Genomic DNA, 72,089 nt, shown 5'->3' on the forward strand with positions numbered 1-72,089 from the left:
CCCTAACAGGGCATTGCTTCTTTGTAATGTTCAAAGCCATGCTCAATTTCAATAAATATGCCTATTAAAATTCTGATAACAGAAGTCATCTGAACACAGTGATAATGTTGGGCTTCACCGTGGTGAACTGGAATTTTTTCTCTTGAACACAGCTAGTTGATCCATAAATTGGCAGATGTGTGAATAGTGCGTGGCTGGTATAAGCTGCTCAAAGGATGGGGGAAGCTGGGCAAGGTGGCATTATTCCAACAGCTAATCCTATTGGACTATTGAAGCGTGAGAGGAAGCATTCAGAAACACCTATGATTACTCAGCACTTTCCTTGTTACCAATATCCTGAAGACTGCAATCCCAAATAGGAAATTTGAGGTCTCCCCTTCCACTTATGACCAGTTTAACGCAAATATACTTGAAATAAAAAGTAGACACAAAGCCCAAGCATAACCAAAAGCGGGCTTTTTTTCCTTCAGTGAATAATCTCTTAGTACAAAGTAAATGTCATACTTTTCACAATAGGTGATGCTTCTCTCTACATTGAATTGCTACTTGTGAAAATCCATTTCCCTTTTAACTAAAAGACTCCGAAACTCGGAGAAAATCAAAACACAAAGTATGGCATTTCTCATGAATCCCTCATGGTCTTTTTCAGCAAAGAACATCTTACAAAGTTTTGGTGCAGATGATGCATGTTAATGATTTAAATATAGGTCTCTGTGTTCTTCATTTTAAAGGATTCATATTTTTTGTATGCGGATAAATATGTGGCAAATACATCAAATATCTGGATAGCAAGCATTGCCCCTGTTTAGTGTGGGATGTTCCCAACTACTTATCAAGTAGATGCTAAGAGACATTTATGGATGTCTTCTGTTCCTACAGGTACACTTTCACAACAATACAAATGGGAAAAAACATATAAAGAGGAAAGCAATTCACTCTGTTGGTAAGAAGTTGCACATTATACCATACTAAAGGCACTTAAAATGCAAACGTGCACAATAAAGCTTGTTAAGTCATGCTAAGTGCCCTCTGAGTATCTTAAAGTTATGCCATTTCAGGAAAGAGTTAACTCTGGGCTGTGTTAGTGTAACTTCAGTCTGTCCCAGAGAGAAAACAAGTAATTTTCAGTCCTCCAGCATCCCAGGATACACTGCTCCCAGTGCCTTGAGCAGAGATAAGCCCAGGTGTTCTGGCACCTAGTCATGCCCCTACTCACCAGTCCTTTAGTAGCAAGTCAGAGCTGTGTAAGCAAGGAACACATTAACCCTTGTGCATGACTGCTCATAACACAAGTTCGAACTTTAATACCACGTAACAGTCCATAGATTTAGTATGGTCTAATTGAAAAAAGTATTAAGAATGAAGTTACACCTTACAATACTGCTTACGGATTTTTTTTTTTTTGTATTTTTTTTTGTATTTTTTTTTACTTTTCCCCCTAGATACTGGGCTACACTTGCAATGAACACCCCCTTCCTTTACCCAATTTTATTTGGAATTATAGTGTCCTAGTCATATCAGTTGTGGTAGCTTGGTGGTACTGTTGTTTAACAGTCAAAACCATTAAAAACAAGTTTACTTATACATTTCACTCTTTACATATACAAGTCCCCTTTTACATGCAAATAAATATTTCTGAAAATGCAAACAGTTTACAGGCACTAGGGCTGTGCGAAGCTTCGGTCCCTGATCTGATTTGGCAGGGATTCAGCCTGATTCGGTGGCCAAATCTCCAAAACTGAATCAAATCAGAGGACCCTTTAACCTCGGTGAATTGAATTGGAACCCTCGAATCAGAACATGCTTGTGATCGCTGCGATGCTGGGACGCATGGAATATCCCACACAGGGAGCTCCCCAGCGCGCTCGGCAGCAGCCCCAGAAGTGGACCAGAAGCACTTCTGGTCCACTGGGGAGTGTGCTGGGGGGCCTCCCCTGCATGCCCCTGGCTCAGTGACTGGTGCCTCCTGGGTCTGGGGGGGGGGGGGGGGGGGGGGGGGGGGCACCTGGGGTCCCCCTGCAGCTGATCGCCGAGCCAGGAAGGCATGGTGGGGGAGAAGGGGAGGTCCAGTGTACTCCCCAGCAGACTTGGAAGTACTTCTAGTTCACTTCCAGGTTCACCACTGAGTAAATGGAGGGTCCCCCCGCACTCCTGTGGGACCCTCAACGTGCCCCAGCATTGAAGCAATCACGAGCCGTGCCTGCTACCTCAAGGTACGTAGAAAAAACATTTAAAGCTGTGTCTGTGTTCGAATCATTGATTCTCCAAATCAGCATCGAACCTTCAGATTTGGATTAAGCTGAATCAAATCAGGGACAGTAATCTGAATCAACTAATCAAATCACTGTCCCCGATTCAAGCCGAATCCAAAATCAAGTAGGGCCCACTTTGCACACCCCTAACAGGCAACTAGAGAAGAGAAAAAAACATGCATCCTTTGATTTGAATAAGACTATCCTTCTCTAATGGTATTCTGCATCATGATCTTGCAATTCAGTTGGACTCGCATTTCAAAGGGCTGAATTCTTTCTGAAACGTGCTGATGTTCTGTGAATCATAGCACAAGCACCGATTGTTTCCCCTGGATTAATTCCATAGACAAAGCTCTCATGAAACACTAATAAAGGTTCTGTGTACTGAATGAGTACAGAACATGATGTTAAGGTATAAGAGGTCTGAGTTTCTGGCTGAAATAAAGAACTTTGCCCAAGAATTTAACATTGGAGCCATAAGGAAGGAGTGGCTTGAGAGACCAGAAGCTCTTTAATTCCTCTTCAGCTACACCTAAAAAAAAGAACAAGAAAATTAGAGGCGTGATTTGGGTGCAGATACAAGCTATTAAGTTACTCAGGCATGGACAGTGTTCAGGCATAAGAGTATCATGACGGTACTATAATTACAAATTAATAATAAGTAGTAGACTATCACTTAATGTTTTTCCCAACAGGCAAAAACATCTTCAGATTCAGGGTTATAAGCTTGCATGTCGTAAGTTTTAATAAATACATGTAGAGTTATTACCATCATCCTCATAAAACATGATTAACTACAAGAACCACAAGAGAGACTAAATTGCTTTTCATTAGGAAGTATGTTGGAATTTTAATATTTCTTTTCAAAATAATTTTATTACATTTTAAAAATGGTGCACATGAATATATTTTAATGCCAGTGAAAGGCTGAAAATCCAAACTGAAGTCTTATATGTACAATATTGATGCATTAGGGAAAGCAAAGCAATGCATTACGGAAAGCAGTGCAAGTTTTTCAAACAGAAGCCTAGCAATGCACCTCCGAGAGCACTTTCTGCTGGTTAACAAGAGAACTCCACGTGCATAGTCCATTTAATCTATACGGCCTCAACCAAGCTTATCAATAAGAGGGGCTAATTCTGCCACTGGAGGCAGGCAATAAGGTTCAAACATGTTCACAGTAAACTGGACTGAATCACCGAATTTGTTTCATAGGGGTCAAATGAAGAACCATCAGACGACCATCATTCATTGCCCTCCCAGAATGGACTATCAACTTCAAGCTTCAAAGTGTCTAGTTTTCAATTTCTAATTCCCAATCCCATGAGAAACTTAAAACACTTTCAAAAGCTAAGAACAACTGAACAAGTCTCATTTATACAGGCTGATGGTAATCCAAGAACAATAGCATAAACCAGAAAGAACTGAAAAGATGAATGATCCTTCAGGAAAATGCATCTTAACTACATACAAGAGCTTTAACATTTGCTTCATGTTTAATTTCTTATGGAGCTGATAGACTGACCTAGGGGTGTCTGACTGATAAAGAGCGCTCTCACCTGCAGTGCTGGCAGCGCATAGGTCCAATGTGAACTGAACAGCCCTCTGCCACCTCCTAGGATCAGTCTTCAGTCTTGCTGTTGTAAGTCACTAAAAAGAAGGGTGAAGAGGACAATTTCACATCTTGGCTCTGGATGGATGTTCTAGGATTTTTGGGACAGAACAAGAGCATCCCTATTGTGCTACTGAATGCAACAGATTTGACTTATTCTTGAATTGCAGTACTGTAGGCAAAGTGATACACTAGTTTTTAGGGGTATGTGAAGCAGGCCCTATTCGATTTGGATTCGGCCCGAATCAGGGACAGTGATTCAATTTGTTGATTCGGATCACTGTCCCCCATTCGATTCGGCCAAATCCAAATCTGAAGATTCGATGCCGATTTGGAGAATCAGTGATTCGGACATAGACACAGCTTTAAAATTTTTTCTACGTATCGTGAGTTACCAGCGTGGTTTGTGAATGCTGCGATGCTGGGGCACGTGGGAGTGTCCTGCAGAAGTGCAGGGGGCCCCTCCACATGCTTGGCAGCAAGCCTGGAAGTGGACCGCAAGTGCTTCTGGTCCACTTCCAGGTCTGCTGCCAAGCACGCTGGGAGCCACCTGCGCTTCTGTGGGACACTCCATGCACCCCAGCATCACAGTGTTCATAAGTTGCCTGCTACCTAGAGGCATGTAGAAAAAACATTTAAAGCTGTGTCTATGCCCGAATCAATTGGGGGGGGGGGGGGGGGGCTCCGATTCAATTCGGAGAGATTAAAAGGGTCCTCTGATTCAATTCGGATTTGGAGATTTGGCCACTGATTCAAGCTGAATCTCTGCCAAGTTGAATCAGGGACAGAAGCTTCGCACAGCCCTAATAGTTATCTGCAGCAGGATCAGAACTGATGGATATAATATATCTCAGTTCAATACTTCAATTAACACAGCTCGGTTCAATATCCTAATGTTTTAGTAAACATGGTAGTACCCATTACTAGTTTAAAGTCAAGTAAAAAAGCTACACGTCTTTGGAATAGGTGCCAATTCTTTCATTAGTATAAATAATGCTGGCAATAAATAAATAAATAAATAAAATAAATAAATAAATGCTCTCTTTGCCATATTTTAAACCAAGACCTCACAAACTAGACTCCCAGCACGTGCCATGCTTGTCCACATGCCTTCTAGAGACTTCATTTAAACACTTGTGAGTCTGTTTTCAAAGGTTATTGTCAAGGACTATCCATCTTAAAAGGAGCTACACATAGCTAAAATACTTTGTAAATATATGGGTAAAAGTTCTCCCTTCTCCACATTTCTCTGGCCTGTCCCTACCTCCATCTGCCCTCCCACACACCCCAAAGGCTCCAGAGTGCTTTTCCATCCTGCCAGGCTTCATATTTAAACATTGATCCCTCCTTTTCTATTTGATACCATTTGCTGCCTCTTATCTCCTGCTATATCTAAACATTGTTGAGTAAAACTTCTAATCAAGTGGAGACCAAAAGGTAAGAGCTGCATCTTGCTAACATCTTTGTTACAATTCGAAATCCATTCCTTTTCTTCTTTGGTAGGCACTCACTCCAACTCCCTGCTCCAGGCATGACAAATCCTCTATATTGCACTCCATTGCTATCTAACCTTCCTACTCCTTCTGACAGAGCAGAAGAAAACAAAACTTTGGAACCCACCATTTGCTTGCCTTAACCACACTGGTTGTTGTCGAGTCTTTGAGACCATTCCGGTATTGTGGAGAGGCCAGGCTTCGAAGTAGGGACTCTACATTGGGAGGATAAATTAGTTACTACTCAAAACTCCATCAAGAATCAGGTAACCATGCCCTCCAGAAAGACTTGCTTCCCATCAAGGCACTGAGTCAGCTCCTCTCTCTGTATATATGAGACATAAGAAAAGCGCACTGCACATGTCTTAATTTCTTATCGTCTTCTGGTATGTTTATATGATCTAGAATAATTAATTTTCACAATAACACATTAGGATTAGTTTGTTAAATAATACATCTTAATTGGTGCCCAAATCCCCTGGGGAGTTTCATCAGGAAATCATTTGGCCATGAAAAAGATTTGTTATTTGTCATTAGGTTTGTTCAGTTTCACTAATCACCATTGATTCTTCTAATAAGCCAGTGGCTCTCAACCTTTTCAAACTTGAGGGCAAACTCAGAAAATGTCAGCTTCTAGCTTTCATTCAATTTTTGACTGAAAGATAATAGAGCCGTTCTTTTGTTACCAAGAACTCAGAAGTACCACACTGTGGGCACCCTTGAGAGGATGTCAAGGCACCCCAGGATGTCACGGCACCCTGGGTTAGCATTGCTATAATAAGGCCATGTTAAGTTCTTCCCACCCATCCAAGTATCCTGGTTGTGGGGGGCTGGATGGAAACTGGAGAGAACTGAAGGGTTCTAAAGCAACTTCTTTTTATTTACCAAGGCGCCCTCGGGGGTTACAAGAAATAATGGCCACAAGCTAGCAGAGAGCAGATTTAGACTGGACATTAGGAAGAACTTCTTCACAGTTCGAGTGGCCAAGGTCTGGAATGGGCTCCCAAGGGAGGTGGTGGTCTCCCCTACCCTGGGGGTCTTCAAGAGGAGGCTAGATAGGCATCTAGCTGGGGTCATCTAGACCCAGCACTCTTTCCTGCCTATGAAGGGGGTCGGACTTGATCTGTTGAGGTCCCTTCCGACCCTAACATCTATAAAAGCACTCAGAGTCAGTATGTAAAATAAGCTGCTTCTTGCCAAAGAGATTGGCTCATAATATTGGTAGTGCTCCTGGTCAGCAGAACTCGAGGCCAGAATTAGGAAGCAGAGACAGATTGCATGCAGAAAAGTCAAAGAGCTACTGGTGCAGTCAGTACTTGAGTATTTATGGTAATTGATGACTGTATTTAAGAAATCATCATTGTGAGATACATTCACTCAGCATTATACAACAAACTTGGTTTATGCAGACTTCTACCTATAGTAGAGTTAATATCATACTTGCTCAAAGCAAGTTCCTGGCAAGCCAATAGGAAAATGGGAACATATTGGCACCCTCATCCTAATGCTCAACTTCACCTTTTCCTGTAATTCTCTGTTGCTTCTTCATTAGGCTTTTTAGTAAAATCACTATTGACTAGGTGTCAAGTTCCATCTTGGCAAGTTATTGACCGGTGAATGTTAAACTAATTGGATCAGTGAAACGTTTGTCTCTGGCTATTTATTTTCTGAGCTGTTTGATTTCTCTCTTGGTGACGTACAAAAAGTTTATCTGAAATACCAAGGTAAAAAATACGTTAGCTTACCTACAGAAGGTAAGAAAATAGAATTTACTACTGAAATAAATAGCTTGGCAAGCCCAACCTGAGTCCAGTAGCAAGTGCAAAGTAGTCACTAGAATTAAGCTTAAAGATATCCAAGGCTTCCAAAAGGAAATCAATCAATCAATAGGCTTAAAAAAACAAAACAAATAAGGAGCTATCAGTGATTTATTCAAGGTCACACAAAAAGTCTGTGCCAGAGCTGAAAGCATAAATAAGATACCCAGAGCCAGAAGCATACGTCTTACACAAGCCAGTCTTCCTTCGCCAAGGTTTGATCATGCCATCTGACCGGGTAGCCAGACCTTCCTGCCCAGCTGAACTCACTTGAGCTCTGTAGAAGATCACCAGGGTTCGCACCACAATTTACCTTGAAGGTTGGAGCTCTACTATCCCAGTGTTTTATAGTTCACTCCTTTTGTGGTTCTTTTTTGCCATTTTAGAAAGCAAAATTGGGGCGGGTGAAGACTCTTAACAGCAGCTCTAAACAAATTCCAGCATAACACTGAGCTAGATTTGTTTCCAGCAGAGCACCGGTTTTCAATGCCGTCTAGTGCTCCACACTTTGATGTAAATAGGCTGCTTTAAGAGTCAAGGAACTGCGTACAGCCAATTCACAACCAATTTGATGAGCTTACTACCCTCCCCACCCCCGGCTAAGGCTTAAGTTATGAAGGCCATTTTGGAACGTGGGAAAAAAGCTGAATGACAAACATTTTGACACCAAAGAAAAATAGATCCAGCAATGGAGCACAATTGACATAATTGCCAGATTTCTTATCACGAACCCCACATCTAAACACCCTGGCTTTGCTTTACCAAGGGGGAGCAGCCCAAAACTGAGCAGTAGGGCTGTGCGAAATGGCACCGTACTGTTTTGCCTTGAGTTTCGATGGTTCGACGAAATAGTTTCATTTTGAATTTCATTTAGAGTCAAAACAGCTGTTCTGTTCCATTGAAACAGAAAGGCTGTTTCGAGGTTCACTGGGGGCAGGGAGTCAGCCCGGCTAGGCTGCCTCCCGCCCCCAGCATGATGTAGCACAGGAGACAGGGAAGCAGCCCAGCTCCACTGACTTCCTATCCCCAGCCTATGGTCGAAACATTTCAAGCAGCCTCGTTTTATTTCAAGTCTATTTCAAGGGCCTTTGTTGTTTTGATTTTGCCATTTCGATCTCGGAATTGGTCAAAACAATGTTGAAATGAAACAGGCAGTGAAATTTCGCACAGCTGTATAGAACAGTGTTTGTACCGGACAAGGTAGATGCAACTACCTACTACATAAATGAAATGTTGATAGAGACCTTAAGTGAGAGTGTGGAGGACTCCAAACTATTGCACATATTGTGGAGAAACATCCTACTTATTTTAATACTTGCACTGAAGTCCTGCACCAGGCTACTGATGATGCCTTGCAAAGGATATCGTATCTAAAACTGTCACTCTAGCCTTATCCCTCAGTACTGTTGTCTACAGGTTGCTTATAGGATACTTATAGCTTGTTGTCATTCAGTTGCTGTATGCCATATGAATAAATAACTTTTGCGCTTTGAGGATACCAAGTGCTGTGCAAAACTTTGTTAATCTGCTCAACACCCCTGCGATTTAGGATTATCTTCAGAAAAGGTTAAATGGTTTCTAAGGTCACATAATAAGCGGATTAATGTGAAACCCAGGCGCCAGCCCATAGCGCAAGTTCAAAGTGCTGGTAAAGGCAAGAGAAGTGTGCACAGCTGAGCAAGAAAGGGAACTGGGCTAAGGTCTAAGTTAACCCTGTACCATCCTCAGTGACAGCCTCTAGGACCCATCTCTTTAGAGGAAGCCACCCCTCTGCTGAAGACGAGGCAATGCCACACCAGTTTGGAGCAGGGCTGAAACTAGAAGGGTGCTTCATGTGAGGTGGGAGAACATACCAGCTTCCTTCCCCCAGGGACTCCTGGAGCTGCCAGGGGCAGAGGGAAGACACAGCTCCTTCCCAGGGAATGATTTTGCTCCCCCCCCCCCCCCAACCATCTCAGCATAATAACAAACAGGTGAGGAATGGGGAGTGGCTGCAAGGTGTGCTCCAAGAGGCAGGATGGCACTGGCTGCAGGGTATAGGGAGTGGCTTTAATTCAGAATCACTTTGGACTAGGGGGATGATTGACTGAGCCCTCGAGGGCCTCAGGGAACAGGGCAGTGCATTAACTGGCAACAACTATGTCCTCTGTGCCCCAGGCTGGAGCAAAGCAACAGCACATGGGGAAGTGGCGCAAATCACCTTCATTTACCTCCGACAAGGGGCCAGGGGAGATGGGCTGCCAAAAGACATGGACACACAGCTGAGCCAGTTATGTCATTGAGTGCATGTTGCATCAGATCCAGGTTGGTTTTTGGTTTCTGTTGATCTACAAAACATGATTAAGAGAACAGGGGCACATCCCTGTGAGTGCACACGTTTGGTTTGTGGTGCTGAAAATCCATCTATGGTGCCACACACTGCACGCACCACATGTGTACGCATTTGCTGTGCTCCTAATTAGCAGTGCAGTAGGTTTGGGGGGGGGGGGGGGGGGGTTTGACAGATTACAGCATCAAAAAAGCCGTGCAAAGAAAAAAAATAAAAAAAATAAACAAACAAACAAATAAAAGCAGGGCAGCACACGTGAAACCAGAGCTTGACTGATCAGTCATGCTTCAGCTGCCAGCCAGGCTCCGCATGCCTGGGTTGCCACCACCGCAGCCCCAGACAGCCCACAGGCACCCAGGTAAGGGTGCTGGCCACAGCCTCTCCTACCCCACCTGGGGCAATTTGCCGTGTGCCAGAGTGCACATGCAGGGGCATGCCCAGAGCAACTGGCAGCGGCATAATTATGTGCCGCTGCTCTGTCCCTGGGGAAAATGCACATTCCACCTCGTGGGGATACACCATATGGAGGAAAAAGAATAAAACAGAAACCCAAAACTGAGACAAAACAGGCCAAGGTGGCAACCACAGTCCTACTTTCTCCTCTTAAACTAAGAGCAGACTAAGTCTGCAGCACTGCAACTCAATGAGCTGTTGGTAAAGTGTTCCAAGCTATTATTTCTAAACAGAATGCCCATTTACAGATGGACAGACAACAGCAGCACAGTTCAAAATCCATTTAATTACTACTTGGTTCATTAAACGCTCCCCCACCCACACACATTCATGCATTTAAAACACAAAACAAAAAAAACCCCAAACCCAATTGTTTCAGGTTCTTATTTCTAAAATGTCCAAGTTATAGCATGCTCTAGGTGAATGAGTTTCTTTAAGTGAAAACAACCAAAGTAGAAATTAAAAGAAAAGTTTTTTTTCCCCTAATGTTAAAATAAGCTATTTTGTTAAATTTTGGGAGTTTTATTCATTCCTATTTGTACACAGACAGGAATGAAAAACAGATTAAAATCAAGCAGGGAGACTTTTCCATTAGTACTTTTAAAAGTAACATCTGTGCAGTTTGATTAAGCAATTTAAATATTTATAAACGGCAACAGGGAAAGAAAAAAAAAAGCCACAAACCTCCCTTCCACCTCTCTCCCTCCCTTCTGCTGAAGTGGTGCAGTCTTTCCACAACAGCCACATGGAAATGCAGTTAGATGGACCTAAACTTCAATTCCCTTTTATCCACATGCCCCCTCCTTTGTGCCAGGTCAGTTTTGGCTTCCTTGATGGTGAAACCAAGAGAACGGACAGGTGTGATGCCATCAGGCTGGTTTGTGAAACAGGAAATGCAACTCATCAGCAAAACAGGACACGGACAAAAAGAAGTCAGTGTTATCAGCCCCATGTAGCGAAGCAAAACAAGCAAGCAACATTTTCCCATCCAGGCTTTCAGCCAAAGTAATGTTGGCCATTACAAAAAGCTAGTAGGCAGGTTTAGGTCTCAAAGAAACGTCTTCCCCCACTCTTTCTGTACAGGTTTGTTAAAAAGGTGATCCCTGAGGATTTATTTACAAACTGGGATCATGACTTTGTAATATATAAATGAGGCCTCAGAAGGACCATTTGTTAACCTTAATGGTAATAAGAACATGATCAGAAAGTAAGAGTGGACTCTGCTGGTTTGGCTAGAGCTCTTGGACTAGGTCTCAGCTCACATATTGTGACATTTCAAACTACTTCAAGGGCACCAGGCTTAAAGTTACCTCAAATGTTTATTCTATACTACAAAAGCTCAGAAAAATTCCCGTTACTGCACCACCTTTGAGCACCCCTTCCCACACAACTGTGAAACATGCACTGTCAAATTCAAAACTGCAAAGAACAGAAGTTAAAAAAGGAATATTATATGTAGATTTGGCACTAGCACTAAAAAAACCAAAACAAAACAAAAACCCAATGAAGAATGCTCCCTTTTCCCCACCTGTTGCAAAAAGCTTTGATAGTAGAATTTTTCCTTTTGTCAAAAATTTCTACTGGAAAGGATTTTGTTTTGCATAGAAGTACATTGTTTGAAAAACAAAACAAGACAAAAAACCCCAAACCCCCCAAACTTCTCAGTTTCTTAAAGACTTTTTTTGGCATTAACAAATCATGCCTAACAATTTTCATTTTGCCAAAAAACTGATTTTTTCATTACCAAAAATCTGACCAGCCCCCGTAAGAGGCCAAACAGGACCTCCATAGCTAACTCATTTAAGATCAGAGAGACTTCAAGGTTTGAATTTAAACACTGGCTTTCCCTGTGCTTCAGACAATTTACGTCTGCCATTCTTGTACAGGACACTTACCTGGTCTTATAAATTGCAGTGCTCAACATTAAATTAAAATCTATGCCAAAGGCTACTTAGAAAGTTGCACACTAATTTGATTATTTAATGTTCAGCTTGCTTATAAAACAGTGATAAGTATCACCACTCCTAAATTGGATGAGTACTTTTCTACTAAATTAGTAGTGTGTAGGTTGGTGTTTATTCACTCTTTCAAGAGACAGGGTCCACATACAGACATTAACCTTCATCATGCACTGATGCAGAGCTGGTATTGTTTTGGCTAGCACTAGTCTAATGATGGAGTTAAAAATTTGTCCAAGTTACAGTCTACAAAAGACTAATAGAAAAAAAGTGTAGTAACAATGAAGTAACTTTGAGATAGAGGATGCCTCTCCATTACCACCGAGATCCTATTGAATGAATTTATAATCAGTGATCAGCAGTTACAAAGAAGCCATGAGATCTAAAGCAAAAAACTGCTTAAGTAAAACCATCAAACAAGCAAGTCACAAGGGGGATACATGCCTGTAGATTATCAGTGAAAGTTTCCTCAGCCTTCACTTATCGGGAGAGTGCAGCAGCTATTGGCAAATGACCTGACATGGCTTATCTTAGCACCATGCATCTTTTTACTGCATAAAAGTTTGCTGAACTAAAATTTGAGTGGTTTAGTTTTCTATACCATACCACAGCAGTTTCCAGTAAAGAGTGATACTCTTTAGTCGTGTGTCCCCCCCAAAATCAATGTTCCTTCAAAATGGAATACTCTGACAGTCATCATTTTGTGCACAACGCAGCTTGGCTTCACAACCCTGTTGCAGACCAGGTCAAACACCAGTAGCAAAAGGACCAACCTTGGGTCAAAAAGAAAGCTTTGATTTCCTCAGCTCTTGCAGTTCTTACATCAGGCATCATATTTCTTTAAGACCAATGAGAGCTTGCTGCCATATTAAATCTGTTTCAAAAGGCACTGGTCACACATTAGTGAGACACTACAGTAAATGGACTCTCTAAGGACCAAATTAATTTAGTATACACCAGCTCTTTAATAAGTATTAAGAGGCTTAGAACATACAAGTATTGGTCAAGTTTCCCCTCTCATTTATGATCAGTTAGACATTATAAGCATGTTATAGACAGGTTGTACATGCTACAGATTATAAGAATCAAGTTATTACCATGGGGTCCCACAGGAGTGATCAACCGTCCATTTGCAGTTTCACAAAAATATCTTGCATCAAATGTGGCCCAAATAATGAGTGCTCTCTCCTTTACCGCTCATCAACTTTGAAGATGCAGGACCAGCAACTTTAGTTTCTTCTACAGCTCTGTAAGAACTTATTTAAAATAGACTCTGCCCCTTTTCCTACGAGCGCACTTTCCACTCAGCAATTTGTTGGGGTCCCCTTTTAAGCCATTGTTGTTGAGAATTTTTGTAATAAGACTCTCCCCCCCTCCCAAAAGGTGGCCAGATAAGCCTCATGTTCGTTATGCTTCTACTAACCAAAAGATTAGGTTGCTACCAAAGAGACACCAAACAGAATGCTTGGACCACAGGGTTTATATGGAGCACCAAAAATAGGCAAGTTCTATAGGCAAGTAATTTTGAAAGCTCAGGACACCACTGCTGGAATACATAACTGCTGCTTCACAGCACTGCAGACACAAACATTGCTGGCAGTTTGCTTTCCTCTATGCCTAACTGCAAGCAGTAAAAAGTATAGATCCCAGACAGATTTGTAGCACCTTTCACAATAGATGTTGATGTTAACTTTAGGCAAATCCTATTGGAATACTTTCTATACACCTAATAATCCTGCAGTATTTATCTAGAGATCTTCCTCCTGAAGTGTGTAGCTCCTGTGGCAGAAATAGTGACATATTCCTCTCCACTAAAACGTTGATATGTAGAGTAGTTCTAGGTTTAGGTTCAAGTCCAGGACACATAAGTATGTCTGACTACTTGAATAAGTCTTCCAGGAGGGAGCAGGAAATCTCTTGCTTCTAGGCGAGTATAAACTATACAGTTCTATAAAAGGACTTTGACTTGGTTATTGTACATGCTTATAGTACTATATAAACTTAGATTTTTAAACATTCACTCATGTTTATCATAGAGCAAGTCAAACACCACACATAATATGCAACTGTTTATTGAACTCCAAATTCCATGATATGCCACAGATTAAATAGTTAAAACCCATTCATGTAACACTACAGTGTTTGGAATACTCTGTCAGAACATCTCTTTAGACAAAAAATGAAGAGCCAAATTCACTTTCCCCAAATAATTTGAGGGGGCAGGGAGGGTAGGATGGAAAATCACTTCAGACTGACTACAGAAGAAACTATACATGACTGTGCTAACATACCTTGTATCTGTTGCAAGGTACGCTTCAAATGAAAAAGAGTTGTCCATTATAGTCCATATAATATACATTTCTTAGGAGGTGTAACAGGACAGATTACGTGGAGGAGTAGATGCTCCAATTAAAAAAAAAAACCCCCAAAACAAAAAACCCCCACAAAAACAAACAGGAAGCCCAGAAATGTAGGTTATCATTTTTTTTGTTTTTAAATTTGGGGTAGAAACTAAATATGAGCTGAACTGCAATTAGACAGCTACACTCCAATGGACTTCAACCCACATATGGCAAGGTTTACTATGAAAACCTTGACACTTCAAGATAAAAGTTAAGACAGGATAATTTGATTCTCTCAACTGTGATCTATTTGGGGTTTGAACAAAATCTTTGAAAAGTGAAAAATGAGCGAGTGCGTTAAGTGCACTTCTCAGCTTCTGGTATTTGACTTGCACCCATTTGCCTTAATGATTTATACAATTAAGGCAAAAGAGAAAAGAAAAATCCATGTTAGCAACAAATATACAGATGACACCATGAATTTTCAAGCTAAGCTACTGACAAATTCAATTATACATTCATCTTTATGTCTAGAGCATTCATACAAAACACAAGTTGGAGCCAAAAACAAAGTTAACTTTAGCTCGTGCAACTCAAGAAGTTCATTTGGAAGGAAGCTCAGGCATCTGATCGGATGACAAGGTTTCCCAACTTTGCAAGGTAGTCATCAGTCACAGCTCACCTCAGAAAAAGGTTCCGAGCTGGAACGTCAAGAAAGCACGTTGGTGCCATACCCCACAAGTCAGGATTGATAGTTCCAATTTACCCCGCTGTTATGCTGTTTCCACTGCCATCATCTACTGAGGAGGCCGTGCCAATGTACCATTTCTGGCTGCAATACAACAACTGGCATAACTGCTGCTTTCATTTGTTTTACCAGAGTGTATTTGGACACGGAAGCCTTCTACAGAGATAAATGTACATGGCATGAAACAGATTAACAGCAGGGCTTAACCTCAGCAGCCACTCTGAGTAATCTCTTGTCCGGAAGATTTTGTAATATTCATAGTAGTGAACACCTGCAAGAAACCAGAAAATTACTGCTTGGATTTAATCATCTTTTGTGCAATAATGCAAACTGCAATCGAATCCTCCCATAAGAATACATTAAGCTAGTCTCCCGATATCACTTAAAGAAACTGAGCTGCAGACTGCGCAAATTACCATTTACTGTAAATTTCTCACTTCAAGAATCAAAGAAACATCTGTACAATTTAGAGGGATGACATTGATTGACCTCAGAAGTCTTGTCTTGCAAGTAGGCAACTTCCCTCCCCATTCAGTGATAATGAATTCCTGCCTTGAAGTTCCAGTTTCCCCCTTACCTCTGCACATGTTGGATGTATACCAATCGTTTCATTAAGCAGTTCTTTTGTCAGACCACATTTTATTGCTGCAGCAAAGCCTTGAGTTATTTCACCAGCATTGGGGCCAAGAACATGAAATCCAATGACACGGTTCTTAAAGAAGGAGAAAGAATGCCACTTTCATTATATTTAGAGACAACTTCATTGGTTATTTCTTTCAAGCAACTAAGAGGAATAGAGCAAATTTACTGTACTTGAGTTTTAAGAAACAAATAAATTTAAGCAATTAAGTGGGTACTGCCTGCAGTGGACAAGGCAGAAGGTAGAAAGGAAACAAGCCAAAATCTTGGGTGTTTTACATTATTCAGTAGGGGATGTTTTCAAAAACAGAATACTTGTTTAAAATTTATCACAAAACTATCTGAAAACATAGAAGCAATTGTTGCCAGACATCTGCTAGCAGTAGTTTATGTGGGATACTAATGCCTGACAATACTAATGACTTGTATGTAAACATCCACCTATTCTGCATCCGTTCTAGCTTTTCTTGCCCGAAAAAGAATCTGAAGTTTACGTTAGGTCTCTCCCTCTACTAGGTGGTTTTTTTTTTTCTGTAGTTCCTTCAGTGAAGTTTCAACATTAAGTTTGAAATAGATGGTGTTGTGGACAGAGCAGATCAAGTTAAAAAAGTTCAGGAAGAGATTAATTTAAAGCTCACCTCCTCTCAGCCTGTCTAAAAAGACCATAGCATTTTTTTATGAACAATACTTGTCCTCATAAATGCCTTAATAAAGGCAATAAAGTTTTGGGGGTTTTGCATTGGATGCTATGAAGCAACTATTAAAAGTCACCTTTTCCATTACTGGAAAAAACTGAATTGCTAAGGGAAGCTATATGCCTTTATGAGCAGAAGAGATGTAAAAACATACATGTGGCTAAATACACAATGGCATATCATGCAAAACACAAGCAATACAAGGGACCAAAACATTTTTTTTTGTACTGTAAACATTGAAGAGCAAAGCTAACCCAACATTCACTTGACATACCAATTTACTTCCAAATAAGATCCCTCTAAGAAATATAAGAAGAGTCAACCGGTAAAGACTACCCACTTGTTCAATCTGCTCAAATACCCAAGTGTTAATTTGCTCCCCAGATCCACTAGTTAAAGTTTCTAATGTACTTGGAGACTGTACTAACTAAACAAGTGCGTAACTGGACACGACTAGAACCCCAACCTCAAGCAAGCCAACTGCGTCCTAACATTACAGACCAGAGGAGTGACCTAGAATTTTTATCCTGGGAATATTCTCATACTGCACACACCACAGGTTATCTCTACGTACATTTGCAAGTTTGTTGCATATAATCTTTGCATAACAAGTATTGTTGTCTCTGTTGGGTACTGTCCACTCAAGTGGCCAGAACAAAGTGTGATAAACCTAAGGGAACAAAGGAAAGCAGCGTTAGACATGCATGTTTCCTAATTAAGAATCTTCTCAGAAATCCAGGGATTTTTTTTTTTTAATTTATAATTACACGTTTAACCAAGCTTTTATACATTGGAGTAAATATGCACGTTAATTCATTAAAAACGCATTAGTTATTGTTTTCACCTCCTCCTTTCTTTCTAAATAAGCAGGGATACTAGCAATTAAAACACAGTTTTCACAGATTGAACTTGTCCATAACCAGCAGGCTTTTGTTTAAAGCACTGCTTTTAAAGTGGTTTGTTACACTGTCATAAAAAAACCCAAACAAACCATACAAATATGGCCTTTTTATTGAATATGCAGCAACCGTAGTGCAACTTCCTATGGTATTATAAAATGGTTGTTCATTACTCTTAGGTTAGTGCTGAAATCTGAAAAAAAATAAGTGAAGCAACATGTACACTTGAAGCAGGCAAGATATAAACAACAAAAAGGTACAGTCATGAGAATCTCCAAACATATGCTTAGCAAAGAACTTGCATACTACCGTATTTACTCAAAACCAAAATTAGGTTTTTTTTTCCCCTCATGTCTCAAGCTCCAGGCCAAGGCACAGAACACACGGCAGCTCTGACCCCCTTACACGGCCAGGCAGCAATCGTTGCAGTGCCAGTACCTCTGGCCCTGTGACTGGGCTGGAGCCCAAGCTGCCACCACAACTTCAAATGCTGCTAGCTCTGGCCCCTTCCTGGTCAAGCACCCTGTGGCTCCATGCCACTGGCTGGAGCGGGACTGGTACAACTGACCAAAAGGCACTAGTGAGGGGGGTAGGAGGGGAGTAGTACAGGTGACAAAGTGTGCATGTGTGGGAGGATGCTGGTGCGAGGGGGCACAATTAGATTCTACACATGGAAAATTATAACAGTTTATCATTTTTCCTATGTACAGAATGTCATTACAAGGGGGTCGTCATGTTGGATTTGGGGAAATGGTAAATAACTTTGGAGCGCTGGTTGAAAAGCTGCTTGTGCCCTGTTCCATGGAAATTAGTGTTCACCCCGCCCCTTTCAATTTGTATAGCTGCAGAACTTCAGAAACTACATGCAAATTCATCTTATTCAAGGGCTCCTGGATTTTTTGGAAGACAACAACATGTTCTCAGTTACCTGTTTCAGTACTGCTGGCATAAAAATCACAAAAGTGTTCAAATAGGGACATGGTATAAACATCTGCAATATATTCAACTCCTTTGGCAGTCCACTTTATTTATAAGAATAAAGTTTAAACAACTTTGAAAACAAAGCCTCCAGATTCTCACCTCCAAGTTATGCTCTCCATATTCTTTAATTGCTTTCTCTTCTGGCAGTCCACAACAGCCATATTCCAAAGGAGTAAAAACTGTAGTTGGTACATTGACATAATCACACTGAAACGAAGAATGGAATTAGATGCATATGTCCAGCACTCAAGAGGAGCTAAGCTTTCCTTGTTTTAAAAAGGAAACACCTTGTATTATCAAATACTCTTTAGTTCCAGCACCCAATGGCATATTGTGACAATAGCTATGTAATGCTGGAACAAAAAGCAAGACTACCAGAGAATGTCTGCAGGTTGACTAGGTTTTGCCACTTCCCCCCAACCCAGTTTTTTGAGCGAAAGCTCATGTATTCTTAGAACATGATCTTACCTTTATAGAACTACCAGCATAAAGTCTGCGAGCTAGTAGTCTGCCTGCCTGAATGGCAACTGGGGTCAGTTCAAGTTTTCCATCCAAGATATCTCCAATAGCATAGACATAAGGCACATTGGTTTGTTCTTCATCACTTACTGGTATTTTTCCATTCCTTTTTAAGAACAGTACACATTTCAATAGTCAATGAGAAATCAAAAGGAGATTTTGCTGGTACATGTAAAGATCACAATAATTTTTAACTACTGCCCCATATAAAAATGTGGATGTATCATTTTACATTATAGCCTCAAGTCATAAGTTATCCATGCCCCCCTCAATTCCAAATCATCAGGACTTAGCCTGCAGAGAACAGGTCTGGCCCCATAAGTACACATCTGACAACTGTGAACATAGTGTGCTTAGACTCTGATCTTTTTATCCAATAGTGGCTTGATGGAATAAGACTATTGCCTGGAGGGGAAATGTACATTAAGTCCATTAATTTACAAAAAAATTAAGAGCTGTTAAGGCAAGCGGATGCTATTGCTTTGCTCACAATACTACCTGAAACAGGTAAAAAAAACCAAAACCAGACTGACTTTTCCACACTGAGTTCAAACAAGGCATGTGAATCTTACACTTGCAGATAACAAAAACTAGTATCACTACTCCAAGAGGGCTATCTTAGCTTAATGCATTTTCTTATTAAACACAGGACTCCTAGTGAGCAACTACTTTAAAAAAAAAAAAAAAAGGAACTGAATTAAGCTTTTAGGGTGCCTATACATGTACAGCAAGGCTGCTCCAATGCACACTGATTAATTGAGTCTGCTGGGGCATGGAAGTTACCGTGCATCAGAGCCAGCATCCCCACACTGAAAAATGGCAGCGGGGCACTTTAAAGCTCATTTGACAAACTTTAAAGAAAGTGCCCCTGCCACCATTTTTCAGTGCAGGGACGGTGATATGAGACATGCTAGGTGCTTTAATGGAGCTGCTGCAATTAAAGTGCCCCACCCCCACTCTTGGAGCACATGTATAAATGCCCTTAGTTCTTAAATAGTAGAACCAAGAAACCCCCCCCCCACAAATTTCTTTAAAACTTGGACAAAAATCACAGGAAGTGAGAAACCAACAGGTCTGCCCACACATCAGCTGCTACTGTAGTAACTGTTTCTGTGCATTCTTACTGCAGGGTCAATGAAAGCAAAACTGTGGTAAGCCCACTCCTCTGAGGGTATAACCACAATTACTTAGCTTTCACATGCCATGAGATAAGAGAGTGCACATAGGCAAGCAGCAGCCAAAAATTAAATGTCCCCTCCTATCCAGCTGTCATTGGTTTGTTTATATCCCAAAGCAGGGGGGTCAGACTCTTTTGGCCCTGCAGACTTAATCTAGGCCACAGGGCTTCCTGCAGGCTGGACAACCCATGAGCAGCCCTGGCACTGTTTTGGTGTAGCTCAGAACCTAAAAAGTTAATGCCACTGCTGCTCACTCCTTCCTTTTTCTTCTGCTACCAGGGGCAACTAAAACCCCCCAATTTTGGCAGCAGGTGACCCATCTTCACAGAGCAGATCTAGACCATATGCTGCGTGTTTGACACGCTGCCCTAAAAGAATATATTTGAGTTCATTTTTAACAGGAGAACATTAAAATATGCTCTCTCACATTTTCTTGGGACAAGTGTACAGACAATTGTTTAACTGCTCAGTGTACTGTTAATTTTTGAAGTCAACTCAGTATTTACTACCTAGAATTCATCCAAAAAAACAAAAACAAAAAAAACCCCAAAAACTGAAATGAAGAAGATGCCAGACAAGTGAAATACTCACTCTTCATTGATTCTGACCCCGATTTTATCCAAACCAATGTTTCTGGTGCATGCATCACGGCCAATTGCTATCAAAACCTACAACAAAGTTAGCTAAAATTACTGTAAATCACTGTTATGATTAGTGTGTTTCAAAACATCCAGTAAAAAGCAGAGAGAGAATAAATGAAGCCACTTTTTCCTTAAGCTCTTGGAAGGTAAAGAGGCCAGATGTAATCTCCATTTGTTCTGAAGAGGTAATAGGAAAAAACAACATGGAAGAAATGGCAACATGACCTTACATATGGCACAGGCTACAAGAGTAAACCCTACAGTACCCTGGTTAATGTGTTATGTTGGTAGGACACCTACAAGATAAACACCACAAATGGAAATTTTTCCTGGCATGTCAGGCTGATAACTCGGGCAAAATGACAGCACGTTAAGCTTTTCACTCTTCTGTGCTTCAACAAACAAACGAGCAAACTTTAATAAACATTAAGAGAACCAAACTGCTTTTTCCCTTCTATCATCATTACACTATATGAATGTTCTTACAGACAAGAACAGGGATAAGTATAAGGCTGCTTACAGTGTTATACTCTCCTTCAAAAATGTCTGATCCCTCAGTAGACCTTGCTACCACTTTCAGTCTTCCAGGCATGCCATCTTCCAGCCTTTCAATCTGTAAATAAATTCACAAGTTTAGCAAACTTATCTGGACTGGCATAACCTTACTACATTGTCTTACTCTCTCTACTGCAACCCACCAACTTGTACAGTTAGCAATTAAATACTTATAAATACTTAGTCATACAGAATGTTGCAGCTTATCTTCTACAAAGCTAAACTCTTTCCAGAAAACATCTTATCACAAGAAGCCTGCATGCTTTGTACTCTGCTTTTTAGGCTGACAATGAAACGAACAAACGTAAAACAAATGCACTTGCCTGAATAGGTACAAATCTCCTGATGAATTTCACACCATGGGTTTCCATATGAGCACCTATTCTTTCTGCCATTTCTTGATCAAAACCTCGAAGAAGGATGGAGCGCACCATAACCGACACATCCAAACCAATGCCAGCAAGAAACCCTGCACACTCCAGAGCCACATAGGACGCTCCCACAACAAGAGTTTTGCCAGGGCAGTAAGGCAGGGAAAAGAGATCATCACTAAACAGAAAAAATATGGCTGAACACACTGTAAGGTCGTTATACAATTCAATTTCACTTATTTTTTCTGGATGCACTTACAACAACAAAAGCCAATCTCTGTTAAAATCTCTTCATCTCACCTTGTAATACAGTATTCTTTATCTCCAGGAATACCCAAATATCGGGGCCTCTCCCCTGTGGCTAGGACAAATCTTTCTGCTGTATGATAGGTTTCTTGCCCTTTCCTATTTGTTGCCTGGGAAACAGAAAGAGAAAGATGTACTGCTAGATACCAGGAAGGTTATGACAAGAAAATTGTATCACCTGCCACCAGCTTCAATTCTTCAAGGAACCAATAATGTATTCGGCTTCAGAAGAGCCTTCTGAGAATTGGTAAACTATATTAGAACTATACAGTTCAGCAGTAATAAGATCTCTCAAGATCATCATCCATCAATACTCATCTCACTAGTTACAGTGAATAAGAAATCACATTTTAAATCTTGTTCAAATCAGCTAAACTGATCTTATCTTTTAATGTAAAACTTTAAAAACCTTGGATATTCTTACTTACAATGTAAGGTTACTTTGAAAACCCAGATTAGAGTTCAGTGGTAATAACAGTGCCAGAAAATAATTTTCCAAATAGCTCTGAGACTTGTGTGGCAGAAATCTAGAGAAAGGCTTTCAGACAGTGCATTATACCAGCTGGGAAGTATACCTGGTAAATTAATCTTCTCTGCAACTATTAGAGTTACAAAGAAATGGTTGGAGGAAGAGCCAGGCAATACATACTTCCTCTTCAGTATTACCCTTTGGGTTTCAGACAGTTAGGCTGGAATAACCAACACAATTTATACTAGAGCCAGGCAACTGTTCCTAGTTAGCTATGCACTAAATCAGTAGGGCTGTGCAAAGCTTCAGTCTCCGATTTGATCCGGCAGAGATTTGACCCGATTCGGTGGCTGAATCTCCAAATCAGAATTGGATCAGGAGACCCTTTAATCTTTCCAAATTGAAATCGGAGAGATTCGACCATAGACACAGCTTTAAATGTTTTTCTACATACCTCAAGGTAGCAGGCAGCTCGTGAAAGCTGTGATGCTGGGGCACATGGAACATCCTACAGGAACGTGGGGGGCTCCCCAATGCGCTCAGCAGCATACCTGGAATGAACCAGAAGCACTTCCAGTCCACTTCAAGGTCTGCCAGGGAGCATGCTGAGGGCCCCCCCCGCGTCTCCCTGGTTTGGTAACTGCCTCCTGGGTCGGGAGGGGGGGAGGGGGGGCACCTGGGCTCCCCCCCTCCCCCCCCCGGTAGCCAATTGCTGAGCCAGGGGAGCACAGGGGGTTCCCCTGCATGCTTGATGGCAGACCTGAAAGTGGACTGAAAGCGCTTCGTCAACTTCTGGGTCTGCTGTCAAGCATGTGGGGGGCCCCCTCCATGCTCCTGTGGGATGCTCCATTGGCCCCAACATCACAGCATTCATAGAGCTGCCCCTGGTACCTCAAGGTACGTAGGAAAAACATTTAAAGCCGTGTCTGTGGCTAAGTCAATGCTGATTTGGAGAATCAGCAAATCTTCAATTTGGCTGAATCCGAATCTGAATTGGGACAGTGATCCGAATCAACAAATCAAATACGGCCTGTTTCGTACACCCCTACTAATCAGGCTTTAAATCACTTCCAAAGTCTGACATGGGTAAAAGGGGTGTGTGAAACAGGCCATATTTGATTGGGATTCGGCCTGAATCGGGGACAGCGATTCAATCTGTTGATTCGGACCACTGTCCCAATTCGATTCGGCCGAATCCGAATCTGAAGATTTGATGCCGATTCGGAGAATCAGCGACTTGGCCAGACACGGCTGTAAATGTCTTTTCTACATACCTTGAGGTACCAGACACAGCTCATGAATGCTGTGATGTTGGGGTGGATGGAGCATCCCATAGGAGTGTGGGGGTCCCCCCTGCGTGCTCAACAGCAAACCTGGAAGTGGACTGGAAGTGCTTCCGGTCCATTTCTGGGTCTCTCACCTAGTGTGCAGGGGGACCCCCCCTCCAATGCTCCCCTGGCTTGGCGATCGGCCGCAGGGCAGGGGGAACCCAGGTAACCCCCCAGACTCAGGAGGCACCAATCGCTGACCTGGGTGGAAGCAGGGGGGTTGGAAGGGCCCTCTGCGCTCTCCGGCAGACCCAGGAGTGGACCAGAAGCGTTTCTGGTCCGCTTCTGGGTCTGCTGTCAAGCACACTGGGGAGTCCCCTGTGCCCCAGCATCGCAACATTTACTGGCTGCCTGCTACCTAGAGGCACGTAGAAAAAAAAACAAAAACAAAAAAACATCTAAAGCTGTGCCTGTGGCCGAATTTCTCTGTATCGATTTGGAGATTCAATTCGGAGAGATTATAGGGTCCTCTGATTTGATTCAGATTTGACCACTGAATTGGGCAGAATCGAATCAGGGACCAAAGCTTTGCAGAGCCCTAATAACTAAGCCCTACTCCATTTTGATCCACTGTTGTCTGCACTGAACAGAAATGGTTAACTGTGTCCTTGAAGCTTGCAAAACTCCTTTAGAACCGATTCATGAAACTGGTATACTCCCTCACTTACGTAATTAAGTTGCAGGTGCCTGCGTAATTTCTGTCTAGCTGGTATCAACATACAGGCAGTAGGACAGTTTTAGGTAAACTCACGCCTATAACCAACAGATCATCCCTGTATTTTTGCTGCTTTCAATTAAGATTTTTTGTTCATACGTTAATATTCACACTGGGCTGAAGTCTTTTCTATACTACTTTTCAACAAAATAGCTTCAGAAAAATAAGATTTCCCATATACTAACAGATTAGAGAAGGCACAGTAAAGTAAGTTTTTCTCTCTCTCTCTCGCACACCAACACACACACACCATATACCTTTACTTTATGTGGTTCAATAAATTCTGCGTACGCGTTGAGGTATGTGACAGTTTTCTCTCTTAAAGACACCCTGTAGCCCCAGTTTAGAGAGCCTATATAGTTCTGAATTGCTTCTACCATGGTTTCCCAGTTGTGTTTAACTGAAACAGAAACAAGAAAACTTTATAGCTTAACAAAAACTAAAGCAGAAGGAGGTTGACTTCAGGGAAGTCGGTAAAATCTCATCATTTATCCTAAATAGTTGCTAAGCAGCCATAACTCAAGTTATGGAAACAGAGATTAAGCAATGCCTCATTACATCCAAGCTCCAACACAATAGTAAAATTTCATGTAACAAATTAGTTGTGTCCAGGGTACACAATATTAACATAGAAAAAGTATAAACAGCTTCCCCAATGTGTTACCATTTATAAAATGATCTGATTTTATATTCATGTTACTGGCTCACTTGTAAGCGAACCCACATGCTACTTCTTGCCTATGAAAACTACTGTGCTCCATCTTCAGTTAAAGCTTGTTTTAGGTTAGCAAAATGTTTTCCTAACAAATTTGTGGGGAAGGACAAGACCCTAAAAACCCTGTGGACAACTGCACTCCTCAAGTCAAGTCAATTCTACATTAAATAAAGGTACTGAACGTAGGGGCACCCAATAAAGATTTTTTTTGGCTGATACAGAGGGCCAATTATTAAACTAGCTATAAATTGGCCAATACCGATCCAATAGCCGATATGCAGCCCAGCAGTATGGAGAGCAGTGTCTGGTTGGTAAGTCTGTGGCGAGGCAGGGGCAGATCAAGGCATCTGTGGTGAGGGAGGGGTGGGGCACGGGACAGAGCTACGAGCAGCTTGTCTGGGAGATGTGGGGGGGTGGGGAGGCTGTGTGCACCCTGGGGAAAGCATGGGGGCCATGTGCCTCCCCTGGATTTGTGCATGGGGCAAAGACAGGCTGCCCACTGTGGGCTAGGGGGCTATGTCAGCCTCTTCCCAGCAGGATGGGCTAGGAGTGGTAATCACGGGGAATTTTGGGGTGGCCATAGCCCACCTTGTAGCCCCCCTCCCAACTCCTCCCACCTGCCCCGAGTGCAGCCCCCCATTGGGAAGAGGCTGGCACAGCCCCAGCCCTGAGCCTACAGCAGCAGTCCACCCTTGCCCTGCGCACAAATCTAGGGGGTGGGGAAGACATACCCCCCCCCCAACCCCATTTCTCCTCTGGGGTATATTCAACAGCAGGGTCTGCCTCCACATCACCACCCCTGCTGGACAAGCTGCCTGTGGCTCTGCCCTGTACCCTGCCCAGGCTGTGCAGCGCCTGCCCCTACCTCAACCCCACTCCCTCCTTCACTGTGTGGGCCTCGATCTGCACCTTCCACGCCCCTTCCCCCTCAGACTTACTGTCCAGACACTGCTCTCCAAGCTGCCATTCTTGGCTGTGTGCACGCTATAGCTGTACATGTACACAGTTTCCATCGGTGACATTACTGGCTACACCAGCAAGAAATGTCTATTGTCAATAAAGTCAATTTTCCTTTTGTTGGTGCCAATCTGATATAGATCGGTACACCTCTAACTGAATGCGTATATGTATGCGACCTAAAACAGAAGAGATCTGACCTGTATCCTTCCCCAAACGGTTTTGGTAGTATTACCAACCTTGCTCATCATACTGCCAGCCAAATTTACGTGAATCCTTAAGGGCCTGTCCCAAAAGCGCAGCTTGATGCATCAGTTTTTTAGGAATGCAGCCTACGTTGACACAAGTACCACCGAGTCCTGTAATGGAAAAAACACATTTGTATAGTACTAGCGTCAGCATTGATGTAATATTTGTACTGTTGCCTTTTTGTGTACTTGGTTTATTCAGCAGCATATCCATTACTACTAGCTTCTACATGCATGTAAAGTGGTGTCAAAGAAATTCCCATTTTACGATGCAGAGTAACTGAAAATTTTTACAAACACTTTAATTGCCCACTTACATTAAGTCCGTATTTTACTAATAGCTACATTAGTAAGAAAGTATAAGTTTATAAGACCAAATACACTTCTTATGAAATGTAACTGTGGATTGTTGTAGTTAGAATAGATTGAACACCTCAGAAATCAAGCAACCAGGGCCTGCAGATTAATTACATCCTGTCTGTTCCATGGAATTCAGAACACAGCTAAATACCAAAATGGAAACAAAGGCATGCATTCCCATTATGACACATAAGAAATTAACTTATGCTATCTTCAGAGGAAGATACTTTTCCAACTAGTGCTGGCTGTTGGTGGTCAAAAAAAGGGATGGCAGCATGTTTTGACCTATCCATTTGGCTGGACATAACCAGGACAAATTGGTTTTGTTATGGAAAGAATGGGTGTGCTGAAAACGTAGAAAAGACACTAATCTATATTATAAAGGCACCTATGATCAAGAAAAAAACACCAGTAAACAAAGCAGTATCAGGGGACAGATTTCTAGAGCCATGGAAGTGTCATCTGACATGCTGTTAACGCAAATGTAAAAGTACGATCTCTTTACATATGCAATTTTGAGTGTCGTGCAAGAGCTTGGCACTGTGCAAAGATGCTATTCATATGAGTGAAGCAGAGTCCAATACAGCATTTTCAACTAAGGAGCTTGAATTTGCTTTGTAAGTGTTCATGGAGTGAACTTTAAGCAAGTAAAGTCATTTAACTAACAATTTAAAACAAATATGAAACTCGAGAATAGTTGCTTAAAGTAAAAGATGACAACATTAGTGAAACTCCTGGATGAACAGATTCATCCAGAAGAGTAGGCAAGCCAGAATTTCTTCTACTGTTAATGTCATAGAACTGTTGGGATTATGTCCCAACACCTAACACACTACAGAAATACAAAGCCACAAGACTCAATACTAGCACCTAGATCCTTTCACATGCATTTTAATTCGAGGCAGATTATTTGAGCCTTACCCCAGGAGGTACCCGAAGGTGTTGGTACAACATAATCTAGCACCATGACTTTTTTTCCTAAGGTAGCAGCTTCCTGTAAAAAAAAAAACAAAACAAGAAGAAAATAAGTACAAACTACCAAGTTGTACTATTATGACAATGTTCCCCTTGTTTATTGAAGCATGTGCTTCTACAAAATTTGAGCAAATAAGTCGCACAATTTTTGATGCGCAAAAGTAGAGCTCCAACAGGAGAAGAGAATATCTCCATCCAGCCTAAGCAACAGTGCCTGGGCCAGCAGCCTCTCCTGGAAGATGTGAGTTAATCCAGGTATCTTACTTCCTGTTTGGGTGCTCCAATTACTAAACCAATCCACAGAAGGCAGGTACTACCATAACTGTATCCTCCTCATGGCCAGCTCCTCAAAAAAACAGAATAAATCCTGTTCATTTTTTGACAGGATATAGTTGTAGGCACCCAACTTCTGGGGAAGATTACAGGCTCTGAATCCCAAGTAGATAAAAACACCTCAGCTCTAGAGGAGGTGAGAGGGTTCAGATGTATTCCTCTGCTTAGCTTTCCTATTGGGGTGCTCTAGGGAGCTCCTTGTCCAGTACCTGGATCTTCTGGATTGCCACCTTCAGATTGACAAGCTCCCTTACGTATTCCGTAGGGAAGCAAGGCAATTAATATATGGGTCTGGATTCAATTTTGGGGGTAGGCACCCAAGTTTTTATTGGATTCAGGCCCAACTGACTGACTATATATATATATATATATATATATATATATATATATATATATATGCCTGACCAACATCTAGCTCATACCTTTGAACTATGATCATCTGATTAAGTGAATAATGCATGGCTACTGGACCACTGTTTAGTCACTGTTTACAAATGCTTAAATAAACTGAATGGGCAATTTAAAAAAAAAAAAGCAGTAAACTGGATGCATCTACACATACGCTTTACTGCGGAGTTGGCTAATTAGTTCTGCAGTAAAGCATCACAGTCTACATGTATGCCCATATTAGGGCTCAAGTAAATTAACTAACTAACTAACTAACTCCACCATAGGATAGTACTTTTCAGGACAAGTGCTATCCTACAGCACAGTAATTTACACTGCTGCAATGCACATCTAGGTGGTGATTGGGGCTGGCTGGGACACAAGGCTGCTACAGTGCAGGGGCTGCCTGCTGGCTAGTCCTGCACTGTAGCACCCTCATGCCCTAGCCAGCTCTTCTGCCACCACCTGGAGCCCAGGGTTGATCTGCCCTGGCTCAGACTGCTGCAATCCCATGTGCACATGTAAATGCTGTGCCAAGGAGCAGCTGACTCCAGTACAAACTGAACCAGTTTATTGCGTCCAATTAACTGCTCATGTAGAGGCACCCACTGTTAACATTAATGTAACTGATGCAGCTCTCAAGAGTTGCAGAACTTTTAATCTGGAGTGCCGGTCAGAGTGCAAACTTATGACATACCTTTGAACAAGCAAGTCCACCAGAGCCACCACCAATAACAATGAGATCATAATCATATGGCTTTACATCCGTTCCAGACCCGAGAAGCTTCTGCAGTGAGCCGTTCTGGTAAGCCTGCAACAGCCATATTAATTAATCAAAGAACTGTATGTACATAAGTGACAGAGCAACAATTTATGACCTTGAGCATACTCGGATATTTCCATTATTTTTGGATTAATAATTAAGAATCTGTTACCTAGCTAATATTTTTAAGCTTGAAAAACAAACAGAGCCATACTCATTTAATAGACAAGGTTCATAATTTCAGAAGAGATTCAATTACTTACTTATTTTCTGTTCTTAAAATAGTGTCATGTCACACAGCAAGAGATTCATACAAAAAGAAGGAAGAGAAAGGACCACTGATGTAAACAACCCCTTTATGATAGCCTAAATTATAAAAAAAGCTATAAAAGGAGCATTACGAAAGGCTGTAGAACAAGGGCTCTCAGCCTTTTTAGGCTCAAAGCACCACTCCATTACTTGTTCTTAATTTGGGTGTCATCATGAAATTCAGACAAGTAGCCTAACACACCAAACATCTGACCATTTCAGACTTTATTACCATCTGTGACAACTGGATGCAGAATAAAGAGGGCTGATACCACTTAAAAAGGAAGTATCCCTAGTCCTGAACCCAGGGGTAACATCCCAGAGGCATAGCCAGCTTATTTTTGTGCCTTGTTCAGGTGATGGGAAGGGGATTTTGCCGAGTGTAGGAGAACAGGGCTGGGGGCTGTATTCTTAACTATTACTATCACTATGCACTGTCCAAGTCTTACCTGCCACAGCACAGACTCATCCACGGGCTGTAGGCTCCCTGCCTCACTCTTACTCACCCTGTATCGCATTGAACCTCTCAGAGCTGTCACTGATCTGAATGTAGATCAGGGCTGCAAAAGCCTTAATTTGGCTTTGAAAGGGTTAACAAAGCAGCTGCACAGCAGAGGGGAGAAAGGAAGAGGCTGCTAGGGGAATCCTGCCTTGAAGCCAAGAGCTTCCCAGTGAGACAGTGCTGAGCACAGCCCCTTGCCATCACTTCAGTAGTCCCCTACTTTTCTTTTTTTTTTTTTTTTAAAAAAATCAATGCCTGGGGCTTGTACTAGGGTTGTCCACACCTCCTTATGCTGCTGTGGCATCCAGGCAGACCCCACTACCTTTTACAGTTCCCAACAAGCAACCACTGCTGTTGCCTTATTTGGTGCACGTTATCCTGAGTTGAGGGGGAGGGGAAGTGTGGGGTAGGGCACAGCAAAGCCATGGCCTTCTCTCCATACAAGGAAAAAAAAAAAATCCAGGCTGATACTAGTTAGGGGATGAACATTTAGTGCAGTGGTTTGCAACTACTGTCTTGCCAGACTGCACCAGCTATCCTGCCCAGCTGTTTCTAGGAGGGGCCTGAAAGAGACAGCAACACAAGGAGTTACTTCTGCCTGAGTTAGGCTTATCCAGACCCACCTCTGCAGGTGCCTCCTGGAAACAGGTGTTCAGGGCAGTGGCCCTCGCATTGTGGTACCCCTCAGAGGGTCTTGTGGCCCTAGTTAAGAACTAGGACTGTGCAAAGCTTCAGGTGGCGATTCAATTTGAAGGAGATTCAGCCCGATTTGGTAGCCGAATCCCCAAATCTGAATCAAATCAGGGAAACAAGTAAAAGGTCCGAGTTGATTCGAAGCTCTCCGAATTTTTGCCACCCATGCAGAATGGGGCAGTGGGGGGGGGGGGGAGCAAGCAGCAGCAGCCCCCCCCCCCCCCCCAAGTGCTGGGAGCTGGGGCAGCAGACGAATCTCTGAATCAGATTTGGCCGAATCGATTCGGAACAGTGATTCGAATCATTGAATCGAATCACTGTCCCCCAAATCCAAAGCGAACACTAGCTGCTTAGCACAGGCCTATTAAGAAGTTAAGGATGCTAAATACTAGATTACTGTATTCATCTTCCTTCATGAATTTATGGGAAAGATCAAGTATTCACTTGGGACTGGCATAAAAAGTGTGCTAAACTGAACTAATTCACCAAAGCATCATGCAAATAGTGGTTGCAAGAGAAATAAGCGACAAGACTGAATTAAAACAGAAGAACTGTGTAGGATGATTTTGTTTCAAAACTCAGAGTAGAAGTTACCTGAAGAGTTGCATCGCATCCACCTACATGTGTCCCGTTCACAAATACATTGGGCACAGTCCTTTGGTTAGTCATCTCCATTAACACTTGCTGAATACTGGGTCCATCATCTGAGGATAATACACAAAATATGTTCTAGAACAGTACTAAAAAGAGGGAGTCCTGCCTAAAATGCCTAAGAGAGAAAACTGATTTCTGAACAAGCTACAAAACAGTAGAGGCTTTCCGTGAAAATCCACACATTTGAGACAGGGCAAGTTTGTGGTCAGCATTTTCCAAAACATAAGTCTTCAAAGACTATACTACCCACAGATGCATACTTCAGATTTAAAAAAGGGATGAACTGGTGCTTCGCAAGCCTAAAAGCATTCAGTTTTCCGAGTGGATTTTAAGGTGCTCAGTTTAACCTATAAGCCATACATTATCTCAGAATCTGAGCATACTGCTGGGCTATGGCTGAAAATTGATCTAACCCATCTATTGTACATATGTCCAGGCCTGGGCATGCACAGAGTAGGGTAGGCTGACCTAGAAACAGTTTAGCCAAAGGATATGTTTAGAGAGGAAGACTTAAGGCATGCTACTTAGCTGACTTTACTGGATTTTTGAAGAACATAAATGTTATTTCAGGGGTTATTTTAGGAGGGTGCTCCAAAATTTTAAATTACTTATAACTGCCTCTGTCATTTTAACTATTACATCACTATGCACTGTCAAGATAAGCTAGAGAGAGCCAGGAAGGTACCCAACTATGGTCTAGCACAAGTGCAGGTAATACAAGGAGGACTGCTCATAACATTCAAGGAACAATTTTCCTAGGAGTTAGCCCTTGTCTACTGAGTGCCAATACTTACAAAACTGCAAATTAAATACACCTTTAATTGTCAAGACAGACTCAGAAAAACGTGATTCATGTACTACTATTCCCTTTGTCTAGCTCTGATCTGTTTATATGGACCACACCATTTATGAAGAAGATACTGAAGCGAGACCAGAAATTTCAGAATAAGTCAAGGAATTAGAGTGCACTCTTTCAGTCTGTTCAATACAGTAGTTTCAGAAGGTTTATAAAAGTAGCATAAAATTTTGCTCATTAAAATATAAACTAGAAAGTTTCTAAAAAAATTTGGGATGAATCAGCAACCTTTACAATTCATCAATTGTCAACCCTTACGATTTCAGTAAACCCTTACATGTTCCAAGTCTACTTCAGTTTTTAAGAACGTATTATAAGCACAGAAGTCCAGGCTTTTAACAAAAACAGCACTGGCCACAGAGCAATTACTGGAATTTAGTCTTCTTGCCAGTGACTCAGCAACTCTCCCTGAAGGTCACTTCCGTATCAAGTCAAACATTAACAATTCAGCTGGCAATACAAAACAGCAACTGTTAGGGGAAAGATACTACAGGGCTTTTCCTGGGAGAAAAAACTTCAAAGCAAGCAGTGGGTAATTTTTCATACCTCTGTCAGCCAAGCTTCTCTTTTCCATTTCACATGTCAGGGTTGCTGACTTAAAGGTGTGCCCCAGGCTATAGGGCTTTATATAATGAATTTTAATTATATAGAGACATCACTTACGACAGAATGTTGTAATATTCTCTGGTTCTCACAAAAAACAAGTTACAGAAACAATGACTAAAGCTGGATGAATATCACAGCCAGCTTCTCAATGCATCTACTGTACATTTACTTACCAATTACATCAAGTTCCAAGGCATAATACTCTAGTCCCATAGAACGGAAAAGTTCTTTCACCTGTAAAAGAAACAACAGTGGCATGTGCACTTGAGATCTGATTTTCTGGGCACAAGACTATATACACTATTTACAAAAGTTAAATATCTTGTATATAGATGTCATTTGGGCCCAAATTCTGCTGCTAGACATGCTTAAATGGGTAAATTCCTTTTAAAGAAATAATAATAATAATAAAATCACTGGACCAGGGTGAATAAAAAAAATCAATTTAAAAATTAAAAATTGTATTTTTTATTTAAATCAGATTTTTCAAATGTAATTGTATTTTTTTTGTTAAGATGCTTTAAAAAAAATAGTTTTAATATGTGTTAAAGCTCAAAGATATCATGGAATAGGGACTGTATCTTCTAATTCTATACCGAGACAATATATTCATGCAACCTTGTTAGAAGTTTTATAAATAGCTCACAGCAGGCCATGGACTATATTAGGAGACCCAATCTTATGCGGTTCCTAGAGGCTTCTCTATAGATTAGTAAAGATTAAAGAAAAGCAATCTACCCAATGGGACTCAGTGCTCAGTTGAGAAGATCCCATTAAGCTTCCCTGTGATGCTTAGTTTCAGCTCTCAAACTGGATTTGTCTCCAGAGATCACAGGCAGACAAGGTTTTTTGGGCAGATGTGATACCTTTTTATTAGGCCAAGTAAATAGTTGGAAAAATTGTTCTTTGCAAGCTTTTCGCCACAAACACCCTTCTTCAGGCATAGGGAGAGCTTGTCATCTCCAGAGATAACATCCTTGTATATGGGGACAAGAGATAAGAGGCCCAATTACTAGGGGTGTGTGAAACAGGCCCCATTTGATTTGGAGATGGCCCGTACCAGGAGCAGTGATTTGATTTGTTTATTCGGATCACTGTCCCCGATTCGGCAAATCCGAATCTGAAGATGCTGATTCAGAGAATGATTCAATGCTGATTCAGAGAGTCAGCGATTTGGACACAAACACAGCTTTAAAAGTTTTTTCTATATACTTTGAAGTAGTAGGCGCAGCTTGTGATCGCCGTAATGCTGGGGAGCATAGACCCCGCCCCCCTCCCGGGCTTGGCAGCGAACCTGGAAATGGACTGGAAGTTCTTCTAGGCCACTTCTGGGTCTGCTGCCAAGGGTGCTGGGGAGCTCCCCCATGCTCCCCTGCATCACAGCACTCATGAGCCCCAGCTCCCTAGAGGTATGTAGAAAAAACCCATTTAAAGCCGTGTTTATGTCCAAATCTTTCCGAATCAACTTGGAGGGTTCTGATTCGATTGGGAGAGATTAAAGGGTCCTCCGATTTGATTTGGATTCAGAGATCCGGTCATTGAATCAGGTCAAATCGAAATCAGGGACCAAAGTTTCGTACAGACTTACTGATTACCCACCCATTCACCCTATTGTCTCTGTCAGTTTGTGTACACACAGTTAAACCTTTAAATTTCTCTAAAAGTGCAAAGTTTCAAGAAATTTAATTAATAAAAGGATATCCAGCAGCAAGAATGCACAGAACAATGATTAAATCCAGACTTCCTGACCAGTGGTTTAAATCATAATTTAAACTGATTTTACGGTATTTAAATCAAATCCACCCCTGCACTGGACTCAATGAAAATACAAAATTTTCACTTCAAACAGGTTTCTAGAAGCAGTCTGTTATCCATTCTGTATGCCACTACAGTAATCAATCACACCTCCCATGCTGCTTCTGAAGAAGATGGATTAACTTGGTGTCTTTATAGAAGATTATCAGCAGCAGACTGCCTTTCTACCCCCTGCATATATCAAGAGCAACCAGAGTGGAACTTGAGATGAACTGCATTAGGGAGCCAACATACTGGGCGAGACTTCGGAAAGAGACAGACAGAAAGGAGGAAGAAGAAATAATCTGATTTTGTTAGGGAAGCTATTAAACAGCAAATGGAAAATTATCCCCGTCCTCCCCCAACTTTGTACGCCTAGGAAACAGGGCTGTGTGGAACAGCACCATTCCGTTTCGCCTCGAGTTTCGACGGAACAGTGTTTTGTATTGAATTTAATTTTGAGTTGAAACAGCCGTTCTGTTTCACTGGGGATGGGAAGGCAGCCCAGCTGGGCTGCTTCCCCCACCCCCCCCCACACACACACTAGATCGGTGCAATCTAGCATGGGGAACCAGGAAGCAGCCCAGCTGGGCTGCCTCACTGCCCCCTACCAGATCTTGCGCTGGGGATGGGAAGTCAGCTCAGCTGGACTGACTTCCCATTCCCAGTCTATGGTCAAAACGTTTAGACCAGCCTCGTTTTGTTTCGAGACTATTTCAACAGCCTGTTTCATTCCGATTTTGCTGTTTCAACCTCGAAATTAGTCAAAACAGTGTTGAAATTTCGCACACCCCTACTAGGAAATTACCTGATCCAAAGTTAACCCACCTACTGCACTGGCAACATCTTCAGCCCAAAACTACTCTAAGCTCACACCAAAGTTACTAGGAAGACATTGAATTTTAGCCATTTTTTAATAAATGAAATCTTTATAAATTTTACAAGGAGGAAGCAAGTTTTACTACCTGAAGCCTGAGACCCTGCTCCTGCCTTTGTTGGAGGTAATTTGCATTATCGCAGGGCCCAGAAATGCCTCACCACAAAAGAAATTCCTGCTCAGAAGAGCCTTTCATCTTTTTACTTTTCTGTGAAATATGCAACATCATAACCAGAAGGAAATACGACTGCATCCTGCTTACCACCAAACAACTGTGAGGTAAACTACTGTTTCCAACTTCTCTCTGAGCCTAATCTGCATATAATGAACTGCTCCAAACAGGAGCTTTTACCACACCTTTAACTCCTTTGAAATATGAACTTTCATAATCTTTTCTCCCATGCCTGAAGAAGGGTGCTTCGGCCCAAAAGCTTGCAAATAACAACACTCATTTGCCAAAGTCTAGTTGCTCCAATAAAAGATATCACCTCTACCACAAGTTCTGAACTATTTTAATAAAATGTTCAAGATGCTTTGATTAGCTGCACTTTACTGTAAACAGGATGAATAGTCACTGTATGACAAGTTTGCTGTTAGTGATGTTTGCATCAGGTTTTAAAAACTTGTTGTAACACAACGTATGCTTAGTGGTGGCAACTAGCTAAGAGCAACTTTAAAAAGTCCATTCATAAAGTTCATTGTAAAAAGGTAGCCAGCTGCTACCGCAGAACAGCCTGCAGTGTCACAGACTGAGCTTATTTGCTGGCAACAGATGGAATATTTTGTCTGCGCTTGTGGAAGACAGTAATTCTTCCTTCTACATCTGTTTCTAGTCCAAGCAAAGCAGTTATAGGTAGGGACCTACCAAATTCTTCCTTCCCCTCACCAAACAGTGAGGGGCTGGAGGACACGACTTATGGAGAAAAACTGAGGGAACTGGCCTTATTTAGCCTGGAGAAGATAAGACTGAGAGGGGACTTAATAGCAGCCTTCAACTCCCTGAAGCGGGGTTCGAAAGAAAATGGAGCTGGACTGTTCTCAGCAGTGGCAGATGACAGAACAAGGAGCAAAGGTCTCAAGTTGCAGCAAGGGAAGTTTAGGTTAGTTATCAGGAAGAACTTTCTCACTAGGAGGGTAGTAAAACACTGGAACAGGTTACCCAGAGAAGTGGTGGACTCTCCAACCTTGAAGGTTTTTAAGACCTGGCTAGACAAAGCCTTGGCTGGGATGATCTAGTTGGGGCTGGTCCTGTTTTGGGCAGGTGGTTGGACTAGATGTGACCTCCCAAGGTCCCTTCCAACCTTAACTTTCTATGAAATTCACAATTTCACAGATTCTGGGAAATCCAATGTTGCCTGCAAAATCTGCAGGGGAGACAGAACATGGAAGAGTGCTGTCTCCTCGGAGGGAGCCAGCAATCCTCAGTGCGCTGCAGCAGTCTGGCAGGGCTGGGAAGGGGAAAGGGGCAGCTACCAACTCCACAGCTTACAGGCAAGAAGACTGCTGTCCTTGCCCCTCCTCTCTGATCCACTGCAAGGGCTGCCTGGCAGGTGTCCTTGGTCCTCTCCACCAACTGGTGGCAAGGGGCAGGGCTGCATGACAGACCACTCTTGCAGCCAATCAGTAGTGAGGGGCATGGCCACTGGAGACCCTCAGTCAATTAGAGACATGAGAGGGGTGCACAGGGGCCCCTTGTCTAGGAGGCATTGGGGGGGGGGGTCACCATGTTCCACCTGTGAAATACCTGCCTAGGCCCAGGCCTGCACCCACGTTCTCCCTGTGAAATCAGGGTGCAGCCCCTGCAAATTAGGCATGTCCCTAGTTGTAGGTAAGGATCCAGATTTTAGTCATCTCCTCAAAATTATCTTCCCACAAGGAGTTAAATTTGAAAGCCAAAGACACTAGTAGCAGCCATGGGCTGTAGGAGTGCTGCTAGCAAGTTAAACGGCACACGGCCAACATTTCAGTGTCATCATCAGTGATACTGATTCCCCCCACCCCCCGATTTAAAAAAAAAAAAAAAATCCATATTCTCCGATTAAAAAACATGGAAGTTGCAGGGGTTTAAGTGAAATGCCACACTTCAAAGGAGAAAATCTGCATCTTCCTGCAACAAATGGAAAGCTTGGATCCCTGGTCATCTTTAGCTTCACAAAAGGCTACTATGCAGTCTGTAAATCCTTCTGTTAAAACAGCCCCCACCACAAAGTAACCAAGTGAGTCCCTGGAGTTACCAGTGGCCCATAACTACCTTTAGAAAATGCTCAGCAAGAGTTTAAAGTGTTATATAAAATTTTACATTTGCATATTAGACTGATATAATGCATTACTTCAAAAAGAAGTTAACTACACACATCAGACTGTTCAGATTTAGCATACATTCTGTTCTTTATCTTAAACTTTAACCTATCCACTAACATTTCTTCAAAGAAACTTGAAATTGTTACCACTATATTTTGTGGTTTAAGCTTGATTAAACAAATTGGTGAGTCAGGTAACCTAATGAAAAAGCAAAAAGGAAACAAAGGATAGAGATTCAGCAACATGAGCTGGAAGTGACTACTATAATCTCACTTCCATACATCTGTGGAAAACTAGTCCACTTGTAGCAGACAATGAGAGATTTTGAGTACAGAAAGACTGAGTCAGCCGACTGAGGATTACAGTCTATACATTTAGAAACAATGCAGGTGCTGTTATTGTGCTCAAGGAAATGAAGTATCTTGGCCTCATCCAGGAGTTTAGAATCTACCTTTTTAAAAAATAATCTCTACAACAAAATGTAAATCTTTACATTTTTAAGAGGTCAGCCGTAATGCCTGGGTGAAACTATTACTTGATAACTGTAGTTAAGATCATCATGGGGACCTAGAAAAAAAAGAAAACTTCCTAATGATACTTTACAAAAACTTCGTTCCTTTAATTTTATAATTGGAGAAATTATAGAGTTTACAGAGCTGGAACTGGTGTATTACTACTGTTTTGCTTTCGTTATCAGAAATTACCAGGCAAATCTTTGTAATATCACTACATCATGTTAGACAACTGATAACTATTGCAAATAAAAGGTTAAATATTTCAGTTAGCCAAGCTGATAATAGTTGGCTACTGTCCTCAACCATTAAAAAGATTTTTATTTGGGCAAAACAAATGGTGTGAACTAAGCAGTTTTAAAAAATATTTATTATATAAAATAAATAAATAAAATTATTTTTAAGTAGTTTTTTTTTTTTTTTTTTACAACTACATACATACAATAAGAAAATCTCATTTACAAGAAGCTCAACAAAGCACCTGCCACAGGATTTTAAATAAATCTGAAACATTAACCAAGAGACCACAGATTTGACAAGACAAGTTTAAGTAGCAACAGCAAGAGAACTTGATATCTTACAAGGACATTAGGGGTCAGGAACCTCTTCCATGCCCTTTCAGCAATCTTAATGACACTGGTCTTTCTGCAATGAAAAGTGGCTGATGGATCTGAACTGTCAATGCAGGCACCAATTTTAATACCAATGCCTAGTGGACAGCAGGAACAAACTGTGGGATTCTTGGATGGCAGCCCTTTCCTTAGTAAGCATTCCCATAGGCTGGTATGGAGCCAAAGGTCTTCCTCCATGACCAGAATTGCAGTGCTGATCTTACAAGACTTCATCTTCTCTTCCTCCTTCTCAACAGTCGTACCTACTAGTTAGGAAGATTAGCACGGTGACAAACTACTTTCACTTTCTTTCAGAAAGCCTGATCTCCCCCCTGCCCCCAACGAATGTTTGAACAACCTGCTGGGAAAGATTAAAGCATGACTGAAGTATCGCTGGCTGAAGCACAATCTAGGTAAGCAGGTAGAAGCAAAGATTATATCTGCTCTTCGGGGTTTCCATGGAACTACCTGTAAGCTAGGGTGCACCCTGATCCAACAATAGTTGAAGCTCCAACACTACAGTGACAATCCTAAGGATCGTTTTCCCCTTTGACTCCTTTAGATATGGTGACTTGTTTTTTGGGGGTTTTTTTGAAGGACCTACATCTTTCTGAAATTTGCATTCACATTCACTCTAGTCATATTCATCATTCCAAACCTGTTCAGCTACATGAAACTCCACGGGTTGAGGTTAGCTAATATATCATGTCCCGTGTTTGCCGTTTCATAAGGCAATGACTATTCTGTATCAATTAAAAAACGCAGCTGACCTGGCAGGTCATCATTATTCTATATGGATTCATAATTTACTAGCTAAGGGCTTTTCAAAAGACTAGTACAAAGTTGGCAGATCATGTGCATTTGTGACTATCTATACATCAAGTCAACATTCAAATGCTTGCCTTGTGTATTTTTAATCTCATCCAACATCAGTTTCTTTATGCTGGCAACAATTGATATGGACAAGTTATTCCTGATTGAAATTACTGGCAAGAAGAATCAAACTCTAACAAGTTTACTTGTCCAATATTGCCTTGCTAAGGAAGCTTTCGCTCAACAAGCAAACTACCGTCACAAAAAGAAGGACTTGTGAGTTACATCAGTGGAGGGCCTGAAAGAACAATCCAATCGAGGTATGCATTTAAAGACCTGACTCACGGTCTCCATTTGCTGTTTACTTTGCTTTTCAGTACAAGTTCTCCATCCAGATCAAGTATTCAGTCTGGCATGGCCAAACCCAGCTGGACAACGTTCAGCTTACATGAAGTTTCGAAACACAAATGAAAAGCAACTCTTTCAAACTTTTTGCTTCTCCACCCTCACCTGCAGATATTTATTTTGGTCTTTTAGGACAGTGGTCAGCAACCTTTTCAAGTGGCAAGCTGGAAGGATACAGCTCCAGTCTGATGTGGGTTGGGTGACTTCTGTGGCCTGTCAGTGGCAGAAGGCTTTTGGAAGCTGTATGCACATTGCTGTCACTTCCGTACCACAGCTAAGGGGGTGGGAGAGGGAAATAGAAGCAGCATGGATGCAACTTCCTGCTGTGCTTGGCCTCAGAGCAGCTCATAGCTGGAAGTTACCAGGCCCTGGTACAGCTCCTTGCTGTTTAGCCTTGGTGCAGACATAGGCAAAGCCCTCAGGCTCTGCAGAATGAGGCCATATTTTGCCAACCTCTCTTACAGCATGGGACTAAGTTTGAGAGCGTGCTCACTTCCCCAAGGATGGACAATTGTATTCTTCAGATGAGAACTAATGTTTAGTCATTAAGACAGGGATGGGCAAAATGGTGGATCTGGCTGGAGGACAGACTCCATTTCCCAGCAGCCCATGCCTGTGTTGCCGTGGCTGGTTTCTATGGAGACCCCAGCAGCAGCAGTACCATAACAGCATGGGGCCAGGGCTTCCATGAAGACTGGCCCCAGCAGCTGACAGGGCAGGTGGCTGCTCAAGGAGCTGCTCCAGGCCAGGGCTAAGATCCTGCAGCGGTGACAGTGTGGTGTGCAGCAGACAGCCACGATCTGCTGCCTGAACGCCCCTGCCTGGGGTGTGCGGGCAGCAGATCACGGCTTTGCCCCAGCCGGACCACGCTGTCACAACTGCAAGATCCCAGCCCCAGAGCAGCTCCCTGCCAGTGGTGCTAGGGTCAGTCTGCATGGAAACCCTGGCCCTGCACTGTCGCATGGAAACCAGCTGCAATGGGAAATGCAAGTCTGCTGCGGGCCCGATCCAGGCTGTGGGCTGGACTTTGCCTGCCCCTTGATTAAGGCATTGAATTCCTCAGATGAACGGCACTACTGAAATGCCAAGTACCCAAGTTAATTCTAGGTAATTAATTCATATAGAAGGTAGATGGTCTCATTGTTCAGCCTACCATATTTAGCATGGCTTAGATACGTCCTGTGTTTATAAGGCAATTGCTATTCCATAATGCACTGAACAGGCACCTTCACTGACCTACCCATAATGACACAGTGGTTTCAAGAGCTTTTTATATACTGTCAGGCCACGGAAACAATCTCTACTAATGTACTGAATGTTTGCATCTTACTTCATAGTTTCACAATTTAATTGATTCATGCTGCTTTTTTTTTTTTTGGATACAGCAGGCCCTCCTAGAACTACTCAATCCTTCTTCAGTCTTCTCTGTCCTGAACAGCTGAGTCATGTTTTCCTATTATGTTATCATTTCCTCCAGGCTGAAAGTCACTGTGCCAAGCATTGTACAGTAACACCACAACCAGCTTCTCTCCATGTGAAATGTAATCCTCCCCTTTAGTCTTTTATGCAACTCAAACTAACCAAATGGAGGATCATGGAGCAACTGCTGAAAAATGTCTCTCTACATCTCTGAAGTTGTATTGTGATATTCTTCATCCTAATTTTTTGAATTTTCAGCTCTGGGGCCGTCTGTCCAACACCATCCTTTTTGTTACCATAGAATAATTTCCCCCCGTCACCAATTTTTTTATTCCTGGTACTCTTTCCCATTTTTCCTTTCCCTAGATCACTACTATAGTAAATATGGCTGTTTAAAACTCCCTGCTGGAGTCAGGATGGTGCAAGAAATGAGAGAGCAGGACTTTTGCAGGTAATATCTTTTATTGGACCAACTACATGTTTGGTATAGACTTAAAAACAAAAGTGTGAAAGCTTGTCTGAATATAACCCTATCTGAAAGCTCGTTTAAGTCTACCGCAACCATACAGTTGGTCCAATAAAAGAAAACCTAAGATGGAAAGAATGAGTTAAGCACAGTATTCCCTAAAGCTAGAGGTTTCCATGCAACAAGCAGGCTGGCTTACACGAAAACTTTTATGAGCCCAGACAGGAGACAGCACTGATTTAATTTGCTAAGATTTTTAGCTAATTTTCCTCTATAGCACAGCCTCTTCAGTACCAGCAACATGAAAGTAGGAGCATAGACAGGAGACAACCTTTAAAAAGTGACCTTCACAAACACAGGCTCCAAAAACCATATTAAAAATACATTATGTCAGCCTACCGCCCCAATGCACTGAAGTCAGAAGTGCAGAAAAGCACAGACCAAGCCATACAGACAGGTACCAGCTGTTGGACTTGCTTCTTAATGAGTATTTCTAATAAAAGTTTTGAAGTAAAAAGCCCATGCACAGTCTTCAAAAAAAGGGGATACACTTTCCCCATCTTTTAGGGAATGTTTAGAAACCCAAAAAGAAATGCAAAACTCTTGGCTCAGAGATACCTTTTATTAGACCAACTAAGAAACTGCGCGCACTCCTCCCCCCCGCCTTTTCTGTAAGCTTTTGGGCACACTTGCCCTTCCTCGGGCTTAGGGAAAATTAAAGATGGAAAAGAGTCCCTTCAGCTAGCTCTGTGCAAAAAAAATGAAGCTTATTTTCTACCTGTGGGGGCTTTTTACCATATTTAATTTTCCCCTGAGCCTAAGGAAGGGCAGGTGTGCCCAAAAGCTTGCAGAAAGATTTTTTTTTGCAATTTCTTAGTTGGTCTAATGAAAAGGTATCATCTCCAAGCCAAAAAGAAATGCAAAACTCTAGAAACTCTAATCTCGAACCAACACAGCTACCAAATACATCCCTAGAAACCTAAAATACACCACGTGCAAAAGTAATTTCACTTCCTACTCTATGATTATTTCATTTGCTCAGTCTTCCGCAAGAATAGTATTAGACAGACTTTTGGAAGTCTAAATAAAGACTACCCAATGATGAGATGACCCAGTGCTTTATTCTTTTACTTGCAAGGCATCTAACCACATATTGGCACAATATAATTTAGCATTTTAAAAACAGTTTATCCTTACAGAAGCAGCGATGGTTAGGCACTCATATTATTTGTTAAATTGGTTTTGGACTCAAACTGAGCCATTAATAAGCATATGTCAAATCAAACAAACTTGGAAAAATGTACTGCCTACGTCAATTTTATAGTTTGTTTCTCTCTGTCCCATCCCCAGTCTACCCACATAAATGCAAGTTCTGGGCAGGACAACCAAAAAAAAAAAACCAACCCAGTTTCAGCATGAACTTCAGTCTAATACTAAAACCACCACCTGAGGTTCCAACTTTGGTGTCTGTTTATTATGCCCATGCTTAAATGTTAGATGTGATGGAGGAGAAAGCAAATGGAGATAGAGGCCAGTCTGAGCCTAGGGTCTGTGTGCGATAAGGACCTGATGGGAATTTGTTAACAAAACCCGCAACAGAATAAGCCAGGCCCTGGCTGGTCTACGTCACTAGCACTCAATTTCTAGCCAGTAGGGCTGCCTGAAGGCAAGGTACCTTTACAGACTGGTGCATACACACACAAGTCTATAAAAAGTGCATATATCTACCCTGCCTACTGACAGTCATGCTGATCGGAAATTGAGTGCCACTAGTGTAGAGCAACGTGCGCACAAACACAGATATATCCGTCTTTACACACACATGCGATCGCACGCACATGTACAGTATAAAGCGAGGGGAAACCTGTATGTGTGTTCCTGGAAAGGGGTGCATAAGTTGAATTCACATACAGGAAACCTATTTTACAATGTAGTATATAGGGATAGTTCCAAGACCTCGACTGCACTGACCTCCAGACCCATTTCTACCACTTTTACAAGATAATTTTGGTACTTGCCAACAGCAGACCGTACACACAAGCACAGGGCACTATCATAATGGGGATGGCAACTACAGAAACGTGTTGCAGACAACGAGCAAGGAGCACAGATCCATACAGAAGACTGTATCATTTGTGCATCACTCCCACAATGCACTGCACAAAGCAGCTGACTGTGGGCTTCCCCACATCCATCCCCTAAGAGTGAATTTACCTCACATATAAAAGGCAATCAGGACTCATAGTAGAAATGGTATCTTCTATTAGACCAACAAGATTTTTGCAAAAGAAATGTCTTTAATTGCAAGCTTTCAGGTACAAACATCCTTCATCAGGCATTGAGAAAAGATTGTAAAAGGTCTCCCAAATAGAAGTGAAAGTTCATAATTCATAGGATTTCACAGAGAAGTCAATAAAAGATCTCATCTCTACTACTGACTCCTCTGTGAAATCCTATGAAATATGAACTTTCATTTCTACCCAGAACTTCTACGATCTTTTCTCCGATGCCTGATGAAGGGCGTTTGTGCCTGAAAGCTTGCAATTAAAGACATTTCTTTTGCAAAAATCTTGTTGGTCTAATAAGAGATAACTGTACTACAAGTCTTGATTGCCTTTTCCTCTAGACCAGGGGCAGGCAATTATCTCGGGTCGGGCAGAGGGCCAGTTACTGAGTTTTGGCAAGCCATCGAGGGCCGCATGACAGGCAGCCAGGGGCAGATTAATATTAATTTTCTAAAATTTTTAGGAGCCCCGTGGACTAGCTAGAACGGCCTGACCTACACCAACGTGGCTACAACCTGGACACCTCAACCCAACGAATTTTGGGTAGAAAAAGGGTCATCGCATAAGAGCAAATCCACACCTACACGACCCGCGTAAAGCACGGGAAACCTGCAGAGAGCTCATGCTACGTCAGTACGTGTAGAAAGCTTATAGTTTGTGCGTGTGAGCTCATGTTACAGACAGACATATGCACACACGTCTGTATCTATACACACCATAATCTTTATCCACATACACAGGTCTACACCCGTGTGGCACGGGCTACCTTTACACTACACACACATTGACACACATCTCTGTGCGCGTGGTAGATATGGAGAGAGACACGTCCGCGCCCCCCGCACCCCCGGCAGGCCCAAGCCCCCGCTCACCCGCAGGCAGTAGGGGCAGTAGCTCTTGCTGAAGACCAGGACGCGGTGCGAACCGACCAGCGACCGCACGCGCAGCTTCAGCCCGTCCCAGTCCGGTAGCCGCGTCTGTCCCGGCGGCGGCATGGTGAGGTCGGGTCGGGTCGGGTCTGGCCGGGCCGCTCCGCGCACTCGGATCCAACACGGGAGCCCGCACGACTCGCGCTCCCGCCAGTAGCGTCACCGCCTCGCCTCGCCCCGCCCCTTCCCTTCCGGGTGGAAGAGTCCATTTGGAAACACGTGTGGGGGGGTGCTCCCCTCCCTCCCATTGGTTACACCGACCCCTGGGAACGAGGCTGGGAGGAAGAGTCCACTCTCCAGCAACGCTTCCTCACGATGGTAAATCCCTCCCCCCTCGGAAGGAAAATTTGGGCCAGTCCAAGGATGGGGGAGGGCGCATGCGCAGCAGCGTCTTGGGGGTTGCTGGAGGGTGGAAGGGGGGGTGGAGCCACGTGACCAGTTGGGGGTTCGTCCGGCTCTGCGCGGGAAAGGGGCGCTTGAGCACAGGGGCAAGGAGCTGCACGTGACTCAAGGAGAATAGAGCAATAATAATAATACATTATTAGAACAACAATAGTTATAATGACTGGTCATCAATCATTAAAAAATCATTAAAAATATATATACAAACATTTTGTATTTATTTTAAATAAAATAATTAAAAAAAATGACTGGTACTCACTGACTGCCTGTCTTGCATGCAGACCAGCCCAGCCTCTGCCTGCTTTACTTTTCATTCCATGCAGGAAGAGCACGCACCAGCTGCAGATGCTTCCTCAGCCTGGAAGGGTTTTTAAACCTAAAAGCTTAATGCATTTTTTTTCCAACTATTTGAGTTGGTCTAATAAAAGATACCAGATTTACCCAAAGAACCTTGTCTGGTAATCAATAATTCATCTTCCTTCCTGCCACCTTGTATTGAGGGGCTGCTGATGACTATGCACAATGTGTACCTCTCTGCAGTAGGGTAGTTGATCTAAATGATCAACCTAGTTAGATCATTTACCGCAGACAAGGTTGTTTGGGTAGATCCGATATCTTTTATTAGACTAACTGAAATAGTTGGAAAAATCCTGTTTTCAGGTACAAACCCCCTTCTTCAGGTAGAGGAAGCCATACGCATTTGCACGATCTTTTCTTTGACAAATTGCAAAGCTGCCTAACTCAACCCACAAATTCCCAGCTGAAAAATATTCCCCTGAATATCTAACACGATAAACTTTCATTCAGTAAAATCTAGGACACCGATCCCCATGCTCCATTATGAGCAGCCTTGGCATTGACGGGGATGGGCAGTCCGTTTGCAGCCACGTGCATTGGCGAGCTTGCACATGTTGGCCCTGATAAGGATGCTTCCTGGCCCCAGGACCAATTTTTAAAATTTGGGATGAAAATCCCGCTTCTGGGAGGCCTCAGGGATGCAGCCTCAGAATTTATGAGTCTCCCAGAAAATCCAGGAAGATTAGTCGCTTTATAAATATCTAGAAGGAGATGATGTCAAAAAGGCCCTGCACAAGATGTCAGATGCTGCAGTTGGGTCATTTTTTTTAATACTACAGAATGAGAAAAATTGGGAGAAGCTGCCATCTGCAGGCAGAGTCTAACATCACCATTATTATGTGCCCTGACTGCTGTGATGTATTACCAAGCTGGGATTGGGGGAGGGCAAAACAAGAAGCTAGATAAGACAGGGCAATCGTGGACACAGAACAGCGGAAGTCCTTTTGTTCATAAAACGAAGCATCGGTATGATGGCAGAGCAATTTTGGCAATTTGTTATGATGGCTCCAGAGGTGTGAGTTCATGCTTGGGCTGAAGGCTGCTCCCAATCAAACAAGCTCCAAATGGGTACCTTCTTGTTGTTGGGAAGTCCGTGCTAGCCTTGGGGATCACTTACATGCTGTTGGCTACAAAAAGTGACATGCTTTAACTGCGCTAACCCGGGGGGGCGACAGGCTCAGACGAACCACTGGATTTTTTGGTAGTGTAAAAATGACGCAACAAACACCTGACAGACAAGGTTCTTTGGGTAAATGTAGGATCTTTTATTAGACCAACTAAATCAGGGGTGGGCAAAATGCGGCCCAGGGGCCAGATGCAGCCCGCCAGGCCATTCTATCCGGCCCGCAAGGCCCCTAAAAATTTTAGAAAGTTAATATTTGTCTGCCCTGGGCTGCCTGTGGTGTGGCCCTTAATGGCTTGCCAAAACTCAGTAAGCGGCCCTCCACCTGAAATAATTGCCCGTCCCTGAACTAAATAGTTGGAAAAATTGTGCTTTGCAAACTTTTGGGTACAAACACCCTTCTTCAGGCAGAGGGAGAGTCTGCCTGAGACTTCAGGAAGAAATCCCCTTCCCCTTCCCTGGATGGTACTGCAAAATGAAATACACAGAGAGGGAGAGAAGTTGCATGTTATGTGACCTTCAGCCATCTAGCCATGCCTGATATTGGATCTTGGACTATTGGTTTGTCAGGGATTGTATCAGTTCTTGTGCTGAGATCAATACAAGCTGACAGATGACTCAGAACAGTAGAAAGCACTTCAGCCAGGGTATGGTGCAAGTAAATTCCCTCTCCCTACTTCCTTCTCTTTGGTCAGTATCTGATCTGTGGCAATATTTGAATATTAACCCAAAAATCTGCCTCTCTCTCCAGTGACATGTGTCTGGCAATTAGTTTGGGGGTGATTTTTGTGTAAGTTCAGGAAGAAGCAGCCCTTTGGTTGGGGTTTCTTTTGAGTTGACTTGCATTTTTCCAAGTCAGATTTTTAATGTGAATGACAATTTAATTTGAAGTCAGATTTGAAAGTTAGGAAGGAGCAAGCTTTACCGTAGCCCTCACCTCCCCTGTAGAATATCTCACCCTCCATCTTGGTATCTCTGCATTGTGTCCCCAGCGTCACCTGGCATGGATGCTCCTCAGTAGTTGCCTCTCACTTACTTCTTGCTCCAAGTCTGGAAAGGAACTGCTGAAACCATTGTGGGTCATGCTCAGTGCCAACTCACAAGTATTCCAGAGACCCAGGTATGGAGAGCAACTCTCAGGGGATGCCCCTTGAACATCTCCACCAGTGCATTTCCAGGTTTGGAGTATGTGAGCAGGAACGGGGGGACAAGTTGTGCTCAGGAGGGTCATGCTGGGAGCATAGTGTAAACTAGTGATTCTTAAACAGGGTGCAGAGGCACCCTAGGGTGCTGTGAGATCCTTTGAAGGGTGCTGCGTGAAGTGCGAGGAGGTAATGGAGGTGGGAGGAGATAAGCAGATAAAGGCAGGTTCCAGCTTCAGGTGGGAGGAGATAAATAGATAAGGGCAAGCTTGGGCTCTCCTTGCCTAGCTGTTCCCTCACCCCCACTGCCTTCTCCCTCTGCAAGGGGGGAAACCCTGCAATAAAAAAAATTAGCTTTGAAAGGGGTGCTGCTCCATTCAAAGAGGGGTACCTTGAGTCAAAAGGTTGAGGACCACTGGTGTAGACATATAACCCTGGTGCCCTCCCTTATCACTTAACCAAGGTGAATAGAAAAGGTGTTTCTTCCTTGCAGAGTGACCTGATGTCTCTGTATAAAACTGCATTTGCCTATGTTGTTTGAATCCTGTTGTGTTCAAAGGTTTCCAGTAATTCTTCATTCATTTTCTTGGGTTCTAGTCAGGAAGATTCTGGCAGGCCTTACAGAGGCCCATGATATGTCTGGTGTGTCTTCTGTCTCCCAATCCTTATTTTCTGTGCAGATTTCTCTCTGGATTCTCTCTTACATCTCTGCCTACATACACCTCTCAGCATCCTTCATTTCACTCGTATTAGTTAGAACAGTTCCCCTAAGCAGCATTTGCTAAATATCTTTCTCCTTCTCTAGAATCAATCCTTCTTCTTGCAGCATTGAAAGTATAAAGTTCAAGCATCACAACACTCATTGTGAGCCTGCTGCTGGTCCCATAAATAATTTAGCTTCTGTCCTAGTTGGAATCAGGACTGGGACTGTCTGCATTTTTCATTTACTGTAACAACCCTGTGTTTTAAGCCATAAGCTCATTGAGGGCAGATACTATTATCTGATTGGCACAGTCAACATTGCACCTAATACTCTCAGTTTTATATGAATAATGATGATGCTTTGCACTTCTGTAGTGCTGTCTTAGCACTTTACAGATATTAATGAAGCAGGCCTTGCAACTTATCTGTGTGATAGGGATTATCCCATTTTGCAGATGGGAAACCTGAGGCATAGAAAGAAATCAAGTGACTTGCTCAGGCCTCACAAGATGTCTTTAATATAGCTGGTAATGCAACCCAGCTCTGTCTCTTGCCATGGCACATGACTGTCTTTATTACTATTTATTCATGTTAAAAAATAATCACAAGAGCAGCAATAACACCAGCAATAGAAATGGACCCAGTGGGAAACATTTGACAAGAGTGGCTTTATTCTCTCTTTCACCAATTGATCATTGTGGTTTGGTGTTAAGTGAGCCTTGAAAAATGGCCTGGGTCTATTACTACATTTATTTTAATCTTGACAATGGAAAAGTCCTAGACTGAGAATGTTTCTGGCCACCCCACAGAGAAACAAATGTCCCTTCATTCAAGTTTGGCAGCCTCCTTTTCAGCTTACTCTTGTTGAGAAGCAGGTACAATCCCTTGCAATTTGTGGGTTTTTGATGTAAGTTGGACAGGTTACAACAATTCATCATACCTTGTTGATGATTATCCAAAATTGCCCGTTTGTTTTCTTTCTGTGAATAAGTTCTCTTTCCCTGTCTCTCTCAAAGAGACTTATTTAACTTGATTTTTCTGGGAAAGATTTCTTCTTCTTCTTAACCATATAAGCCCCAAACTGACCTTAGCTGTCTACATTGTTTTCTCATAGTATATTGAATCAAACTTAAACCACAGTCCTCATCTACAAGGCACTCAAGTAGCTTGGGCACAGCAAATCAAAAAGATTAACTCAAGTTCTCAGGATAAAGACAATTCTCCTCTGTCCCAATGAACCTTATATTCAATTAGGATAAATCTTGTCTCTGAGACTTTTTCCTTTTAGAGGTCAGTCCAAACCTGTGAAATGAATCCACACAGGAAATAAAAAAAATCAGAAACTGCTACCTCCTGTTATAAGCCCAAAATATTCTCCTTCGACTTGTCTCTTCTACTATAAACCCTGGAGCAACATGCACATGAACATAAATAAAATAAATAAGCAACCACAGCAAAATGCTCCGCTGCACACTCAGCTGCCTCCAGGAAAAGGAACAAACATACCACATACAATAGATATCAGTCATGGAGCTGAACGGAAGGTGCTGAGATACTGGGGCGGGGGGGTGAAGGACTTATATAGTATAGAGCACAGTGAAGCAAATCAACCCTGAAAGTACTGAAGTCTCTCAATTTCCATTAGTCTGAGCAGGACCTTGAGGAATCTCAGTACCTCAAAGGATCACACCCTTATATAGCACTGTAAATATACATGACACTTTACAGAGAACAAAATAAGACACAGTTCCTGTCCCTGAAAATGCCACAGTCTCACATAGCCAAGGCCAGGCAGAGGACACAGATGGGAGTTTGAAAAGTGCAAACACCGAAGTAGGAAGGACTGCTGGCAAAAGTGGACTTTGAGAAGGGATCCGGAGGAAGAGAGAGCTGGGGTGGCTGTTTGATGAACAAGAAGCAGGAACCTGTTTCAAACATGTTATGTCATGATTTGAATAATGATACCAGTGCAAAGTATATGTTGTGGGTCTTCGCCTTGTTTACACTGGTAAAAAAGGCTGATTATGCTTTTTAAAAATATGTTGTGTGTCCAAGTGTTGAGAGACAGTGGGAATGATTCTCCCATCTGAAGAGCTGTGCTTCACAGGACTGGCAGGTGGAAGCTTCAGATATGTAGAGAAGTTATATTTTTTTCTGGAATGAGGCCCCCGAAAGTTGTCTGTAGACACAACACAACAAACATCCATAGCTGCAGAGTGCTTAAAAAATGGCTGATCACACAAAAATTTAACCCTGGTCTGCTATTGTATCAAACATGGAGCCCTAGAAAACCTGTGTACAGGTCCCCTGTGAGGGTTAATTTTGGATGCTAAGCCGGTAAGCCCTGTGGCATTCCTGCGCTGAGCCACCCACCTCACTGCACCTGGCCAAAAATCATTGCTTTGGGTGTCTTCCCTGGGGTGCCTACATCTGGCCAACCCCCTTCCTGGAGGTCACCCGCAAGCCAGGGTAACCGCCTCCACCACCCGGGTCTGGGTCTTTGTTAGGGCTCTGTGCAGCCCAGGGTACACAGACCCTGTGGATCTTCAGGGTGCTTAACCCACCATAGTACTTTGGGGTACTTCATTTTAGCCCAAAGCACTCACAAGTAGCCTCTTGTATGGAAGGAAAGTAAAAAGCCATGCCCATCTCAGCCAGCTGAGCAAAAAAAGAGCTAAAAAGTCTTGCCTCATCCCTCTCAAGCACACACACAGCGAGGTGTGTTATAATAACAGATAGTTTTATTGATCAGAGAGGGAGAGAATGAGGAAGGAATACAAAACAATGGAAAATTGATAGAAAACCCTCTTGAGCAAATCAGAATGGGCTTGTTGACCCTTTTTATACATGTCTAGTTCACTGAATCTTAAGTTACTGGCTGAATCTCAGGTAAGTTACTTACATGTTTATCCAGAGACCGATAGAGCTCTGGAGGCTGATTGCTTGTTTCAGTGTCCCAAAATGTCTCCCCCTTCCAAGATAGGGTGACCCCTTTTTATAACTCTTTGTGACCTCATCACTAAGTCCCAACCAGAATCAGCCCCATTGGATGCTGACCAATGCTTTTAAAAGATGTCAGTGTCACCAGGTGAGGTGACCTGGTCATTTGGCGGGGACATTCAGGACAAAGAAAGAGCGAGTTCCACCCCGCTCTGGGATTTTTACCACCCAGTCATGTAAGCTCAGTGGTAAATGAAACAGAGGGGGTAGGATGTCTGCTTACAGCAGTGAGGCAGATTGGGGGGAGGGATTTCTCTACATGTCCCACCGACTTCCCTGGAAATGACTGTCTCTTACAAGAGGGGAACGGGGCCTGGGGAGTTTTGGAATGAACACATCACAGAAATAAAGTCTACATCTCCCCCTGGCCTCTGAATCACACTAGTAGTACAGGGGTACATGTCTTGTCAAACTGTTAAGCCCTGCCCCCTGGCTGTCATCTTGGGACCAGAAGTCCCATCCCTGACCCCTGAACTTTGCCACCAGAAGTCCCACGCCTTCCCTAAAAGTACTCCTTTTGTGGGGGGTTGCAGCCTTCCAACCGGAAGTCCCCCGCATCGGGTGATCTGTGACATCATAAGTCCCACCCCCTGGCTGCTATTTTGGATGCCCTGTTGGCTGCCATCAGTCCCAGAATCCCCTGCTCCCCCTGTCACATGGCCTGGACACAAGGCACCGGCATGACCTATCAGGTAGCGAGGGGTTGTGACCCCTCTAACAACTTGCCCCAACACCCTTGACCAATTCATGAGGGTTTCAGGGGCGTCAGATGTCCCTGAGAGTGGCGTTGAACCAACCGGAGCAAGTATAGGGTGGGATCTGGAAGCCCCCGGCCTGCCTCTTTTCCAAATTGTGTTTGGAAACCCTCCAAAGCAGGCCACATGTTTTCTGAGACCACACTAATGCAGGCAGAAATAAATATGGATCCTTACACTATGCAAGCTCCAGACACTGTTCTGGCATCTCTCAGCAGCACTGTGGGTGAGATTTTGGTAGTTGAGACAGATTCCCAGACTCCCAAGACAGGCCCAGGGACCGTGGCAGAAGCCCAACAACCCACATCAGAGCTGCTGATGACGAGCATGGAAATGCTGGACAAGCCAAACCCTAGGGACTCTGCTGAGGTAACTAATCTAGGTTTTGGGGGAGTGGCTTGCTGTTGTAATTGTGTGGGTCTGTGCTAACTATACCGTCTCTTTGCAGGTAGATGATGCTGTTATAGAGAGCTTTTGAAACCTACACTTTGGTAGACCTGTTAGAGTAAGGGTCTCTTGCGTGAACTGGTTTTATTCCTGTCTAAAAGAAAGGAGTTCGAGACAAGACTGAAGACTGTTGTACCAGTTTTGTTTGAGCTCATGGAGCTCACGGAGCCGGGGTATGAGCTTATGGAGGTTACAGAGCAGGGGTCTGAACCTCTGGAGGTCACTGAACCCTGTTCAGAGAAGGTTTCTTCCGTGACCTGGTTTTCCATGTGTCTAAAAGGGAGGAGTTCAAGACAAGGCTGGAGACTGTTGTATATGTTGCATTTCATTACCTGATTAATAAATCTTGTTTTACCATGGTGTAAATATGTTGTTAGGCACTTGAATCCACTGTACACATGTTAGTGAGGAGGGTACTACGGTTACTAGTCATGTCTACATGGGAGGCTTTGTTAAAGGGAATTTATTACACTCCTGGGGCAGCAGGGAGTTTTGGTGGGGTGAACTCACTTTTTGAAGTGGCTAAAAGTCAGAATAAGAATCTGAACAGAAGCCAGGTGATTACCTGGATTTAAGATCAGGATGCTTACACCCTACACAAGCTGGTAAGGAGACGTTTTAAAAGAAACAAGATTCTTGTTTCAAATGTGGATGTGCAATGGCTGGCAGACTTGGTGGGTATGCAACAGTTCTCCAAACACAACAGAGGGTTTAAGTAAATCTTAACAGAGATAGACATATTGTCAAAGCATGCCTGGGCCTGGGGCCTAAAAGACAAGTCAATGGGTGAAATATCCTGGGCTTTAAAACCATTTTCTCAGGGGGTTGCATGCCTCAAAAATTACAGACTGATTGGGGAAAAGAATTTTTAAGTAACCTTCACTGATGAAACATTCACTGATGAAGTTTTCATAGTGGGTGAAGTTGTTAGGTGTGTAGACCCCTATCCACCACCTAAAAGATTACAAAGATGAACCTATCATGCGTTCTTTTTTCCTTGAAAAAATACAAAAAGTAAACCCCCATCGGGACAGAGTTTACAGGATTGAAAAAGTTCTAATGGAGGGAGAAAAGGTGAGAAAGAAGCAGTTATTGGTGAAATGGTTGGGGTGGCCAGCTAAATTTAACAGCTGGGTGGAAAACTCCCAAGTCTGTAACGTTTAGGGGGTAAAAGAAAAATCATTACCTCCGCTGGAAGGCCAAGATGAGCGATGGCAGCTTTTAAATCACTGTACCCAGCAACACCTGTGCCAGGGTTTTCTTGCAGAACACCAACTCAAAATTTACCATATAGCTACTTTAACCTCTGGACCTCCTGGGGAGTTGGGAGGTGAGGTTAGCAGAAATACAATACCCGCACAGCTGGAACAACATCAATGAAGACTTTCAAAATTGTTTCCAGCCCAGGGAGTTTTGGAATTAACACGTCACAGGAATAGAGACTGCAACCCCTCCCCACCTCTGAATAATGCTGCAGCTCCTTATCTGAGGGAATGGAAAGTTGGTACCTTCTTCAAAATAGATGATAGCTGGCTGCCCTTAGGTTATCCTATCAGATGCCAGCAGACAGCCCAGGTCCCTATCGGAACCTCAGGTCCACCCTTTGTCAAGACTAATGATGAAGAGAGAGAGCCTGTCAGAAGCCTAATTTGATATCTAGTCATTTGGGTGACATGCAAATTGCCTCTATCCCAGAATGTATTGACTAACGTTTATGGCAAATGATGTCAAAAGCCTTTAGGCAAGTTCACAGATTATGGCACCATTAAGTAAATTATCATTGGCTGTGACAGTGTGTGATGCACATAGTAACTGTGTGTTGCAAGGGTGGGATTCAGAAGGAATATGAGAGGTTTTTAGAGTAGGAGACATAGGGCTGAATCCCCACACACTGATGAGATTGGGGAAACAGTGCTCTTTAGTTGAGAAGTGCAACTTGTCAGAGAGGGGGACAGGCTTATCTGGCTTTGGTGTGCAAGTCCTAGAAAAGGTAGGTGGCAGTTATAAGCTAGGATTGGATTTCTCCCTGGAGAGATACAAGTGCAGATGTCTGGAACCCAGAACCTTCCCAGAGATTATTTCTCTCCGGTGCGCTGGAGAGGCAATTATGATGAGCTGCTTATCTGCAGAGTTGGATTCAAGTGTCTCAGCATCTGGAATATGTGTCTATCATTTTCCCTAAAGACCAGGTTTGGCCCCCTTTGGGATGTCAAGATGTATTTGTTTAATAATGCTCAGTTTACCAGAACCTTATTGGTGGTGACTGGGGTGGGGTAGTGATTCTTTAGCTGGTATTTTGTAATGGCTCTGTTGCATGCCCAGGACAGTTGTTTGCAGGTACCTGCATGGGGACAAAATGTTGTCTGTTGGCTTCAGCTCATGGGTGCCAGGAACTCCTGACTTCTAGCCCTAATGCTGCCATTGATTTCTTATGTAACCTCAGCGAAAAATTTCAGACCTTTACTCTGTTCCACCATCAGTAAAATTGGAATAATAATATTTGCTTGGCTGGTTGTGATAATTACTTACATTTTATGCAGAGATTTAAGAGTGGATGTTCAATGCAACAGCAGTACAAAATTTTATAGAAATGTCTATGTAATGGTGAGATAAAAAGTCATTGTGTACTGTATATGCACAGTGCACTTCTATAATGGAATGCATTACCCAGCGTTGCTTCAAGAAGTATAGGTGTGGCTGTATGATTTGGGCCATGAGATAAATGCTAACAAAACAGTTTCATGCCAGGCATTTATTTATTATCACCTGAAACATTTCAGCTTCATATTGTGCAGTGTCCACAGACTTATGTGAAAAAATGTGCACTGTAGCTCTGTTAGTGTTGTGCATGAGTCTGTCTGGATGGCAAAGTTACAAGACAAGACATAATGGTGATCTGTTGCCTAAAAAATTAACGACACTATTATATACTCGGGGTGTGCGAAGTGGGCCCTATTCAATTTAGATTGGGCTCAAACCAGGGACAGTGATTCCTTTCGTTGATTTGGATCACTGTCCCTGATTCGATTCGGCCAAATCTGAATCTGAAGAATCAGTGATTCGGACACAGACACAGCTTTAAAAGCTTTTTCTACATATGTCGAGGTACCAGCGTTGCTTGTGAACGCTGTGATGCTGGGGCAGATGGAGCATCCCACAGGAGTGCAGGGGGAGGGCCGTCTACAAGCTCGGCGGAGAACCGAGAAGTGGATCAGAAGTACTTCCAGTTCACATCTAGGTCTACTGGGGAGTGTGCTGGGTGCCCCCTCACACCCTCCTGACTCGGTGATCGGCCATGGGGGGATCCTGGGTGCCCCCGCAGACCCAGGAGGCACCAGTTGCTGAGCCGGGGCAGGGGGGTGTGGGAGGGTCCCCCAGCGCACTCTCTGGCAGACCCAGAAGTGGACCGTAAGTACTTTTGGTCCACTTCCAGGTCTGCTGCCGAGTGTGCTGGGAAACCCCCCACGGTGCTGTGGGATGCTCCATGTGCCCCAGCATCGCAGCGTTCAGAGTCCTCGCTACCTAGAGGTATGTGAAAAAAACAATTAAAGCTGTGTCTATGTCTGAATCTCTCTGAATCGATTCAGAGGGTTCTGATTCAATTCAGAGATATTAAAGGGTCCTCTGATTGGATTCGGAGATTTGGCCACCGAATCGGGCCGAATCTCCGCCGAATTGAATCGGACTGAAGCTTCACACAACTCTATTATATGTATAAGGGTTATATTTGTACAGAGTCTAGCACAATAGGCCCTGATCATGACTGGACCTTCCAAGACACTGCCCCACTTTCAGACAATAATAAGTACAAACCACATTCAACCTGCTTTCAGATTTTGCATATTGGACACTATAGTGATGTCCTTCAGCCAAACTCAAATGTCTCTTTAAACCAAATTTTGATTTCAACACCTTCCTGGTTAAAAAAATGGTATCCTATGGGCCAAATCTTGCTTTCTGACTCCAAGGATAACAGTGGAATCACTTGAATTGGTAAGTTAACCTTTTCAAAGTACATTATGTCCATTCCTCACACTCCAAAGTCACCTTCCCATACTAAGTTTCTTAAAAGGGCTTCCTAGGAAAAAAAAGTTAAGAAAAGCAATAGAGAGAGAGTAGAAAAGAAAGGTCTTTAATCTTTTAGAAATATAGGAAGTTGGCTATATTTCTGAGCAATCCCAGTTCCTTTAAGAAGTTAGAGACAGCATGTGTCCCAGGAGAGTATTTTAATGAAGGTTTTTTTTATTCTAGTCAGTCCTGGTGAGATAGCTCAGTTGTACTAGCAAAGCAGGGGTCCTGGCCCTAGGTTCTACTCCCTGTTGCATTCCTCGCTTCCAGTGAAATTCCTAATTTCTTCATCTGTCCTTTGTGACTGTGCCACTGTCAACTCAAGGGAGAGGAGGTCAGCAGCTTCAAAGGTTAATATTTCAGGGTAGGGAATATTCAAATGTTTCCTGCCGTTTCTTTAGCTAGACCAATTTATTTTATCCTGCAGCAGCACAAGAGTGCTCAGCAGGGAGGTCAGATTATAAATTCAAAAGCGCAGATTTATACATTGTCTTTTGTCACAGATTTATTAGCAGTTTGTCTCTGAGTCTATTTACATGACCTTTCCTTTAGGTAATTAAAATAATGTTCTGTATGGAGCAGGGGTTTTCTGAGCTTTGCAGCTGGTGGACAATTGTATGGGAGAGAAACCTTCCTCAGGATCCAAATTCCCATTCAAGTTTTCCCATCCCTACATGCTGGTTCCTATGGATTTTGCTGGGGTAATAGGCTGGATTTCTTGGGACCCATGGTAAAGATATTGAAATAGAGCTGTCTTCTACTTCCTTCCTGTTTGCTAGAAAAACCCAGCTTTAAAGATGAGAACCACAGAAGCTACGAAAAGCCACCATTTTATGGCTTTTTTCAGTTCAGATAACAAGTTGATCAATAGTAATGGGTAAGGCTCAAAAAACTCACAGACTTGGATTCGTGTCCCAAATTCTGGATAAGTTCTCACATCTCCTAATTGGGATGAGTCATGAGGTTGTCAGCCCTTTCTGCATTATAATGGCAATAACACAAGAATAGCTTCTCTTGTGATCATTCAATACTTCCAGGCTTGGCCAGGACCCAAGAATGCAGAGAAAATATTGTGTGGCAAGGAAAGAAATAGCATTATTTGAACTTTCTCAAAACTCAGAAATGCTTTACAAATGCAGGTCTAAGTGAAGGTTCAGTTAGATTTTTATTCAGTCTGCAGTGGTTTATCTGGCTCAGTTAACTAGTGACAAACCCCAGATATAAACACCCAGTATTGCTAACTCGGGATTTCATCACAAGTTTCTCAAGATTTGGTGTTTTATGTCATCCAACTTATGTAAAAATCTCAGCCTGCATTTTCTTTATAAAAAAGGTATTTTTTAACCCTTGTTATTGTGGAGAAAGACTTGAAAACTGTAACGCCTCCAAATCAAAAAGCAAATAAAAAGAACCAAATATTTTTTTAGTTTTTAAAATGTCATGATTTTGCAATACTTTGGACTGTGCTAAAACCTTTGAATTGGAGATTTTAAGAAGTGCATGTGGCTCTTATCCAGATTTTGTAATTGGTCCTTCTTTTCCCCAATCAGATCAATCAAAAACCCAAATCTAAACATTCCTGAATGTTGAGATGTTTGAAATCTAGTTCAAGATCTGATCCTTATGACTTTGGTGTATCTTGATTTAATTATCTTGAGTCAGCTACAAAACCCCCTGATCTCAATGGGATGTACCTCATGTTTCCTTGTGGGTATTCGTAATCTCCCCAGTAAATTTGAATATAGTTAATCTATCTACAGTACCTCTCTTGACAAAAAAAAAAATCTCAGTGCTGTTCAGTGAAAACCAAGTAGAAAACTCTAAATCTAATCAAATACACTTATTGATTTGAATTAAGCCAAACCAAATGTTAACAATTTAGACATGAGTACCAAAGTGAAACCCATAGGCAAAAGCCTATGGAGTTTATAAAGGCAGCTTCCAATCTGCCAGTATCTTTAACAGTGGTCCAAAGAGATTACTGATCTCAGCTTGCCATGTTCAGTATAGCAATCAAGATGAAAAATTGAATGCTGCAATGTGAATTCTCCCCAGACCATCCTTCTACAACACTATGGTGATGACTGCAGTCTGCTCCGTTATATACTGAGTAGCCATAAGTCTGCTCAAGTGCCCAGAGAGGCCCACGGTCAAGAAAACTTTGGAGGACCCTGCGAATGCCTAGAGAGTTGCCTAATGCTGAGTTTTGCATGAGATTCCCATGCAGCATTTTGTAGCCTTAAACTGTATGTTCGGGAGAAGGAACAAAGCAAAGAGGCACCGTTGTAACAAGTTATTCAACTTACATAATTAGTTTTGAAGCTCCAGTAGGAGCTAAGAGAGAGCGAGGCCTAATCGTGGAACCGCTCTCAATTCTGTGCTCACTACTTGATTTTTCAATTGCTTTTTTACTCTCCCTCATATGGAATTCGTTTTTGTTATTTTGACTCCTCTCTGGCAAAAGTGTTTTATGTAGTACCTTGGATGTTACTGAGTCATTGATAAGTGCTAACAAACCATCTGCTTATCTCAATTTGAGCCAAAGGATAGGCTGTAAAAGCTGGGCACTTTTTTCTTTTCCTTTTTAACGTGTCAGAGGAAAATGCAGCAGAGGGCAGTGTGTTGTTAAGTTTCAGGGGAACGCTTACTGAATTATGCTGCATCCATGGGAGCTAGGCTCATTCTAATGCCTGTAGAACTAAATAACGGAAAATTAAAAGCACTTCCACTGAACGTGAGGGTTTCAGAGTTTAAAAAGCAGTCTTTTTTATGCCGTAATGACTTGACTGTTTTAATTTTTATAGTAATAGGAAAGTGCTAGCATCAGTATCTTTTTCTATTATGTATGGGCTCTCAAAAGCAGCCTCATTAAAGGAGGATCATGGAACACAGATGACATCCAGCAGGCTGGCTACTTATAAAAATGTTTTATCATTTATAGTAGATAGCATTTCAAACCTGAAGGCTCCCCAAGCACTGGGCACATTGGGTATGCATGCCACTGAAATGAAGCTGGTTCTGAGGTGTGGGAGAGCAGTCCACTGACATGCAGTTCACTGCACACTGTGGGGTAGCAGGAGGTAAAGTGGAAGTTTTGCTGAGGACACTGAGGGCAAATTCCTGCTCAGAAAAAATGCACCATGGGAATTTTTTAGTGTCTGTTCACTGAATGTGGCTGTTATTTAACATTTGATCTGCAGGCTCAACACATGGTAAATAATTTGTCTAAAGGGACATAGAGTCATTCGCTGCACCTGGTCTATGTTCACATGCCTTGCTTGAAACCATGTGAACGTAGACCAGGAGTAGCACGGACAAAGTGTTCCTCAGCCCTGGGAACGGGGAGGTTGGGGGGCTAAAAATAGGCTGTTCCGGGTGGGGGGAAGGAAAAGTGCAACCCCAGGGCTGGGGTAAGTGGTTGGGTTTTCCCAGCCCTGGGGCTGTGCTTTGAATACATATAGGTGTTCAATAGGTTGGGCTAACCCATTCCTGATCTAAAATAGGTCACCTCCTTAGGTGAACTAACTCCAGGGGCGAACAATTATTTTGGGCGGAGGGCCGCTTACTGAGTTTTGGCAAGCCATCGAGGGCTGCATGATAGGCAGCCAGGGGCAGATAAATATGAATATTCTAAATTTTTTAGAGGCTCTGCGGGCCGGATAGAATGGCCTGGCGGGCCACATCTGGCCCCCGGGCCACATTTTGCACACTCCTGAACTAGACTCACTATTTTTTACCCATTTTAACCTCCCAAGATGCCTGTATGATTTGTCATTTAGATCAACCTAACCCTAGTTAGGTTGATCTAAATGTAACTTCTGTACATACCCTAAGGTATTTGTAAAGTACCAGTTATCACCGTATTTATCACTATACAGCATGTTGTGTGGAACTCAATTGTGCCTATCACAGAAGGATGGATTTAACCTCTGGGAACTGCATCTGTGGTGTTAAAAGTCTATTGATTTAGACCAGAGGCGTAGGCCACAAAGCCACCCCCTCTTACTGTCTTTTGTCAGTAGAAGAATTTCATTAAAATGATTAGTGGAGGCCTCAAAACAATGATGCCTCAAATAGCTAGGAGTTCTTGTGAATTGAGAAACATGTTTCTCTGAGCCTTTTCTCAACAATAGCAAAGCAATTATGTATGTACTTAATTTTAAACTAGGCAGTCATATCACCAAAGACAAGGAGATGATTCTTGTGCTTAAAGTTAAGCATGTGCTTAAATAGTCTGCTGGATTGGGCTATTTGCTCTGTAATGAAGCCCAATTCATGAGAATAGTGTATTAAAGCTCTCCCTGTTTCTGATCAAAGGTTGTGTACCTCTCACATCCTTTCACTACTGACTCTTCTGACTGGAAACAGAAAGTACAGAAGTGGCCATAAAAACTGAGTAATGCTGAAGCCTCCAAAATAAAAAAAAAAGTAAAGAGGGAGGAAAAAAACCCTCTCACATAAATGATGTGCTTTTCCTAGTAATGGTGACAGAGCTAGTTGGATGGCATTATTTAGCTGAATGGCCTGGGTCTCTGTGTGTGCTCAGATAAAGTTCAAAACGACCTTTACAAAAATCCATTTCTAAAGATTCTCTTTGCTTCAGAAAGGTCTGACTTTAGTAGCTTAAATTTAATTTTGTTCTTGAGGGAACTGGTTGTGGGGGAGGTAGGGAAGTGCTGAAGATGCTCACAGTAAACTAATAGCAAGTAAAATGTCATTTAAAAAAAGCCAGTGGAAAGCATGTGCTAGTGTTCTAAAGAGGAAATTAATGAATTTTCTTCCTCTAATTCCTTTCCCTAGGTTTGATTTCCCGTGTCTTTTCCTTTGACTGACAGTAAAGCTGCCTCTGCTTATGTTAATACAAACCTATTAGACGGCTCATTGCCTGTAAGGAACCCAAGGTCACAAGCACAGGGACACCATGGTGGCCTGTTGCATGCATGTATGTGGATAGTGAAGCAGATCACGGCATCTCTGTTCCAGCAATAACATCACATGTTTTTCATTTAACATCTGGGTGGAAGCCTCCCAAGTTTGTAATGTTTAGGGGGTAAAAGAAAAATCATTACCTCGATAGGATTATGCCCATCAATAGGCTTATCCTTTCTTTACAAGCCTCTGTCTCTGGTGTGTAACTTGATCACAAATACTTGGCAAGTATCAATTCCACACCACAGAGAACAGTGATGACACATATGCACCAGTCAATATATTCAAGGGTGGCCAACTGGTAGTGATCATTGGATTCCATAAATACAGGCATATGTGAGTGAGAGGAACTAAACACACTTTATTGTGGAGCAGTAGGAAACCTCTGAGGAGCCTTTGTTTTTCTGTAATTCACTGACTAGCTGCTCCCATCTCCCAACCCTGAACTCCCTCAGTCTCCTGTTAGGGAGCATGATTAAATTATACTTTATATCATTACATAAACTGCAGCATGTGTATTAGGGCTGTGCGAAGCTTCAGGTGGTGATTCGATTCGGAGGAGATTCGGCCCGATTCGGTAGCTGATTCTCCAAATCTGAATCAAATCAGGGGACCAATTTAAAGGTCTGAATTGATTCAAAGCTCTCTGAATCTTTGAAAAAGATTTGCCTTCGCATTCCCCGCACACTGCAGCATGGAGCTGCAGCCACTCCGATATGGTAAATTCTCGGGCGGGGGACCCCTGCCAGCCTCCCTGACCCCCCCGCTCCTCCAGTCCACTCCAACCCCCTCCCCCCCGCCCTGCTCACCCAGCCCCACCTGGGCGCCCGACCCGCCTCAGCAACATACTTTAAAAAAAGCCTCGGTGCTCACCGAGTGCTGCCAGGTGGGGGGGGGGGCGATCCCCACTGCCCCTCACTGCCCCATGCTGCATGGGGGGCTCTGCACGAGCCCCCAAACCCGTCCTCACTCCTCCAGCCCCCCATAGGTGCCCTGCCCAGGCCAGCCCTGGCCCTTTAAGAAAAAAAAGCCTGAGAAAAGCCCTGGGACTCACCACTCCTGCAGCAGCCTCAGGGGTTCAGGGGCTCATGCAGAGCCCCCCACATGGTGTGGGGCAATGGGGGGCAGCAGGGATTGCCCCCTGCCCTGCAGAAGCAGAGAGTCCTGGGGCTTTTTCTGGTTTTTTTTCTTAAAGAGCTGGAGTTGGCCTGGGTGGGGCACCTGTGGTGGGGGGTCTGGGGGAGCAAGGGGGTGGGTCAGGTGGGGTACTGGGGGGCAGCAGGGATTGCCCCTTGCCCAGCAACATCTGGTGAGCACTGGGGCTTTTTTTTTAACAAGTGTGGGGAGCTGGGGCGGGCAGGGCAGCCATTGCCAGGCTGGGAGAGCAGGAGGGGGATGGGCCTGGCTGATTCGGAGATTCAGCAGCAGCCGAATCTCCGAATCAGATTGCACCAGTCAATATATGGACTATGCCACAGCTATATTGTAGGATAGATAGCTTGTGAAGTTCTGACACCGTATTGGTGGGAGCCATATAAGTTGCTAAAGGAAAGGGCAGCTGCTGAAATGTCTTCATTGCAGCCATTAGAAGAGAAAGGCAATTTACCCTCTCCAGTATCCAACAGACCTGAGGTAGTAACAAATAAGCTGTATGTTACTGTTTAAGCCTCAAGAGAAAAAGCTAAAGCCAAAAGCCACAGTGAACTTCCCTTTTCATAGAATCAGAAAAGAAGTGTTGGAAGGGACCCCTGAAACTCAGACCATTGCTCCTAGTCCTGTTCCATGGAGATAGATTATTTTCCCTATTTCCATCTCCTTTATAATTACCTTTCAGGTATTTGATGGTTATTATCAAATCCCTACCAGTCTTCTCTTGTTCCAACTGAACAATCCTAGTTCTTTCAGTCTATCCTTATACATCATTTTCCCAGGCCTGTAATCATTTTGTGGCTCTTCCGTAGGCTCTTTCCACATCTTTCTTGAAATGTGGAGCCCAAAACTGGACTCTAGGTGAGGCCCCGTCAGTGCTGAGTGGTGAGGGAGAGTCAATTCCCTTGATCTGCAAGTGCTGAATGATCCTATGAATACCACCCAGTGTGCCATTGGCCTTTTTCACAATATGAACATCATATACAGTTTATGGTCTACTGCAACCCCCAGGCCCTTTTCTGCAGTAGTCCATGAACAGCTCTCTAGTTACTGCTTGGGCTATCTACTGAAGACAGTCCAATTCCCCCTTCCCCTGTGGGACATGCATCCAAGCCATCCTTTGCTTTAAAAAACTCAAAGAGCTTCTGCTCTGACTACCCATGCCAAGGTCCATGGAAGACAATTTCTCAAAATGCAGCATCCGGCTGCACTGTTGGAAAAAGCTAGAATTAGTTGTGCTGGCAGCTTTGGATTTACCTTTGGGCCTTGTCACTTGGTTAAGCTGCTGACAAGTTAACACATGCTGTCTCAGCCTCCCTGGAGACCCAAGCTCGCTCTCTCTCTCTTCTCTGGGTTCACCAAGGAGAATGAAAGAGATCAGGGATGGGAACAGACAGGCAAGAGTGCCCACGCATAAGAACAAAGGTGCAGGCTAATAAAGGTAGGTAATGCAAGACTAGCTGGGTCTACAACTGCTCTGGGATGGAAAGCGTAAACAGCTCACTATGAGCTAATGACTACATGGTACTTTGGATGAGTTTTTACATATAGACCTTTTCTGCTTGGATCTCACTGCAGGAAGGTGACTGATGCTTTGGCTATATTGACAAGGGAACAGACTGGCCCTATTCTTTCAGCCCCAGTGTGTCTCAGAGATAATGTCCAACAGAAGATCCAATTAGAAGCTTGACTGGCTAACCAGAAACAATAACTGGAGGCTGAAGGTAGTGTGTCTGAAATGGATAAAATAGAAAAATCTATTTGCAATTCCATCCAACGATGGTTATTGGAAAATAGCTGAGAGTTTCTGGGTTTTTTTATTGTTAAGGAATAACTTACCTGTTTCCAAGTGTCTGATGGATGGTGTCGGCTTCCAGTGCCCTTGTGGCAGTACCTAGACTTGGTCACAGGAGTCCTATAATTCTTGGGTGGGGGTTTCCCTCCTGCCACAAAACACAGTAGATATTCTCTAGCAGCAGTCTGCACTCATGCTAATTCTCTGCTGATCTATTATTATAGCAAACAAGGAATTCTAATATAATCCCACCAGCCGCTGTCGATCGGGAGGACTTAGACCTCCACTCTTTGCCTTCATGGGAACATCTGCTAGCTCAACTTTTGTGTTATATAGCTGGGAGTCTGGGCTGTTTAAATGGCTCCAGGCAGAGAGTCAAAGACAGCTTTTAAGACTGGATAAAGTATTTTACGACTGTATAATCCCACAGTAGCCTGGAGGTTTAGAGTTGTTTTGTACTGTTTTTGATGTAGAGCTTATATTAGGTTTTATAAAGAGATGTTGCTTTCACAACTAACGCTGCAGTAGCTTATAAGCTGTTCTGCAGAGGATCTCTCTATCTTTTTGTCCTTTGCATACAAACCACTGATCCTCCTCAATGCCTTTTTTGGTGCTTGGGATGAGGGCAGACATACACAAGTAGAGATACACAGACCCTGCCATGTACCCCTACAACAGCATACACATTTGAACAGCCAGATACAAACCAGATGAATATAAGCCCATGCACCTTCTCACACAACATGCTGATACATGCACAAACTCTCATCCACAGATAAACATGCAAAGAAGAGACATATCCATGTCAACCTCTGTAGACATATACATTTCTGTATGCTTGTACACATGTTAAGAGATGCCTTTTAGGCACTGATAATCAATGTACTAGCATTTTTTAACCACTTTTTTCTCTGTTCCTTCAAAAAAAATGTTCTTAATTCAATGGGTTTTAGTAACATTAAAATATACCTCCCCATTTATATCCTTAAGTGTCCCTGTGGATAACTTTAAAACATAATCAAGTATGATCAATGCCAGCTGTGCTGCATAGCTCCCTACTGCTCTGTGGACTTTCACAATGAGAGCCAGAAGAGTGATCCTGTAAAAATGACCTCCTGTGATTCCTCACTGATCCTGTCTCATCTTATTTGAAACATCAGCTACCTTCTGTCTCTTTCTTATATCATCATCACTGTGAATATTCTGGAACTGGACTGTTGCTGATGCTATGATTGATGTGGGATCTGGGGGTTGCCTAAAGTCTCCCTCTCCTGTGACAGTGTGGACATTGCAAGACAAACAGGAGTGAAATAGTTAGTGGCTCAAACACTCAATTGGAGCAGAATGGAAGAGCTTAAGAGGCTTCTTTGACATTATCTCTTATCTATACTCCAGCTGGACTAGTGGAAAGTAGGTCTACAGCCATTTTTGAAGTACCAGAAAGCAAAGGCACCTTTTCCTCATTTCCTTCCTCTCTTGTGCACGATTGTATGCATTCCTGACTGCTTATGCTGCTTATAGTTACCATATTTGGGAATTTATCTTATAGGTCAGGAAGTGCCATATGTTATTAAACCATTGCACATCAGAATATAGAAGTGACATAACATGAATAGAAGTAAGTCAGGACAAAGTTCTTTTCTTCAGTACCTATAGCGGGCAGTAGTTTCACAGCTGGTACATGAAAGGAGAATCTAGTGGCTGGCAGCTCTGGGCGTTGGAATAGGGGAAAGACTAAGTTGACTCTGTGTCCCCTCTGTGCCACCAGAGTGGACCACAAATCAGGGACCTGTAGTTGTTTGGAGCCACCTCTCTTTCTAGAAGAGACAAAGAGGGATGGTTTGGATTTAGAGAAAATATGTATCTTTTTTCTGCTAAATCCAAATCTGAAAAACTGTATTTTCTTACATTACAACTTTTCCCCAAAGTCCAGCTGCAGAAAATTTGAGTGCACATTATAATTTAAGAAATATGGTAACAGCAGTCTCTGCCACTTTAGCCTGTGACAAGGAAAAGCAAAAGTAAAGCTGCAATGTTGCACGTAAGGCTAGCTGGAGAGAAGTGACCTCCTGGGTCTCTCTTTCCCCCCCACCTGCCCCCAGCTTGCCTGCCCCTGCAGAAGCTCTCAAGGAAAGATCTTTCTTTATTCTCTTTTTCAAAAGCAAGGTGTGTATTTTATTCAGGGGCATGTTTTATGTAAGAAAATATGGTAGTTGGTTACATCCCCTTTCACCTGAACCTATCACATCAGAGTGTTTCAGCATCTAGGGTTTCAGTTTTGGCGAACTGGTATACACAAGGCAACCCTGTGATACGGGAGTCACCTTCCTGGGAAAGATGTGTGTTCCAGCTCCTTTGGGATCCCATCTCATACTGCGTTCAGTGTTGGATGCTTCTTCTGGGGCCCTCCTCTACTTTTGCACATGGAGAGCTGTACAGTGCTGTACTATTGGCATTGAATGAGGGGAGGAGGCAGGGATTCCTCTGACCCCTGTGTGCATTCTGCTTCTGAATAACAGAATAAGATCTGTTTCTCCCTAAAGCAATTATAAATGATAGATATTTTGCCATTCACGGAGTGTGATTTCAAGACTCGAAGGGTTAATGCATCAGGGAGGCAGCGGGTGCTTTCATGCTGCTGTGTTGTATCAAACAGCACAGTTTCCAGGAAGATGAATATCCGTAACTGAGTAGCACAGCAGAGCCCAAAGCCTGTTCAAAAGAATTCTTTTTGATGATCTGGTTTTATTACTTTCAATGAACTGGAGTCTCCAAGGTGTCAGTGAATAAGGGATGCTGTAAAGCAGCGCCTCATACACACGTTTCAAGCTGCGTCTGCTGGTGCTAAAAGGGATGAAAGAGAAACTGCTTAGCGATGACCTGGGGGCCTAAACCCAGCTCAGCTGTTCCATGGGGCTTTTGCTGAAACAAAAAAGAAGATCTGAACCATTTGCACTGGGACATGACAGCAGAGACATGGAAGACACCGTTTCCTTTCCCCACTGGGATAGCTAATCCATTTCCCAAGTACAGCATGTGGCATGTGTTAGATGCTTCATAAATGCTCATTCCAAAAAAAAAATTAAATGTCAAATCAGAAGCAGGTGAATGTGAATTATGATGCTATATTCCATCTGGAGAGTCCAGGTGATTTAGAAAGAAACTACAGGAGACATTAAGCTGGTCAAAACTACTCACCGGAAATATAGCTCTTTAATTCACAATTGCCTGTTATATCGTCTGCACTTAATATGGGGATTAGAGTATAAAACACACCATGACCCATTAGTAAAGGAAATCTCTCCAACCCACCTGTGAAATGGTGTGTTGTTATCCCCACTGCACATATTGAGGGGAGACGAGTCAAAGAGGGATTAAATAAGTTGTCTAGGGTCACTCAGCAAGTCAGTTGCTGAGCTGGGGATAGGATCCAGGTCTGCTATCTCCTAGTCCTATGCTTCAACAAAGACCTTCCTGCCTTAACTGTGTCGCGCAGTGCTGAAGAATCTACTGAGAGAGATTTTTTTTTATTTGCAGCCAAGGTTCAAGCTAGTTCACATCTGCTTCCAAACTTACGGGTGTTGAACAATATTAAACCTATGAACCTTTGGAAGCCCTCCCATCCTTAACCTGAGTCAGGTTCCAGTCAATTCTTTCCAAGCCTTGGATCCACTATTCTAGCAATATTAGCCTGTATAATGCCACTTGGTGCCTTCAATTTGGAATTCAAATCATGTGTATGTTTTATAAAAAGCTCTCTAGTGTGAACCTCAGAAATACATATGCACTCTCCAACTGTGTGGGTTTTCTCTTTCCTGCCTGGTGTACAAATTACTCATTGTAACTTGATAAATGAACGGTACTCTGTAACCCTCTTTATAGTTTACAGTTTTTATAGTGCTTTGCCGCCATATGTTATAAATTCATGAAGCAGTTGTAGTGTGTAACAGGTTTGTTTATTTGTAAATTTTATATACTGATTTTTGCAGCTGTATGTACGTGTGTGTGACCATATGTGTGTGCACATGTCAGCATGTGTATGTGCACGCGTGAGCATCTTTTTTGGTATCTATCTATATCAATGTCGGTCTGAGTTCAAAGTCTTTCTCAGCATCGCATTGTGTATCACAGCTTAACAGAATTGGACAGGAAGTGTTTTCACTTGCTTTAAGAATAAATAACATTATAAAAGCAAGTGTATCTTAATCATCAATAACCCTAGTAGTTACAAATTAAATATCTGAGCTCTTAGAGGCTCATTCATAATAAATATCCTGCAACATCTCTAAGGGAGATGCATGGAGACTCTGTTGGTGCTGAACAAGAGATGTTATTAAGGGGACATAGTGATAAGCTGAACAATCCCCACAGATAAGATCACTTTTCTTTAGCAGAGGGGTATGCATTTCACCTGTGAGATGCTGGACACAAAGTACAGGCCACTGAGGTACCTAAATGAAAACTTAGAAGCCGTGTCAGGCTTTCACTTTTGAAAATCATGGGGTGTGATAGTCCTATCATTTGCACATACAAAGGATGGTAGGCAAAAATGTATGTGCAATTGCATCCTTACAATCCATGCCCCTGAATGTATTGTGAAAATGTGGACAAGCAATACCTTATTCAAGGTAAAGACCTGTAAATACTATTCTATTTTGCAATTACTGAACTCAATTTATGGCACAGTAATGTCCCTGGAAAGATAAAGAGTGACTTGAGTGCAGTGTAGTAAGCATGTAGCATCAGGAGGAGTTTTAAAATATGTAACTATGGGTATCAACTGTGGGGAATTTTTAAATCTACAATAGTGCGTTAGTTGTGTGACATTACCAATCTTCATTTGCATCATGCAAACTCATTGAAAATCTTCTGGAAACAAATTGCAGTTCATAAAGTTATTACAGCATCTCATCAGATCACATTTTCATCTTATCCAAAATAACAGCAAATGACTCATCTACTCCGTAAAGCGTCTCACTCATCCAGTTACACTTCCTCATTGATGTTGCCTACTGAATGGTGATACAGCACCTGGCTTCGTTTTGTGCAGCGGAAGTTGATGCTCTAAAGTCCTGTGCCAGAATGAATGCAGGGACTTGGGAGAGGGGTAAAGATGCCCACTAAGCAGGGTTCAAATTATGCTTTGACTTTTTTTTTTTGGCCGGGGGGGGGGTGGAGGGGTCTGCAAAAAAAATTAAACTGGGTCATTGATTAACAAGTCCACCTAAGTGAAGGAGCAATGTGATCAGAGACCGCCCCCACCCTGGTTATGATTTTCAAATCTTACATGGGGGTTGTCATCTCTTATGGAGGAGCTCAGCCCCTCCTCCCCCCCAAGCTATGTCCATTTGTACTTTGAACAAAGGTGGAATTTAGCAGCCATTGACCCTACCCACTTAGCATAACCACATTCTTGTTCCCTGTCTGTGTCTGCTTCTTCAGACAAGAGATCCTTGTTTCTACATAGAAGAGGACACTTGCTTTCCTTCATTCCCTCTTATGCTTCTAAATATTTTCTATCAGCTAAAGCAGCATCTCATAAAGAAGCCATGGAAGGTAGCAAAATTAGGAATGGGCACGACTGCGAGATTCATAGATAGTAAAGCTTAAAGTTATAATCTCATGTGACCTCTTGTACAAGACAAGCCATAGAATTTTACTCAGTAATTCCTGCAAGTGGCTGGAAATATTCTTCCATAAAGTTGGTGAGTTGTTCCCGTGGCCAGTTACCTACACTGGTAGGAGTTTGTACTTACAGGCAATTTGAATCTTTCTAATATTCACTTCCAGCCATTGTATCTTGCTACTCATTTTTTTGCCAGATTAAAGGAACTTTTATTGTCACAAAGATTCCTCCTTTTTAGAAACTTGTAGATTGAAATGGAGCTGCCTTCAGTCTGGAATCAGCTTTCTACCTGTCCTCTGAAGTTCAAAGTGTGAGATGTTGGAAGCTGTTCAGATCTAGGTTGTTCCATTATAGGTACCAGCTACAAAGTTCAAATCTTGATTTGTTGTGGATTTTTAAACAATATTGCAAGTTTTTAAGTCCCCAGTCAGACAAAAGACATCCAAAACCAGTCAGTTGAGAAATGTCCGTGGTGCTCCCAGAGCAATTCCAGTAGGACCTCTGTAGATACAACATGCCATATAGTTGGTGGCTTCTTCTGATGACCTCTGTTATGCTGCATGAAGTCAACAAAGAAGATACAACTTTGCCAAAAAGTGACTTGGGTTTTGGACTGGGATGGCAGCCTGGACTTTCTGTCATTACAAAGCTGCTTTCTGATTGCTTTCTATTCTTTTCCCTCCTAACACACTTCTGCATTACTTTTCTGCTGAGTACAACAGTCCCTGGAATGCCAAGCCTGCTCAGCCAATTTGGGACTGAAAAATTTTATACTTGCAAAATAGCTAAAGTCATTAATTTTTTTCTCTCATTATTACTGGTACACCCCTCTCCATGCTCTTGATCTAACCATAATAGTTATCTTTTAGCTCCTAGACAAAAGGCCTAGCTTTCTGTGCAATATTTTTCTGTGATAATGTGCACCAGAGAAAGGTACTGGGAACCTCATTAAATACACAGGCATTTGTGCCTATTATAATTCAGCCAAACTGTGCCTTAATTTCTGCATCTGCAAAATGGGGATAATGATACTGACCTCCTTTCTACAGTGCTTTGAGATATGCTGATGAAAAATGCTCTGTAAGAACTAGGTATTGCTATTACTTTTAAAAACCACCTAAGTCCAAGGTAGGATTACATCTCAGATCTGCATTTGATTGTCTTCCCCAATCAGATTTAAAAAATTCCCTTTGCTATCATAGAGCATGTCTATAGGTTACCCACAATTCCTTTGGTTGCTCTGATAGCTATTGTCCAATAGGCTTCACTCATATGAAGAGCTGCACTCCCACTGAGAAGTTCAGAACATTCCTCACCCCCATTAAATCCTATTACATCTGAGGGTACTTTGCTCCATTTGAATGAAGAGAGTGGAGTCCATTCCTTCCTATATACATCCAACTACCCAGTTTGGGAACGAGGGATTTCCTGATTGCTAGTGAGAGAGCGTGGCTGAAGCGTGTTTACGCTGCTTATCAGCAGAGAACTGGGTTTTCTGTTTGCCCTGGAAAATTGTGGTAAAAT

General features: G+C 42.7%; 1 protein-coding gene across 1 annotated transcript; it reads right to left on the bottom strand.

Moving 5' to 3' along the window:
* Nucleotides 1–13,970: 13,970 nt before the first annotated feature.
* TXNRD3 (thioredoxin reductase 3) lies at nucleotides 13,971–45,232 on the bottom strand. Its single transcript, XM_006265455.4, has 16 exons — nucleotides 45,014–45,232; nucleotides 32,832–32,892; nucleotides 31,137–31,246; nucleotides 28,973–29,086; nucleotides 27,502–27,574; nucleotides 26,212–26,331; nucleotides 24,558–24,700; nucleotides 21,783–21,898; nucleotides 21,435–21,660; nucleotides 21,077–21,169; nucleotides 20,507–20,583; nucleotides 18,687–18,843; nucleotides 18,318–18,425; nucleotides 16,913–17,008; nucleotides 15,582–15,716; nucleotides 13,971–15,275 (listed from the first exon to the last, which is right to left on the bottom strand). Exons 1-16 carry the CDS (start codon nucleotides 45,134–45,136, stop codon nucleotides 15,213–15,215), a joined length of 1,815 nt encoding a protein of 604 aa, XP_006265517.2. The 5' UTR covers nucleotides 45,137–45,232; the 3' UTR covers nucleotides 13,971–15,212.
* Nucleotides 45,233–72,089: the final 26,857 nt, after the last annotated feature.

This window comes from Alligator mississippiensis, chromosome 12, assembly GCF_030867095.1.
Source record: "Alligator mississippiensis isolate rAllMis1 chromosome 12, rAllMis1, whole genome shotgun sequence".
Taxonomy (NCBI): domain Eukaryota; kingdom Metazoa; phylum Chordata; order Crocodylia; family Alligatoridae; genus Alligator; species Alligator mississippiensis.

Bases quoted from the DNA above. Each gene is read 5' to 3' on its own strand.
- TXNRD3 (XM_006265455.4), bottom strand. From the start codon at position 45,136: ATGCCGCCGCCGGGACAGACGCGGCTACCGGACTGGGACGGGCTGAAG. The intron at 18,844-20,506 runs GTGAGTATTTCA...GTTCTTAAAAAG, and splicing joins GGGGTCAGAATCAATGAAGA to GAATGGAAAAATACCAGTAA. The intron at 18,426-18,686 runs GTAAGATCATGT...TCTTCGTTTCAG, and splicing joins ATGCTGGTAGTTCTATAAAG to TGTGATTATGTCAATGTACC.